At 30.8% G+C, this 72089-nt stretch overlaps 4 protein-coding genes across 9 annotated transcripts; all 4 read right to left on the bottom strand.

Annotated features, from left to right (window-relative positions):
* Nucleotides 1-30013: 30013 nt before the first annotated feature.
* On the bottom strand, nucleotides 30014-30639 carry LOC148200930 (E3 ubiquitin-protein ligase RMA3-like). The gene has a single exon (XM_088112138.1). It carries the CDS (start codon nucleotides 30605-30607, stop codon nucleotides 30014-30016), a length of 594 nt encoding a protein of 197 aa, XP_087968264.1. The 5' UTR covers nucleotides 30608-30639.
* A 13242-nt stretch (nucleotides 30640-43881) lies between these two features.
* On the bottom strand, nucleotides 43882-48806 carry LOC124837884 (DAR GTPase 2, mitochondrial-like). 2 transcript variants are annotated; one of them, XM_088114596.1, is made up of 9 exons: nucleotides 48684-48806; nucleotides 48348-48563; nucleotides 48163-48267; nucleotides 47537-47614; nucleotides 46833-46989; nucleotides 46584-46654; nucleotides 45758-45854; nucleotides 44409-44614; nucleotides 43882-44292 (listed from the first exon to the last, which is right to left on the bottom strand). In XM_088114596.1, exons 2-9 carry the CDS (start codon nucleotides 48513-48515, stop codon nucleotides 44041-44043), a joined length of 1134 nt encoding a protein of 377 aa, XP_087970722.1. In that variant the 5' UTR covers nucleotides 48516-48563; nucleotides 48684-48806; the 3' UTR covers nucleotides 43882-44040. The 2 variants fall into 2 exon arrangements, with proteins under 2 accessions (XP_087970722.1, XP_087970723.1); XM_088114597.1 differs by having other exon boundaries at nucleotides 43882-44172; nucleotides 48348-48777.
* A 5126-nt stretch (nucleotides 48807-53932) lies between these two features.
* LOC148200929 (uncharacterized) lies at nucleotides 53933-55672 on the bottom strand. The gene is made up of 2 exons (XM_088114049.1): nucleotides 55476-55672; nucleotides 53933-55373 (listed from the first exon to the last, which is right to left on the bottom strand). Exon 2 carries the CDS (start codon nucleotides 55359-55361, stop codon nucleotides 54564-54566), a length of 798 nt encoding a protein of 265 aa, XP_087970175.1. The 5' UTR covers nucleotides 55362-55373; nucleotides 55476-55672; the 3' UTR covers nucleotides 53933-54563.
* A 7246-nt stretch (nucleotides 55673-62918) lies between these two features.
* LOC124822227 (RNA polymerase II C-terminal domain phosphatase-like 4) lies at nucleotides 62919-71409 on the bottom strand. 5 transcript variants are annotated; one of them, XM_047294213.2, is made up of 10 exons: nucleotides 71108-71404; nucleotides 70571-70646; nucleotides 70051-70193; nucleotides 66935-67014; nucleotides 66319-66434; nucleotides 65648-65828; nucleotides 65064-65353; nucleotides 63596-63781; nucleotides 63470-63508; nucleotides 62919-63378 (listed from the first exon to the last, which is right to left on the bottom strand). In XM_047294213.2, the coding sequence occupies exons 3-10, from the start codon at nucleotides 70191-70193 to the stop codon at nucleotides 63085-63087; spliced, it is 1329 nt and encodes a 442-aa protein (XP_047150169.1). In that variant the 5' UTR covers nucleotides 70571-70646; nucleotides 71108-71404; the 3' UTR covers nucleotides 62919-63084. The 5 variants fall into 5 exon arrangements, with proteins under 5 accessions (XP_047150169.1, XP_047150171.1, XP_047150173.1 ...); XM_047294215.2 differs by having other exon boundaries at nucleotides 66935-67011; nucleotides 71108-71403; XM_047294217.2 differs by lacking the exon at nucleotides 63470-63508 and having other exon boundaries at nucleotides 71108-71409.
* Nucleotides 71410-72089: the final 680 nt, after the last annotated feature.

The raw sequence follows: 72089 nt of genomic DNA, 5'->3' as shown, positions 1-72089 counted from the left end.
AAGTTGTAAATAGAGGTTATGATTTTTCCTGAGAAATTTTATTTTTTCCTTTAATGGATCATTTGTGAAAGGTTGACAGGAAGGTTCAATATAATATTATTCAAACTTGAAATTTGACACAATTTTCAATAAAAAATATTAAGTGTAAGTTTTTTTTTAATTATACGTTAATTTGATATTTAAATTTATATTTGAATTCTTAAAATTCTTCGTAAATGTGCTATATTTTTATAAAAAATAATTATGTTGTAATTTAATATTTTAAAGCTAAGTTGTTGAGTCCAGAATTGATATATATATTTCTTTGGCTTTAGAAAGGGTTTTACTCGAGGAAGGTTTTGCACGAGTGCCGTGCAGGTTAAATTGTTAATATAAATATGGTTTAATATCCTATTTTGTCCCAGTTTCGCTCGACAATGTCAAATTAGTCCATCCTTTAAACCGTGCGTCAATTACGTCCTTACTTAATAAAATTTATATCTCTTCCGTTAAATCCGTACAAAGTTAACAGAAGAGAGAGAAAAATAATTAACGTCGTTTGTACGGATTTAACGGAAGGGATTTCATTGATATAAATTTTATTAAATAAGGACGTAATTGACGCACGTTTTAAAGGATGGACTAATTTGACATTGTCGAACGAAACTAGGGAGAAAATAGGGTATCAAGCCTATAAATATTGAAGCATTATCAGTTATAATTGTACTAGTTAATTATAGTTAATTATTCAGGTAGAACTGATAAGAAGTTTTAATAGTTCATTTTTAACATATATTAGGGTTTACATGTGAGTATGTTCGGTTAGTAATTAAATAACATATTAACTATTGAGAAAGATTGGGTCCATTGAATGAGTATAATATATTAGTGGTTCTATACTTACTGATAGAATTCGTGATAACATATTCATTTCATATTAAAAATTTAAGTTTAAAAAGTTAACACACAAAAAAAGTTTAAGTTTTTTATATCTTTTGAAGCTTCAACCTCATAGTGGATGTAATTAAGTTGATGTATGATATTTTTGAATAAATATCAATGTCTATTTAATTTTGTGAGATAATTATTTACAAAAAAAATTCATATTTTTCTAAGTACTCTAAGTATCTCAAATAAAGTTATAAAGTGTAGAAAAAATTGAAATAAAGATATTGTGAAAATAAATAAAAAATAAAAAACATACAGCGATGAATCTTTTAAAATTTTAGAATCCAATCTTTTTTTAGTATTTAGTATTGGCCAACACATCCCCTATAAAAAATTATGACTTTTTGAAGTGTTTCACCGTCACAACTCTGAATATAAGACTAATAGATAATATGTGAACAGTCTAGTTATTTTATAAAACCCTAATAGTGGAAAAGAAAATGAGAAAACACAAACATTTGCGAAATACAATCACAGAGAATGAAAGCTTGAATCCAAACAAGCGCCACAACATTAATATAGACTAAAATAGGTTGAAGATGAAACTCCATCGTTGGGAGAACTTTTGTGCAATCGAGAAAGAGAAAGCATAGGGAAGAAATTTTGCCCAAAATTATCTTGTGTTATTTCATTTATGTTTTTAAAACGAGTTTGATGTCGGACAAGGGTGTGATGTCATAAAGCCTTTTGACATAAAAAAACTTATGGCACATTGACACTAACTGATGTATGTTATAGAGGGTTTGACGAAAAATTTCATTTAAACATCTATTACGAAAGTAATCAATGTCATTTGTAATTTTAATTATAAAAATGTCGCAAGACATTTTTAACATTGATTTTTTCGAATCTAGATGTCGACTAGTTGACCTTATAAGGGTTTTTTTTTTTCGATTAATGTCTTACTTTTAATTAGTGTTGTCAAAATTGTCCACTTGACCAGACATAGCTCAGTTCACCATGAGTTGGTCACTTAGTGAGTCCACCTAACTCGACTTACTTATTAGCAAGTCCAAAAAATTTAAACAGGTTGGTTTATTGGTTAACTTAGTTACAATTTTTTTCTTCAATCCCAAAAACAATAACATTTTTTTTACTTGAAATCTATTTTTTTTTCACTTATCCATTTATAATATTACATTCTAGAATGAATAAATTCACAACATATGAGGTTTTAGGTATATGATTTTGATTTTTTCAATACAATTTAAATATTATAGGTGAGTTGGTGAGTCGGGTTCGTAATAGGCAGATTCAATTTTGGGCGTGCCAAAATTTGTATAACCCTACTCAGCTTGAACCCATGGTGGATCGGATTACTTATGATATGACAGGTAAACTCTAAAAATGAGGGGAGGGGGATGACTAGAGTTTCAAAATCTTTTTGAAATTTAGTGCTAGATGTTGCTTGTAGGGGTTAGATGGTCTAAAGACATTGTTGAACACTTAAGGATTTTTAGAAATTTAGTAAAAAGATAATAGAGAGAGAAGACCTATTTTTGTATTGGTTCACTCTTACTAAGTTACGTTTAATTCTCATTTAAGCACTCTTAAAGGGTTCCACTATCTTTGAAAAAATACAACAAGTTTTACCACTCCTGGTTTACAATGAGTATAACTATTCCTGGTATAAGATAGTCCAACTGACTATAAACATTTAACTCCCCCTAAGTTAAACAACAAAGTGTTTTAAATCACTTTTGATTATCCAAAAAACAACAAATTATTTTTTAAAACAAGTACAAAATTCAGCTCTCTTAAAATCAAGTACAAATCGAGAAGCTCTCTTAAATCAAAACAAAGTACACATGAAAAATTTGTCACAAAGAATTTTCTTTTTAAAAGAGTTAGACAACACAAGAGCAAGAAAATATTGGCAGCGTAAGAGTATGTGTTGTTAATGTTCTTTGTTTTCTTCTCTTCATATGATCTTTATATAGGCAACTTTGAAAAAGATTTGTTACTAAAAAACATTGACTTTGATGTAAGTGTATAGCCTTTTTGTACGGGGTAAGATGCTATGTTGCTTTTGCAAAGTCAATTATGTTGCTTCTACGGATTGGGAAAACAAAAAGCATTTATGAAATATTCTTATAATGTCTTCGTATCTCTTAAGAAACATATATAACCAACTTCCAAAGATAAAAATCTAACTCATAGAAAAACAGTTAGGTCCAACCTAGATGCATCATTAAAATCTGAAGATGTCTTAACTAAAATATAAAGATAGCAGAAACATAAGTATTAGTCTCAAAATCTCTAAACATCTAGTAACATAGGAAAAACCTTAGGAAAACACTTAGGTATAAACGAATCGTAAACCACTAAAGCATCTAGACGCATCATTGAATGACTCACCAATCAAAGCGTCTATGAGAATTATGTTAAACGCGAAAGCTATACTATACCAAATGGTAATCAATTAAACTCTCAAATGTATAAGAATGTAAAAGCGTCGAGACAATGTTTTTGATAAAATCCTTAAGTGTCTCAACTAATATTCTAAAAACATGAAAAAAAAAAACTTGTTAAACGTTCTAGCTAAATAAAGCAGAATCGCAAAAACGTTTACAAGAGATTAGACGATAATACTTTCTCACTATATCACAACTTGATAAAAGTCTCAAACGATGAAGGCATGACAAAAAAGTCTCAAACGATGAAATGGAACATATAATGTGAAACGTGTTCGTTAGAAAAACCTACATAATCTAACCAAGTTAGATGAGCTCTCACCATGAAATGACGAGTCTAGCACACACATCAAAAGAATAAAAAGTGCCTTAAAACACATAATAATATACATTCACACTAAACGTAATCCTGAAAATAACTAGCAAACACTGACTAAGAAAAAGACTCTTACAGGCTAAACGATATCACATACCAAACATACTCTCAGTCAATGATGAAAATCTCATCTTTGGAAATTCCATTAGTAAACAAAAACAATCAAATCATTAGTAAATGAGAGAAAACATAAAAACCTTGATTGTTTTGAAGAAGCATTAAATGACATTATTTAATGCTCAATGTTTAAAACTAACAAGGTAAATAAGAAAGAGGACATATATACTATATAGACATATGCTACCTTGTGCAGGATAACTACTATAAACATTCATCTGCTCTATCTTATGGGAGTAAAAAATGAACGTTAGAAAGAAGGAGATATAAGCGAAATGTTTTATTCATCAAAAGTCATGCCAAATGAACATTTAAATTTAATTTTGATAAAGTTTTGAAGAACATATACTTTTTGACAAAAAGACACCAACCTATGACTGACACCTACAATAATAGTCATGAAAATTCAGATCTCAAAACAAGCTTCATCATACAGTCATATTATCAAAAGACAAGCATCGTCTAAATGACTATATCATAAAAAGTGTATAAATAGAAGATAAGGAGAATAAAAACATGATAATGGGAAAAAAAAGAGCATAAAGAAAAATCATCATCATAATTGAGCAAGAAAATCACTTGGAGCTATTAGAGTCAAATCCTTCTCAAGCCTCATTGAAATACATGTTTATTTTTGTAAGGAGAAAAAAATAAAGTAATAGAGTAAAATAAATGGAAATACCCTTAAGCTTCATTGTGATATTAGCTTACTATTTGTAAGTAGAGAGAAAAGAGAGAAACAATGAGCAAGTCTGTAGACAATATTGTATCGAACAAATATCCTCTCTATAAGAGTAATCGTTTAAATGACTTGTAAGCAATTAGTTGATTGCAATTCGGAAGAGAACTAAAATACTTGTTGAATAACTCAGTAAAGTTAAAGGAAATCTAGGCATCGTATTATAGGAGTGGGTGTGAAACTCAACCTATCTAGGGTAACAATAGTTATTCGCTGACTGGGAATATCAGGAGTGGTAAAGAATACTGCATAACCAGGAGTAGGTGAAACTTAGTCGAGGTCACAATAACATGTGGTTATTGGGTGGACAGGGACAACCTGAAGTAGGTTAAACTCAATTAAGCAGCGTATCAAGGGATACTAGGATTGTCTAAGGATACCAGAAGTGGTGAAGAATACTGCACAATCAGGAGTGCGTTAAACTCATTCAAGGTCATAGTAACAGGTGGTTACTGTTGGACAACGACAATCATAAGTGGATTAAACTAAACTAGATGGTGTGTCAGGGAGACACCAAGAGCATCTAGAGAAACCAGGAGTGGTGAAATATATTACGCAACCAGTAATGGGTGAAACTCAACTAGTCAGAGTAACAGTGATTAGTTACTCAGTGTGACTAGGAACACCCCGAGTGGTTAAAATACTTATATGTACTTCATTGAATATTTAATGAAACTCTCTAAGTTTATTTAGATGAGAACTAGACGTAGCTCTAACAAGTGAACCAGTATAAAAATTGTTTGTGTGTTATAGCTTTTCTCGTAAACGATTATTTCCTAAAGAAAGTAATCTCCTAACACACAAGTCTTCAACAAGCGTTATCATTCCGAAAGAGTTACTTCATACCAAACTCTTGGAGAATGAGTTGAAGTTGATTCTATAAACCAACTAAACAAAATAGTGTTTATAAAAGAAACACAACCAACTTTCAAGTATAACTCATACCACAATTAGATTTATAGCCACAAAAAGAGTAACGAAAACACTATTCAACCCCCCTTCTAGTGTTTTTCCGCAACTTCATGTTGTTCCTCCATTCTTCTTCTTTAGGTTTTGAAACATACACCTTTCGCTCGTCATGTGACATTAGCACCCACTGTCTAGGTACTATCATTGGGGTCTCCTTTCGTTCATGAAACAGATCTGTAAAGGTAATAATTTTGTCTTTAGGTATCCATCTAACATTGGATCCTACTTTGTTTGACAAATGTTCAATTAAGTCAACCATCAGACACAATTTGGTTTCTTCTCCTTCTTCTTCATCAGACTCAATCGAGTCTAGGTCTTCCGAAGAACTCATAAGTAATTCTTTTTATCATGTTTGGGAAAGACCACTTTCTTCTTAGATTTTTCTATATCTGGGAATTTAGACCTAAAGTGTCCATGCTATTTACTCTATAAGCACACAACTAGCCCATCTTTGCATTTATCCTTCTGCTCGTTCTTTGGTGTCGATCCAATTCATCTACCTTTAAAAAGTGTGTTTCTTCCTCGAAATAGAGTGGATCTTCTTGGAGATGAGTGATAGTTCATATTCTTCTTCTTCCTCCATAGAGTCATCATCGACATTTGACTTATTAGACAGTTCTTCCACCTTCTTGGTCGCTGAGCTTTGAGAATGATGCTTTTCTTTTTTTTTCTTAGCATCCTATCTTGTTGAAGCTCTAGCTCATGGACTTTTAGAATGGCAACAAGTTCTTCGAGACTTAAACTATCAAGATTCTTTAAAGTTGTTAACATAGTTACCTGTGACCTCGATTAAGGGAGGCTACACAAATTCTTTTTGATATGATAGAAATTTTCACATAATTACCCAAAGATTTCAATTCATTTAGAATTGTTTGGAAGCGGTTGAACATGTTTTTAATGCTTTTTGTTGTCTAGCATGCTAAATAGCTTATATTGTCTAGTGAATAGACTAAAGGAGTTTTACCACTCCTGGTATAAGATAATATAGCTAATTATAAATGTTTAACTCCCCCGAGTTAAACAACCAAGTGTTTTAAATCACTCTTGATTATCCAAAAACAACAAAAGTATTTTTAAAAACAAGTGCAAATTTAGAATCTCTCTTAGAGAGGATTTAAATCAATACAAAATATATATGAAAAACTTGTTACAAAAAATTTTCTTTTTCAAAGAGTTAGACGATGCAAGAGCAAGAGAATATTGGCAATGTAAGAGTATGTGCAATTAATATTCTCTATTTTCTTCTCTTCATGCAATCTTCTTGATATATGAAGCTCCGAAAAAGATTTGTTACATAGAAGCATTGACTTTGATGTAGGTGTGTTGTCTTTTTGTACGAAGTCAGATGCTATGTTGCTTTTGCATAGGCAATTGTGCTACTTGTACGGATTAGGTAGACACAAAGCATTGATGAAACATTCTCAAAATATCTCCGTATCTCTTAACATTCTTCTGAATCAGTGCAGAACATTTGAATAAAGTATTTGTCCTTTATGAATTTGTACAGATAAAGAGAAACAATATAATAAACAAAAGAGTATTATTCCTACTTATGGATTTAAAACGTTAGAAGTTCATTATATTGTTTAACATAGTCCATGTACTATAACATTTATGCGGGTCTGTTTATTAAGTCGTTTAGAATACTCTATATTGGTTGCATTTAAAATATTGTCTAGATATAGATATTGTTTAGTGTGTTATCCTAGATAATCATATTGATCGATATTTTGTTAGATATTTTTGTTAAATTTTAAAATAAAAAATTCTTAAACGATCTTCTCTTTAACACCTTAGTCTTTAACCATCTTAACAACGCTACTTTTAATATTTTTGTTGTAATTATTATAGTAGTATAAATTATTTATGGTTAAAACAATCATTAATACTAACATAAAACCTGAAGACATTCAAGATAAATATTCTCTTTTTACTGGGCATAATTAGGGATGACAAAAAAATCCGCGCTCGCGGATATCTGCGGATAAAATCCGCGACGGATAGTTGATACCCGCGGATATTTACTACCCGCAACCCGCGGGTAGTGGATATTTTAATACCCGCTTATAAACGGGTCGGGTGCGGATATTATACTATCCGTACCCGCGGATACACGCTACCCGCAAAAAATAAAAATAAAAATTTAATTTATATTTTATTAAGTTAAATTCAATTAAAATTAACATTAATTTATATTGTACAAAATTAAATTTAATTAAAATTGAATTTATATTTATATTTAATTTAATTTATATTATATTTTATATATTTTTTGTAATTCTATTTAAATTTTATTTTAATAATTTATTAAAATATATTTTTTTTAAATATCTGCTGATATCTACCGGATTTTAAAATACCCGCGAATATTTTTTAAGCGAATATCCATACAGATAGCGGATGAAATTTTTTTTTTCGAATCAGATTACGAATAGACCGTGTCCAACCCGACCCATTGTCATTCCTAAGTATAACAATGATACACTGGACATGGATTTAGGTGGCGAAAAACGAGACAAAGGATCATGTTTATAAGAAACACGTTTAAACTTTAATATTCATCCTTATCCCACTGGATTTACTCGGTTCATATAAACTATCATTCAATACATACATTTTAAATAGTATTTATATTAAGTTATTAATTATACTTTAATTTAAACATGAAAAATATATTTAAAAATAAAAGTTAAGTATTTTATTATAGTTTTAGGTTTAGGTTTTCTATTTAATTATTTTATAATTTAAATAATTTAATTAATAATTACCTCTTATTTCTAAATGTTATAAAAAAATCAAATGTAAACAAACCATTACCTATTCTTTATCTAAAGATGGGAAGGATTCACAGTAGGCTATTTTCCATCCCTGGTTTTTGTCAAACTTTATTTCTTATTCAAAATCACATTACCATGAATCCAACAATGGACTATAGTCGATTATTTGTTTGTAATTTTGCAGCGGTCAAGATGGCCCAGGTAAAAGTCAATAGATCAGGAAGTAGGTGACAAATTAAATAATTTGTTAGTGTAATAGGTTTTAAAAGTCTACTACTTTAATTAATAATTTATATAATATAATCAAATGTGTTGAGACAAAAATGTCTTTGTTATGACACATGAACACGGTCCACCAAGTTAATATTGATTAAAATCGGAAAATGTACAAAGTTGAATGTTGTGATATAATCCAAAAAGATTTTATTTTTGACTTTTCTACATCTTGTTCTATATGTTGGTATTTGTGGTTTGAATTAGCTTTATAATTTTGGTAAATATAATTGTGCAATATTGCTTATTACTTATTATTGATTTGCTAAATAAATTATTGATAATAAATGACTTAGGATTTCTTTATTACTTTATTTTATATTTAGATCATTTAAAAACTTAGGGAAATTAACAATTCGAAGGTAATATAATGTAACATTAAAAACACATTCTTAGAGAATTCGCTTTTATAATTCATCATTTTTTATAAGATTTTTTATCAACAAAAAAAAAATCATAAATGTGATTGTACTTTGGGTACTCATTTACAGAAAAAAATATAATGTATAGAAGTAGTTTAAAGAAATTCCATATTACAAACATAGTATTTCTAAAATATATCAAAATGTTATTTTTACATTCAAAATAACATAACAAAAATTTATCTTGTGCAAACCACCAAAATTTTAAAATAATAAAATGAAGAGACTATTGGAATTATTGTTGTTTTATAGAAATATTTACTTTACTTTAGACAAAAAATTAATAATATACTTTGAAATTAGTCAGATAAATTTGGGCAAAGATTGGAGCATTGTCTTTGTCTATTTTATTGCTCTTCATTTGTGTAACTTATCTTTTTATTTTCTTCTGTATTGTTCCAATTAATAATTCAGATAGGCTGGCCAAAAATCTGTTGGGCTCTGATCCAGTTTTGCAATGCTCCGATCTATTTAAGATTCATTTAATTAAATCTGGGTTATATTTTTATCTATATTTCATAATTTTTCCAAATCAGAATTATGTTTTACTTAATAGATTTTGTACCGTATGTTTATTCGGATAGCTATAGGTCAGCGGTCCATCATTGGTGAGAGCCCAAAAAACCATTGCCAACATCGGATAGTTGGTGAGTCATAGGTTGCATGGTCAATCGGTGACAGGGAGCCTGGAACAACCATCGCCGAGAGACGGTTGAGGAACCTAGTTGATTAGTCATTCACCAAGTTAATTTGACCATTGCTAAATCTATTTAGATATAAAGTATGATTATTTATAATTAGATCGCTATTAAAAAGTTTATTTCCAAATCCATAAATATAACTTTGAGGTAAGGAGGTAGATGATTTTACATTTATTATATCATTACTATCTAAGTTACTGAATTTTTACTGACTTTGACATAAGAGTACCTTTTGTTGGTAACCTCCAAAAAGTGTGATAGACGAACAACACATATGAACGGTGACACAAAGAGTTGGGCCTGGAGATACGACTCAAACCTTTCACTGACATACTAGATAGTAGACCGTTAGTCCAAATTATTTTCAGATCAAAATAATTTGAAACTAATTTTAGCCTTTTTTTTTGCAATAGATCTTCTTCTCTATTTCAAAATGTCAACATAAACCATAATTCCTCTTTATTGTTTCTTCTTTGCAATTCACTCAAAAATTTTAGTGCCAACCAAAGGTAAATCTAATTGGTAATCTTAAATCTTTATTATATGTATCTCTTTTGATTTATTCTTTTGTTGCATTTTGTTCTAGAGAACACACAATGGTGCCAATGTTACACTAGTGGGTGTGGTGGGATTCGTTAGAGATTAAGATCGAGGTCGGCCAAGGTGCTGCATGTTGGGAAGTTGATATTGAGAGTGATTGTAACTTTATTCTTTTGCTTGAATTGGATCACTTATGATATAGAATATGTCTATTGTTTGTAAAAATAGGTATATAGAATTCCCTATGGCATTTATGGGGATAGTTGATATTGAGAGTGATTGTAACTTTATTCGATATCCATAAACAATCTAATTTCTATTTAACACAAACATAGAAAAACCATATAAACCCCATTATGATCTATACATCAGAGGATATTCAACAAATGATTGACGACTTATGAAAGACTCGTATTTAGTATATCCTATTAAAGACTAACATTAGATCCAATACACATAGATTTACAAGTGAACCTAAGAGTAATCGACCATGGTAAGTTCAATACAACCCAAGCCACATATGCACATATCGTGGTATGCAAGAACTTCCCTACCCTCCGCCACCCTCGCCCCCCTCACCCCCCTTACCCCTCTCCTTTCTCCCTTAAACTTTTCATCACTTGATATCTTAGTCTATGTGAATTAAATCATGAATGAAGTATAGGGATCTCTATTACAATCATTTAAGATTTAATTCGTTTAAACTAAAATTATAAATCAATTAAATATACAAAGTAATATTCATTTTATATTTATAATAAACATTCAAATTTGACGAGAAGACAAAAAGAAAGAAGAAAAGAAACTCTAAACTTTGTTTTAGCTCAAGGGAATATTTACTTACTTAAGTGAAAGTATGGTTGAATCCAGACTACAATTGTAGTGCCATTTTTCACTTGAGCCAAAAAAGCCTTTGGTTAGTGAAATATCGGTCACTTGATCGAATATAAGTTCAAAAGCTAGGTTATCAATTATATTTTCACTTGAGCCAAAATTTTGTTAAGAGTATGGTATGAATTTGAGAGACAATTCTCCACTTGAGCAAAACTATCAAAAAACCCTAACTCAAGTAGTAAAGCGAATCAATTTTCAAATGTTTTATCCAAGGTCAATTTGTCATATACAATTTTCAAACAATTCAAAATATCAATACGATCTATAATTTGTTTAAACATCATCCCTTCCTCGTTTCAATTCAAAATGGTCATTCAAACTCTTTTTAAAGACTTCTATTCTCACTGAGCTCATAAACTAACATTGAATATTTTGCTTCAAATAACTAGGACTCAATTTTACATTATCCAACAACTAAATCAACTTCATATTGATGTTGTTCAAAACATTTTAAAAGAAACATTTTTTTTAACCAAAACTCAAATATCATTCAACTTTAAACATTCAAATAGTTCTCAAACAAAGCATCATCTCTACATAGAAATCAAAATTTTGTGACAAGGCCACCTTCACATCGAGATTATTTATAATAAGGTTCTATGTAAAGACATGCATTTCTTTTCTTATTTAAAAGATTTGACGCAGTTGGATTAGGAGGATTATATCTATTTATTTTTAAAATTTGGAGATCAAACTATATAAAAGTTTGAAATAGAGACAAATTATAATTTAATATCAACATTTAAGAACTAAAAATGTATTTAATTCCTTTTCAAAATGTAAGAACATATAATAAAGTAGGTTTAATCATTATGATATTCCTTATTTATGTTGGGTTTTTCACAAATAGGTCCTTATATTTTTATTCTCTCAATTGGGTCACTAAATGTGACAAATCAATGTAATTGGGTCTCTACCGTTAAATTGGGTTATAACGAGGTTAAAATTTGACTGAGTTGTCGTTGTATCCTGATTTCATTAAATTATGTGGCAGATGGACGCCATGATGCGTGGAATATGATACATTAAACAATTAAAGAAATAGGTTTCTGATAAAAATTGAAATTGGGAATCATGAAATTAGGGTTCTTCGTATTGTTGTGTTAGGGTTTCTCATAAAAATTGAAATTGGAAATTACGATTGTCACTACGACGAAGGAGCCATGATTTCTTCTCTGGCGAAAATTAGGGTTTTGCGTTTTGGTGTCTTGTAGGTTACTGCGATGGTGGTGGCCATGAAACAGCTCGATTTGCGTCTTAGTTTTTTGCGATTTTGGATTAGGGATTTTTTTTGCGATTTAGAGTTCATGATTTCTTTGGTTGCAGGTTCATATGGAGTTCATGATTTGGGAAGATGAGATGCAAGTGATTCGTGGCTTAACTGAGTTCGTTGCAGATTTTTGGAGATTTGATGGCACGAGGGTGCTGGAATTGACTTGCAGAAGAAGCTGATAGATTCTTTATTTGCTCAAAATATCTGATCTTAGTGGTCTTTTACGTTTTTAAAGCGATCTTTTTGAATTGATATAATTAAAGTAACGTAATTGTATATTGATTGGTTGAATCATTTTCACCACATATTTTCCACACAGAGCAAAACTCAATCATCACTTTCTATCTTCCTTCAACCCTAACTTCATTATCTTTTCTTCTTTCACAGTAGTACTGCTTCTCCTTCATCCCTTCTTCACTCTTCTAACAACTCTTTCCACCCTTATCATTCATCTTTGCCACTTTCTTTTCTCAACAACGAAAACCTTTCTTTTATAGGTTGTTTGTTTCGGGATGGCAATCATGATTTATCCATGATGGTCCACGGTGGTGCGAAGATGACACAATGTCGAACAATCTATGAATCCTAAAATTGTTGTGTCTCCAATCTCGAACCCTCTCCAATCTTGTTCCCGATTCCGTTTTCATGAACCATAATTTCGTGATCTAATTTCAATTTTCAGAAACCCTTTTTTTAATTTTTTAATTACACATACTTCACGTAACTTGTTCTGTATCCGCCATGTCAATTAATGATTTCGCCTCACAGCAACAACTCAACCTAATTTTAACTTGTTAATCCAATTTAACCGCATGGATCCAATTGCACTTATTTTTCACATTTAGGAACTCAATTGAGACAAAAAAACAAAAAGAAAAGGATCTATTTGAGAAATCTGAACATAAATAGGAAATATCATAATGATTAAACCAATAAAGTATTCAAATGTAATAAAATTTAGTATGTGCTTAACCAATTTAAGGATTAATTTTTTTCAATTGAACTCATATTAATAACAAATATATAGAATAAAGAAACAAAGAATCTTTATAGTAATAAAAATTTACTCTATTGAAAAAAATTTATAAAGAATGATTAACAATTTCTCCTGATGAAATCAAATTTTGAGAAAAAATAAATTATGAAGAGAAAATTTATAAAGGACATAAAGAAGTATTTTTCACTTAGACAGAAAATTTTATAAAAAAAAAACTATTCAGAGAAGTTAAGTGGTTTACAAATTCCAGACAAATAAGGGAAACGAAAAATAATTATATTTTATATGTATGTTATTATAATTATAATTTTATATTTTGTTAACTAGTTTTATTATAATAATTTTTATATACAATTTTTAACTTAATTGAATATATTTTATCAAATGTGGGCATAAACTTATGTGCGCATTAGAAATTAATCTTAGCGATAAAAACAGTTTAAAAATTTTCAGAGATGAAATTTAAATACGTTTTTTTTATATAAACTCTGCTCAAAATTTATAATTCTAGAGGACTAAAATATTAAAAGCTTAAACCACTTTTAACTGGGAAGCAATTAATGAGCCATTTCTATTTTTACAAAGTGTAACCTCAATCTAATACATACCAGATACGTTCCAATGATTAGATGTATTATTTGGATGAAGTTAGCCAAAATGGGTCCCTTCTACACATTAATTTCAAGCATTAAACGAGGTATGATGGTTCGATACTGTTCGGTCCCGTTACCACCAGGAATCATAATACACATATCAAGTGTTTAGGACAGAAGCAGGGGAAGATTCAGAACACACTCAGTTAGCAAAAGGCAAGGCTGTCGGGTGCGTTGGTTTCGGACACTCAATTCTGCATAATATTAATAGCAAATAATAAATCATAGGTTTAACGTCTCGGTTGGTCCTTATTTTCGGCGTGAATCTCAAATAGATTCCTTTTCTTTTCGGCGTTTCAATTGGATCCTTTTTTGTGTAAAATTGTAGCAATTAGGGGTCTGCCGTTAAATTGAACAAACGGCCGTTTAAGTTTGGCCTATGTGGTATGTTTAGTGTATTCATTATCTGACGTGGCATTAAAAATTTGGATTGCACTGTGAATTCAGATGGGCAAAGTGGGCAACAAGGTTCGTGCTTCCGACATGGCAGACGTCGCACAGAAGCTTGAGCAGTTGGAGATGGTCATGGGGAGTGCCCAGGAAGAGGGAATTTCCCACCTTGCTTCCGACATCGTTCACTACGACCCTACGGATCTCCATTCATGGGTCCAAAGCATGTTGGCCGAACTCAACCCCGAACCCACCAACACCATCCTCAATCCCTCCTCCTTCTTGATCGAAAACCCCTCCCACTCTTCCTCCATCCTCACCTCCAACTCACGCGTTTTCAACGACGACTCCGAATATGACCTCATAGCCATTCCTGGAATAGCAGCATACCCTCCTCAAAACACCACAAACAACAATTTAGATTTTCCATTGAAGTTGTAACATGTATCACAGGACAGATCACCCATCAATTACCCATCAAGGGTCGTCGTATCCATCTGGACCTGTTCATCGGTTCCCTGGAAGAAGGTTTTGATGCGCTTCGGCAACTCGAGGTTGTCGGGGTTCTTCTGGATTATCACTTCACCGAGGTTGCAAATCCGCTCCTTAGCCAGCTTCGGATCGCAGTAGACCAAATCGGATTTCAGGTACGAACCTCCGATCCGCTTCCGATCCCGAACCTCTATAGCAATATGGCCTCAACTAACCCCGTTTTCTGCTGCATCCTCCCCTACATGATTGCGGATTCACTTAGACGTGTAAACGTCACCGTTTCGAACCTGAATCCAATCGGACGGAATCAGAAACCATAACTAACCCTAGAAATGAGAGAGTGAACGAGTGAAGGGGAACTAGACCTGATGAAGGATTTGGCCAAGAGCGCTTCGCTACCCCGTGGAAGAAGAAGGCGTCGGAGCGGTGGGTGGAGGCCTTGTTGGAGTAGTCGTTGATAGAGGCATTGAACGGAGTTAGTAACAGTAAGAGTAGGAGAGGAATCGTGTGAGATGCGACATAAGCAATTGAAATTGCCTTTTTTGCCCTTGAAGATATCTGATTTGACGTTTGCTCAATCCATTTTTTAATACAAAAATCAATTCAAACTCATTTTTAATAACACGTAGGCCAAACTTAAACGGCCGTTTGTTTAATTTGACGGCAGACCCCTAATTGCCGCAATTTTAAACAAAAAAGGACCCAATTGAAACGCCGAAAAGAAAAGAGACCTATTTAAGATTCACGCCGAAAATAGGGACCTACCGAGACATTAAACCTAAATCATAATTATAATAATAATAATAATAATAATAATAATAATAATAATAATAGTAATAATAATAATCCAAGTAATGGCTCATGCCTCATGTATGTCCTTCTGAATTGATGGATCCGCAATGTGCAGAAGTTGCTGGCTGTACTGTTTTTGACCTTCAAAAGACCGTGGAATTATTTAGAGTACCTATCCGTGTGCTTGTGTGTGAAGTGAATGCACTGCTCTTTCTGCATTAATTGCCTTCAATCACGTCAAAACAAAACCGTTGTGGGTGGGTCTTTTTTAAATTTATGGACAATGTATGCACTGTAAGCCATTTGGTTTTTTCAATTTTATCCTTATAATTATTATTTTTTAAATTTAAATATATTATATATTAATAAAACAATTTTTTAAAAAATAGTTTGACATTAAAACATATTTAACTTTAATATTATATATTAGTAAAATAAAATTTAAATATATATATATATATATAATTAAAATAATAGCACATTTTAACATTGTATATAAGTTTTGTTATTTTTCTAATTTATATTTTGTTCTTAAATTCGTGATTTTTAAATAGCACCAGTTTTTTCTATTGATTTGTTTTTGAACTAGAATTATTTAAGTAACTATATACATATAGATAAAGATGTCCTGAGTTATGAAAAATGTTTTTTTAAAGACTTATACTCTAACACATCATAATATGTTTTGATTAAGACTATGATAAGTATTGTACTTCTATAAAGTAAATTGAATCACTTCTAATTGAAAAAAGCTATCAACTCTACATGAAGTAAACATTTTCGTCTAACGATCATTTCTCAAGAAAAATTATAAATAGAAAGAAGCTTGAAGAGAAGATAAGAAGGATAATATAGACAACTTTTCAACGCTCACACAAGCTTGGTGATACCGAGTCCATATATCACCTGAAGCTAAATTTTCTACAAAAAGAACCTTAGCAAAATATCATATTTCATTGTATTGATTTTATCCTCTCCTTGAAAGTTACCATTCTGTATGTGCTCTTAACACTGATTGTGGTGTATATTCTGAAGAGAATTAAAACACTTGGTGTTTAGCTTAGTTGACATAAATAGTCTAGACAATTGTCTAGGATTGATATCAACAATGATTAGAATACTTGTATACTAGGAGTGGTTAAACTCGGACTAGTCGTGTTGGTCAAGTGAACCAATAGTGGTGAGAATATTCGTTGCAAACCAGAATAGGTAAAACTCGTGTAATCTTTTGAAAGATTAGTGGAACTCTTTAAGAGTTCTTAAGGGAGAATTGGACATAGCTCAACATTAAGTGAAACTCTTTTGAAACTCTTTAAGAGTTCTTAGTGAAACTCTTTTGTATTTTATTGTTTTTCTCTTTGATACATTTTCCGTATACACCATTTATAAAAACTATTGTCTAAACATCTTAATTGTAGGTACTACTTAAGCAATTGTGGACGAAGAGAACATACTCAATAAGAGACAAAGTGGAGACAGAAGTGACTACAAGACCAAACCATTTAGGAGTTAAGAGTGACGGACCAATAAAAACATTCCTAAACATCTTATATATGAAAACTCTTTAAATACTAAGGAGGTTATCCGTAATACACTTATTAATTAATTTAAAGGTTCTCATTGATTCTACAAATATATGTTATTTTTAAAGAAACATGACCCTACGTATATTTTAGATATTTGTATTTTTAATAATAATAATAATAATAATATAAATAATTATACTATTGAGGGGTATTTTTAATAATAATAATATAATTAATTATATTATTAAGGGGTAAGAATAAGTATAAAAGAAGAACGATAGTGTAAATCGTTAATCATGTAAAATTTTAATGTAATTTCCACTAATTTAGGAATGATATCTGGACCCCTATTATAGCTGCTTTTTCGTAAACTTTTATTAAAATGTATATATTTGACTTAATTTCTTCTATTAATTAGAAAGATGAAGAGTTTGAAAACAAGTTAGGCCAACATTCAAAAGCTTTTCACAAACAAGATAAACCAAAGTCTTACTATTCCCTTGGAATTGCACCCAAGGTCTTTGAATAAACCTCCTCACTTTCCCTTTAAGCATTTTTCCCGGTGCTATCTTTTTTCCCTTTATTAGATGCTTTCTTAAAACCCATGTGTAGAAGTGACAAAAAGTAGGTCAAAACTAACCTATTGACTTGATTTTCTAATAAGAATTCGAATTGGATGAAGTTGAAAAATAAATTTTGTTATTTAGTTTTGTTAATAACATTCACAAAAAATATTTCTTTTTTCAGAAATATTTGTTTATTTTTAAACTTAATAGGTTGATAGTTAATCCATCAATATGTAATGAGTCAATCTAAATCAACATTTTTAAGATTTTCTATAAGTTGAATTAGGTTAACCCATTTATTAAGTAAGTAAATAGAACTTCTAGAATTCTATTGACTATTTTCCCAACTCTACTTATGTAATTAAAAAAATCTCATTTAATACCTGGTCTTAAACATCACAATCTAATTAATCATTGCCACAATCCTCAGTGAAATTCAAACTCTCACTGTACACCCACTAGATTACTTCAAGAATTTAATGAAAAGGTTAGTGAAAACATGTAGTTTTAATAGGTGTTACTGTTCACTTTAGAGGCTTTTCTTCAATGACGGTGCAGCCAATTGTGAGAGTAAAATAAACATGATCAAGATGGAATGATCTTCATTTTTACTTTTCTTTTCTCTACTTTGTTGAAGGTGAGTAATAATTCCTTCAAGAATTTGAGGACATTTTGTGGGGACAATAGGTCATAGATGTAGAATATGGCATTGGCGTGGAGGAAACCCTATGCAACCTAAACCGCAAAAGAAAGAAAAAGGGGAAAGGCAAGACTTTAAGATTTTAATACGAGATTGTTAGTTAAAAATGGAAATAAAGAAATTGACACTGAAAGATGGTTGTTTTTTATTATTATTCCTAGGCTAGTCCGATTTTAGCCTATCCAGATCTATCTTTAAACAATTATCTAGATCGAGTTTACCCACACTCCTAGTATCTCTATACAATTCTAATATCTCTTGAATATGCTACCTTGTTGAGTAGAGCCACTTCTGGCACCTTTAGACAACTCTGGTATCCCCGAGATACATTGTCTAGTTGAGTATCACCAACTCCTGCCTGCAAGTGTTATAGTTCTCTCTAGAACATACAACAGATCCATTACGAGATATACTACAAGATACAGATGTTTAACTCTCAATGAGAGGATATGTTTACAATTACAATTTGACATTTATATAGTTACAAACTTGAGTAACTCTCTAAGATAGAATCAAAGTATTGAGGCTAGTCTTGTAGCTTGGAGGTTGCTTCTTTTGTTGAAGAGCATCAGACGATGTAAACTTGATGAGCATAAAATTTATCTTCAATCTTCATGCTTGTGCTTGCTCCTTTTATCTTCTCTTAGTGAGGTTGTTCCTTTGTTTGAAGAAACATTAGATGATGTAATCATAAATGATATTTATTTAAAAGAATATAATTTTGTATTTTTTAACTTTTTTAAAAGTAAAAAATAACTTAGTGTCTATACTAATTTGACATAGAATAAATATTTATTTATTAAAAAATTAAAAATAATTTTATGCTTTTTTATTTTTTTTTAAAATAATATTGTATTGTGAGGGCTGATCGGCCATGAATGGATAGACGGTCACACAAATATACCCGAGGTCAAACCAGACCGGACGCCTTCAGTGAAAAGGAACACACTAAGGCAATTGGACTGAGGCATGTATGAACCAGACGGTTGTGGGTAGGACGTCTGACCTTCAATGCAAAGATTAAGGTAATTAGTACTTAAGGGTATTGGCTGAGATTGAGCCGTGATTAAAATCTCACTAATCTCAAGCTAAGGACAAAAACTATAAATACAGGTTAAAGAATAAGGAGTAAGTGATTTCATTTACTGTATATTTATTACTGTTACATTGAGCTACTGTAAGGACAATTCACTAACTTTAACATCAGAGAATCTTTGGCACCTTCGGACGTTGAAGTAAAGACGAAAGGTCAAGCGAGATACCGAACAGTTTCATTGGAGAAATTGCGTAGGTGTTTGGAGTGATTCGACCTCGTACCCGAAACAAATCTTTTATGTAATATTGTCTTTAATAATATCACAATTTAGTTAACTTTGATATTTAAAAACTAAATTTATGTTTTCTTTAATGGCAAAAGCACAAGTCAGTAATGAGTTCATGTCAAATAATTTGACATATTAACAAAACATACAAAACACAGTAAAAAGTTATCGTTCATATTTGTTTAAACATTCTAATACGATAATTTTAAAAGTATTTTTTAACTTACCTAAAGTATATATTCTTAATCAAATAATTTTTAATAAAACTCTATACCTGGCCTACTTGTAAAAATGTATGAACTAATTTGAGTTTGATAATCTATTATAGACATATATGAGACGAGACAGTTATACATATTTGCATCCCTAATCATGCTAATCTACTCTTTCTTTTCTTTATTCTATATAAGGCCTGACATCCTTAATAGAAATAAATATATCAGCTTTAATGACGTTTCAAATGTCTTAAAAAGTAAAAGAAAAGGCATTTATATAAGAAAATTAAAATAAATTATAAATAAAATAAGAGTATTGAGTCTCGCATGTTTCCTTATTATAAACATAAAAGTATATTAGTAAAACATGTTATAAATAATTTTTATAATTTTATTGCAAATATTTTTTATTTATTTTGTAAGTAATTTTATAATTAAAGATGGTTAAGTTTGAAAAAAAATCAAATAAAAAAACAATTAAATTAAAAAATATTTATTTAAAAAATAAATTAGTAAAATAATTATTTTAATTTAAGAAATAATATTTAAAGAATAAAACTGAAAAATATGAACACATAAAATAAATCCTTAAATGGGTATTATAGACTTGTTTAAAAATTATAAAAAAAAACAATACCTAATTTAAAACTGAAAGAGAGATGATTTTTTTAACATAATATAAAAAATAAGGACCATTTTTGGTAACATAAACAATCTCTTAAATCGAATAGACAGACATATGGCGAAAAGAATCTACACACAGATATGATAAGCCTAGGCCTAGTGTACTTAGGAAGACACATCTATGAAGACTTGTTAACACACTTTACCTACAAATTATTTTTTTCAGACTAAATAAATCAAAAGATGTTTTATTTCAATTATTTTGTCTGTCAATTTTTCAGAGAAACGGTATGAGAGAAACCTAAGACAAACATTTCAAAATTTAACAAAGAATTACTTTCTCTGTTTGAATATGATTGTACAAAGTTTTCCGTAAAAATGATAAGAAAAAAAAGCTTTTCGTAATTTAAAATTCTTTTATTTATATACATTTTTTTAAACTAATATATAAATTAATTTTATTTTTTCTAAATTATTCAAATACATGCTCTATATAAAAAAAATAATATTTGGGTCTTTTGGATTTCCGGCAAGCCAATAGAAACTTAAAGAATGGCTAGTGGAACACAATCTACAGTGTTCTGTTCTGCTTCAAATGGTGCTTCAAGCGGCACGTCACATTCTCCACTAAGAAATCCATCACAAATTTTAACCTAAAGTCGATAATGTTATTTTTAGGGTTTAATGTTGTTTAAGTTCTGAAATTCAAAAGAAACTTATCAGAGTAATTCCCAACATTTTTTTAACGTATTTTTTTTTTCATAACTCTTTTGTTGGTGGAGATTAATGAAAACTCAACTCAAGAAAGAATCTCTAAACAAATGCTAGTCTCCCACTTTTATGATTTTTAATAAATTTCATTAGAAGAAAACTTTTAAATGAAGACCAATTTTAATGAGAAAAATATATTTAGAGACTGATTTCTTAATAAAAACTAATTTAGAGATAAATTTTTTTAACCAAAACTTTGATATTTAATATTATTTAATATTAGTGACTAATTTAGATATTAATTTATAATAAAAGTTATTTTAGCTACAAATTTAAAACCAACTATAAATTTTTGAAACTAATTTAGTTATTAATAATTTTTATCTAAATTGATCACTAAATATTTGATAACTAAATTTTGTGATTATTCAATGATTGTTTTTAATATTTCTACTAATAAAGAAAAGAGTTTACTCAAAATAATATAGTGTGCTAGACAATATGTTTTTAGCATCAATCTATATTGAGATTTGATCTCTCCAATGAAAAAAAGAAATATCATCACAGTGGAGATTGACAAAACTTATTGAAGTGGAAACATGTCTAACAAAAATCTTTAGCAAATTATTATATGTGGTTATGTCACAATCTTTGTTAACCTCACTTGTCTTTAGAGATTACAATGGATGTTTTTTCTTTTAAATTATAGAGACTAACAATTTCTTTTTAAAAGTTACTAAGAAAAAACAAATTTATTTCAAATTATAGTAACAAGAAACAATCAGATCTATTCTTATTTACAAATTTTAGAACTTTTGTTATCGTTTTATCCTTTTCAGATGTCTCTATCATGTCATTTATTTTATCTTATATTTCTTATTCTGTTCCCTCTTTTTGTTAATTGACATTATTGTGAAAATAACATTCTTGGTCTAAATTAAACGAAAAGTTTGGCAAAGTTTGGTTGAGTTGGTGGAATTTCAATTAAATATAGCCAATAATGTTAGCTAAGGTGTGTCACCACATTCTTAATGCACAAAATCATGTAATTCAATAAGGTCAACTTATCAAGTTATCTTGTAGTTGATAAGAAAAAAGAGGGGACATTTTCACATGACTGGTTATTAATTATTAGTAAGGATTCAAGAATAAATGATAATAATTGAAGTTTTCATACATATCCACTTTTTTATGTCACTTTTACCAAAACCAATCGACACTTCAGAATGCATGACCTTGTGTTCTGCAATGAAATTAAGTTCTGGATTGGAAAGCTCTCGATGAAGGCTGTTGTTTTTTCTTTTACTGGGTTTTGACAAGGAATATCAGTTTGCAAAGCTATGAAATGCATGTTTGAATACTTATTATATCAAAAGTAGTGCCTGTTTGAAAGACACATATAGATTAACTTCAATTCATTTCTGAAGTATTTTTTTTATTTATTAAATAAATAGGTTAAAAAGTTTTAATCTTAAAAATTCTCCACATAAATTAGGTTAAGTTCATCGGTAAAGGATGTTTAGATTCACTGTAACATTAAACAATATTTTAATTAACTTTTAAATATCTTAATTGCATGATTTTTTAAAATTTAAATTAAAAATTTATCTCTAAACTTTTTACATTAATTATAAATTAGTTATTAATTACTTTTATTATTTACAACTTAATCATGAGATTTGTGACAAAATCTTAGGTTCATGATGAATGATGGGTTTTCATACTCATTTATGCATAAAATTAGAGAAATATGTTTGAGATATTTGGTGAATTGAAACGAACGAAATAGAAGGGAATGAACCAATTAAACATACAAACAAAACACAGATTAAAAGGGGAAAACACATAACCATGAATGTGAATCAAGTTATGAATGTGAGTGGAAAAAAAGTGAGAATCAAATGGACGAGTGGAATTGATAGATGAAGCCATGCCACTTGGAAATAATGTCAAGATTAGTGAAGAAAAGTCGTCACTTGATTTAAACACTCAAGATAAGACCTAGGAGAGAGGTTGGGCACTCTCCTGTCTCATAGAAAGGTGCAAAGAAATTATCAATTCAATATTATCAAATCTGTTTCACAAACAAAGACAATCCATATTTATAGTGGAGGGTCAACTGACCTAGAATTAGGCCACACTAAGCAAGGTTTAACTATTAATTAATATGTACTAATAGAAGAAAAGTAAAGCAATACGTGCTACCCTTATAGAACGCATACACGCTCGTTGGGAGTCATTCTCAAAGTTGGGCATCACTTTCTAGCAGAGGAAAACAATTGGCCACTGGGTTCGGCCTCGTCGGGCGCCCTTTTGTCATTGCGAGACATGGCCATTGGCCACCACTTATTCTACAACTTCTTGTTAGCCACTGACATGGATGGCGTTTGATGCAAATTCTCCACACTAGGTGTGAATTGCCCCTACAAATATTGCATTGGGTGTCACTCCCTTTCATGTGCTTCCTTCAATGATGTTAAACCAATCTTTTGGACTTGATTAGGCTCTAATCGTCCAACTCAACCCAACCTAACTTGGACTCACCTTAATCTTGCATCACTTATAAGCTTAGTTTGCGTTAGCATTTGTTAACTTAGATTCAACTTGATTTATACTCAACATAACATTGGCTTAACCATGATCCAACTTGACCAAACATGACTTGAGCTCAACATGGTTCAAATCATCCTAACATGAGCCTAACACAAACTAATTTATACTTGCGCTGAAAAATTCTTGCTTGAATTTGACCAAAACCTAACTCAACCTTCCGTGAATAAGGTTGAACTTGATTTGAGCTTACTCAACTTAGTATAACTTGAACTCAACTTTACTTGGTCTAACCTCATATCAAGCTAATTTGACCCAACCTTGCTTTAGCTTAATTTGGATAACCCAACTAAGGCCAAAAAAACTGACTCAACTTGACCTAATATCATATTGCTCAATGTTGGTTTAACCTAGGTCAGGTTTATCTTAACCCAATCTAACATAGGTTAATCTAGATATAGCCCAATAATGGCCCGACTCAACTTAACACAACATGAGCCCAACCTAACTTGACTTGGACTTGACTTGGACTTGACTTGGACTTGACCTAATATTACCATACTGAATTGGGCCCTATGTAGCTTGACCTAGACCTGGTTTGACTCCACATGACCTAAGCTTAGCTTGACATGGCCTACTATAGTCCACTTTGACTTGACCTAACCTGAGTCGAGTTCATCCCAACCCAAACTAGGCTTATCTCAACCTAACTCGAGATTAACTTGAGTCTAACCTAACTTAGCTTGACTTGAACTTTACCTTACTCAACCTAACAATGACTTGATTTAACTTAACCTAACTTGAACCAATCTCGACCAACTTAACAAGGTCCTAACCCGACTTGACCTTTTAGGTCAATATTTTTCATTTTTATTCTTAAATGACTATTAATTAGGATTATTTTGACCTCATTTTGTGTTGACTTTTTAGTTCAGTAAACTATTTTTATTTGTGGCTTGATATTATGATATTTTTGGTACTTTATCCACATGAAGTTTTAAAATTATGTAATACAATTGTTGGAAGTCCCATATTAACTAGAGAAAAGACCAATTTAAAAAATATATAAATGGGTGCAAACCTCACCTTACAAGTCAATAGTCAATTTTTTGTGAGGGTTGAGTTAAGTTTAAAGTCGACTTCTTAATAATGTATACATCAATATCCACATATTAAACTAGGCATAAAGTCCTCTAGGGTTTCTTTCCATCTTAATTAGTTTAATACATGGATTTAATTTATACATTGTGAAAAGTGAACTTTAAGCCTAAATCAACCCTACAGAATCGGTTTATAAGGTGAGATTCGCAGACACCCATATATTATAAATTAGTCTTATCTCTAGTCGATGTAAGACTTCAAACATAAATAACAATGTAAAAAGTATAATAATTATAAAGATAGTCAAAAAAATTATTTTAATAAATAGGACTTTTCATTTTACTACTAATTTTCTTTTTTAGTTTCACTCATTTTTTAAATTAAAATAACTATGTTGTCTTTTATTTTAGATATTAAAATAAATTTAACAGCTTTTCAATTTAAATTCAAGTTTATATATAGTAAGAAAAGGACACACATATATTTTCACTAATAATAATAATAAAATATTCATGAAAACGGTTACATGCTTGTAGATATAGTTTTAGTCAAAAAAATTATTTTAATAAATAGGATTTTTCATTTTACTACTAATTTTCTTTTTTAGTTTCACTCATTTTTTAAATTTAAATAACTATGATGTCTTTTATTTTAGATATTAAAATAAATTTAACTGTTTTTCAATTTAAATTCATGTTTATATATAGTAAGAAAAGGACACATATATGTTCACTAATAATAATAATAATAAAATATTCATGAAAACGGTTACATCAAATGCTTGTAGATATGGTTTTAGTCAAAAAAATTATTTTAATAAATAGGATTTTTCATTTTACTACTAATTTTCTTTTTTAGTTTCACTCATTTTTTAAATTAAAATAACTATGTTGTCTTTTATTTTAGATATTAAAATAAATTTAACTGCTTTTCAATTTAAATTCATGTTTATATATAGTAAGAAAAGGACACATATATTTTCACTAATAATAATAATAAAATATTCATGAAAACGGTTACATGCCTGTAGATATGGTTTTAGTCAAAAAAAATTAATTTAATAAATAGGACTTTTCATTTTACTACTAATTTTCTTTTTTAGTTTCACTCATTTTTTAAATTAAAATAACTATGTTGTCTTTTATTTTAGATATTAAAATAAATTTAACTGCTTTTCAATTTAAATTCATGTTTATATATAGTAAGTAAAGGACACACATATATTTTCACTATTAATAATAATAAAATATTCATAAAAACGGTTACATTAAATGCTTGTAGATATGGTTTTAGTCAAAAAAATTATTTTAATAAATAGGATTTTTCATTTGACTACTAATTTTCTTTTTAGTTTCACTCATTTTTTAAATTAAAATAACTATGTAAAATAAATTTAACAGCTTTTAAATTTAAATTCATGTTTATATATAGTAAGAAAAGGACACACATATATTTTCACTAATAATAATAATAAAATATTCATGAAAACGGTTAGATATGGTTTTAGTCAAAAAAATTATTTTAATAAATAGGATTTTTCATTTGACTACTAATTTTCTTTTTTAGTTTCACTCATTTTTTAAATTAAAATAACTATGTAAAATAAATTTAACAGCTTTTAAATTTAAATTCATGTTTATATATAGTAAGAAAAGGACACACATATATTTTCACTAATAATAATAATAAAATATTCATGAAAACGGTTAGATATGGTTTTAGTCAAAAAAATTATTTTAATAAATAGGATTTTTCATTTTACTACTAATTTTCTTTTTTAGTTTCACTCATTTTTTAAATTAATATAACTATGTTGTCTTTTATTTTAGATATTAAAATAAATTTAACTGCTTTTCAATTTAAATTCATGTTTATATATAGTAAGAAAAGGACACACATATATTTTCACTAATAATAATAACAAAATATTCATGAAAACGGTTACATGTTTGTAGATATGGTTTTAGTCAAAAAAATTATTTTAATAAATAGGACTTTTCACTTTACTACTAATTTTCTTTTTTAGTTTCACTCATTTTTTAAATTAAAATAACTATATTGTCTTTTATTTTAGATATTAAAATAAATTTAACTGCTTTTCAATTTAAATTCATGTTTATATATATAGTAAGAAAAGGACACACATATATTTTCACTAATAATAATAATAAAATATTCATGAAAACGGTTACATGCTTGTAGATATGGTTTTAGTCAAAAAAAATATTTTAATAAATAGGACTTTTCATTTTACTACTAATTTTCTTTTTTAGTTTGACTCATTTTTTAAATTAAAATAACTATGTTGTCTTTTATTTTAGATATTGAAATAAATTTAACTGCTTTTCAATTTAAATTCATGTTTATATATAGTAAGAAAAGGACACACATATATTTTCACTAATAATAATAATAAAATATTCATAAAAACAGTTACATTAAATGTTTGTAGATATGGTTTTAGTCAAAAAAAATTATTTTAATAAATAGGATTTTTCATTTTACTACTAATTTTCTTTTTTAGTTTCACTCAGTTTTTAAATTAAAATAACTATGTAAAATAAATTTAACTGCTTTTCAATTTAAGTTCATGTTTATATATAGTAAGAAAAGGACACACATATATTTTCACTAATAATAATAATAAAATATTCATGAAAACGGTTACATTAAATGCTCGTAGATATGGTTTTAGTAAAATAAAATTATTTTAATAAATAGGATTTTTCATTTTACTACTAATTTTCTTTTTAGTTTCACTCATTTTTTAAATTAAAATAACTATGTTGTCTTTTATTTTAGATATTAAAATAAATTTAACTGCTTTTCAATTTAAATTCATGTTTATATATAGTAAGAAAAGGACACACATATATTTTCACTAATAATAATAATAAAATATTCATGAAAACGGTTACTTGTAGATATGGTTTTAGTCAAAAAAATTATTTTAAGAAATAGGACTTTTCATTTTAGTACTAATTTTCTTTTTAGTTTCACTCAGTTTTTAAATTAAAATAACTATGTTGTCTTTTATGTTAGATATTAAAATCAATTTAACTGCTTTTCAATTTAAATTCATGTTTATATATAGTAAGAAAAGGACACACATATATTTTCACTAATAATAATAATAAAATATTAATAAAACCGGTTACATTAAATGCTTGTAGATATGGTTTTAGTCAAAAAATTATTTTAATAAATAGGATTTTTCATTTTACCAATAATTTTCTTTTTTAATTTTTTAAATTAAAATAACTATGTAAAATAAATTTAACTGCTTTTCAATTTAAATTCATGTTTATATATAGTAAGAAAAGGACACACATATATTTTCACTAATAATAATAATAAAATATTCATGAAGACGGTTACTTGTACATATGGTTTTAGTCAAAAAAATTATTTTAATAAATAGGATTTTTCATTTTACTACTAATTTTCTTTTTTAGTTTCACTCATTTTTTAAATTAAAATAACTATGTTGTCTTTTATTTTAGATATTAAAATAAATTTAACTGTTTTTCAATTTAAATTCATGTTTATATATAGGAAGAAAAGGACACACGTATATTTTCACTAATAATAATAATAAAATATTCATGAAAACGGTTACATTAAATACTTGTAGATATGGTTTTAGTCAAAAAAAATTATTTTAATAAATAGGATTTTTCATTTTACTACTAATTTTCTTTTTTAGTTTCACTCATTTTTTAAATTAAAATAACTATGTTGTCTTTTATTTTAGATATTAAAATAAATTTAACTGTTTTTCAATTTAAATTCATGTTTATAAACAGTAAGAAAAGGACACATATATTTTCACTAATAATAAAAATAAAATATTCATGAAGACGGTTACATGTAAATATGGTTTTAGTCAAAAAAAATTATTTTAATAAAATAGGATTAATAACTATGTTGTCTTTTATTTTAGATATTAAAATAAATTTAACTGCTTTTCAATTTAAATTGATGTTTATATATAGTAAGAAAAGAACAGACATATATTTTCATTAATAATAATAATAATAAAATATTCATCACAACATTTACATTAAATGATTGTATGGTTTTAGTCTTTTAAATATCTTGCTTTTGGTCGTTACAAATTTCTGTTTGACTTTTGTTTCTTGCAACTCTTATTTTATTTTATCCTTCATAATTTATTTTAGTCTTTTCAATAAATATATCCTTTTAGTTTAATTCCTGTTATATTTATGAGAATAAATAAGTTACATAAGATCAAAAATGAATATTTCACATGGATTAAAACAATATAAAATTCAAACTTTTTTTACAGAAATCAAAAGTAAAAAAAAATTAAGGAAAACTTATTGAATAGAATTATATTTCAAATACAAAAACATGTGCATTTTAGATATACACATCTATCCAACTAAGTTGACCTGTAAACAATTGATCAAACTTAACCATCGGGGTTGCATAGAACAAACTCAAGAAGGAGAAAGTCATCCAAATGCAGATTACAAAATGTAAATAATGAACAAAAGAAGATCTTTTAGATGTTGTGAACATCTTCATGTTTGTCTTAAATATATTGACCACACTACATAGTGTAAACCATCCTCATTACAGTCTCAATATGGGAAACAGCATGCAGACCTTTTCTCATTACAGTAAACTCTTTTAAACAAAACCAGTTATAATAAAAAATGAAAGGTAGATGTTTTCATATAATGCCATGACTCTTCAAGAAACATAAAATATAGAAATGCATCACATCTACAACATACAAATCATATTGAAATAAATGTATATATTGTCAATTAATGACCCATCAAAGGATGTGAAAATGTTTCTCCAAGCCTCTAAACCTTACCATAGAAAGATTAAACTCTATATGGAACTGAAAAATAGAGGCAGATTATAAATTCTAACTAAGCAAAGCTAAACTAATAGAAGTTAGAAAACCACAACATTGCTCAATTTCTGAGTTGCTGCCTAATGCTCTCAACCCTCCTTGAACAGGGTCTGGGAGGAATTTCATGACTTTGTTCATCAACTTTCAAGTTGCCACTGTCATGGACATCTGAATTGCCATATATTGTTGTAAGACTTTCATTTGTGACCTGTCCTTCACAAACTGGACATTGCTTTGCCTTTGCATAAGTACATGTCAATGGCAAGTTGTGAAAGCAAGGCCAACAAAACAAGTGACCACAACAAGTCAAAACAGGATCCTTTGCCCTCTTCAGGCACACATTACAGTGAAACAACTTTGCAGGAAAACCTTCACCTTCATTGTTTCTCAATCCCAGTGCATCAGCAACCAAATAACTAGCCTTTCTTTTACCCTCTGTCTCTTGTATAATTTCTCCTTCAAAATCACCATCAGGCACCGTTTCTTCATCTTGAAGATGAGCAACTGTGACCACTTCTCCGTCCTCGTTAACTATCTGAATCGGAGCATGACTCAGTCGTCGCCTCTGACGTTGCCTTGCCCTAAAAGCTGCACCTTCTAGCCTTCTCAGTCGCTCTTTTATTCCATCCAAATCTTCATTCAGATCAACCTCCATTGCAAACTTCAATCCTGTGCACTCACCTTAATCATTTCAATTGCATCAATCTCCTATAACACAATATTCTAAACCAATATAGAATGAATGATAATCAAGAACACAAACAATATCGAATGGCAATCAAGAACGCAAACAATATCAAATAATTTCAAACATAAAATTCATAACGTTCAATGACACCACTGATAAGATCTATCACTCTTTCTTTTATATATTTTAGTTTCTGTCTGATTCACTCTTGCTTCCACTTGTGTACTTTTGAACAGGTGCTCGTTCTTCTTTTTCCCTTTTGTAATAAAACCCTAAAATTCGAACGAATGGAAAACAAACAAAAAATGTACAGAAACCATGGTAGATTAAAACCCCTATTACAGTAAACCATGCACGTAGAAAGAATTCGACAATGAAAGAGAAAACTGGTTCGACGAAAGAGTAGAGAAATTACCTAAAACGTTAATATGCCATGAACAATTGAGGTGGTTGTGATTGATCTAAGTTTGTTAGATCAAAATTTGCGTAAGGTAATGAATAAAATCATAAATGAATGGGAATATAAAGTTGAACTGCGTGATGCTGAAAAAGCAAAATGTCGTGTTGCGATGGGAGTACGAGAGAAATAGGGTTTGGGGATCGGATGTGTCCATCAGATAAAGTTTTATACTTTATTTATTGTAATAAAGGTGGAATGGACACAAATTACAATTTTTATACTTATTCCAATACAATCGAATTCACACACAAATGTATTAAAATTGAAAGGGTAGTAATCTTTATACTTATTTATTTGGATTTCATCCTCATCTACCAAATGATACTAATGATGGCTGTCATGGCAAAGAAGAGGCGAATAGTAGTCATCTTAGCTACAAGAGAGAAAGTGTCACAATAATCAAGATCTAGGCCATGCTGAATAATTTTCACCAGGAGGCGTGGGAGGAGGTGATCTCATTATGTGGAGAAACAAGGATTGGAATAGGAAGGAGGAGAATGAGGCAGCGACCACCTTTGTCGTAGAAAACTGTCGATGAGGATTACCTTTGTCGTAGTGCCTGGATGAGAAATAGCCCTCGACATCGAGCGGGATTGACCATCGCTCAGGGAGGCCATCCAAATCCATTGGTCGTCGAACTATGGGTTTTAAGCCTAACTCAACCCACAAAACCGGCTTGTAAGGTGAGGTTTGCACCTCACTTATATATTATAATTTGGCCTTAATGTGGGACTTCCAACACACTCCTTTCACGCCGAGGTATAGACATCTCGTGCGTGATAGTAGAAATTGGGTGGTCCGATAATGGCCCGATAGCGGGTGGAATACAAGAATAGAATGTCCACTTAGAACTCGCTAGGATAGACTCTATGGCTTTGATACCAACTTAAACTCTAAAATAATTCTAGAGAACTTAATTTATCCCTCTCACAATCTTCTATTTATAAGAATATATTGATACAAAAGTACATGATAAATAGGGTAACCCTAGACACAATATAATCATGATAAATAAGGTAATCCTAGACACAATATAATTATGATAAATAAGGTAATCCTAGACACAATATAATCATGATAAATAGGATAACCCTTAACATAATATAATGATGATAAAATAGGATAAATATTCTAACAATATATATAAATTAATTTATGTATGTGGAAAAATAAATGAAGAACTATTCCGCCTTTGAAAAGTGGTTAATTAAATAACTGTTCCTTCCATTTTTTAAGTCTAAAATATGTGTCTCGTTTAGACAATACCACAAAATTCAAACATCCAAATAAAAAAAATAAAAGTTGCAAAAAATCCATGATTGGTTAATGACCCATGGTAGTAAAACACCCTACAAATTAAAAATAACTAAAATAATCCTGATTTGAGAGGAGAACTAGGTTCATTTGAGTGTGAACTATTAGTGAGCATTTTCTTACTCTGACTAATAAAGATTTACAGATAATATAAAAAATATATAAAAAAATAATAGAATATGAAATGAAATTAAGTGTTTATTATTTTGTGTATACAAGTTGACATATAATTTAATAGCAAGTTTTCTTTTAACAGGTTGATTGATAACACAATGGGACAGATAAAGATCCATATTTATCTATATTTTAGTGTTATGTCATGATTGATACGAAATAACTTTTAAAATATAGATTTAAAAAAATTTAAATTGCAATAAAAATATATTTTATTTTTTAATAAATAATAGTTATATTTTGAAATTAGCATATATTAAAATAAATTAATTTTATTTATTTATTATTTTTATTATATTTTATCATAATATACAATATCAACATTAATAAATATTAAATTAATTAGTTTATTTATTATTTGTTATTTTAATCAGTTGATTTTATAATATAAAATGTGTTTTAGTAAAATATTAAGTTTAATTCATATATTATTTTAATATTTTATCTTATTATAGTACTATAGAATATACATTCATAAAAACTTAATAATATACTTATTAGTAAAACTAGTTTATACACCTTTTTATACTTTTTATGTGTTCGAATATAATATTAATATTTTAACATTATTTGGTGTCTAATCGATTATAAAAAAAAAGTACAATTTATTATATATAAACTTTACTCGTAAATTCGTTCTAACTTGAGAAGAAAATTATATATATATATATATATATATATATATATATATATATATATATATATATATTAGGAATCATGTTGAACTGGTTTTTGACTTACAAATTTAAAAAGATAAATATAAATAAATTATGAATATGAATAAACTTCTTTATAGATCAAGGGATTTATCTCGTGAACTTTAACTTTGTGTATAATAAAAATGAGATGCATGTAATTGCGAATTTTCTGCAAAGTAACAAGTGAATTCAGTGTCCAACCTTTCGTTAATTACCCAAAATATTATTAATAGAATATTATCCGCAATAATAAATTTATTTGTATATTTGAGCTTATTAATTAAATATTTTTACAAAATTCACATTTTAATTTATAAATAAAAATTTTGCTTGATACCAAATCTATTTGTAAAATGTATTGATAAATTATAATTTTTATTATTAATAAATGTTTTTGTCCGAAATTAATGATTATAATTACGTATCATTTCATTCCATCTATAAATCTATAGACACCTTGGTAAAGTTTCATTCAATTTTATTGAGTGTTTTTATATTAAAAGAAGATGAGTAAGAAAATAAAGAAAACAAGAGAAGAAGAAAAGAAGAGAAGGGGATGAAAAAAAGGAGGAGCAAACGTGACATGGTGGCGGTGATGATGTGGTGGTGATGCAAAGACTCATCAGTAACAAAAGTCAAGATTTCTAATGACGTTGATGGTAGTTGTTAGAGTTAGAAGATGATGTTGAAGAGGAGGTAGAGGATGAGGATGAAAAAAGAGACATACAAATAGAGGAGGATGAAACCTTAAAAATAAAAATGATCTATAGGTGATGATGGTGGCATGATGGCCTAATAATAGTAAGGAGGAAAAAAATGAACAAATAAAGGAACACAAAGAGAAAGAAAAGGAGAAAGAAGGAGATCCAATCATGCATTTACTAACAGATTTTTAATCTTCCATATTTACAAACGGATTTCTACATTTGTCAATAAAGTTTACTAACGACTAACTTACCAACGAATTTCTATCCATTGGTAATTTGCTGGTAAACATATTTTACCGACAAATTCTTTATATTTGTTGGTAAACATCCTAGAGATTAAAAATAACTAAAATAATAAAGAAAAACCTTATTTGAGAGGAGAACTAGGTTTATTTGAGTGTGAACTATTAGTGGGTATTTTCTTGCTCTGACTAATAAAGATTTAGAGATAATATAAAAATATAAAAAAAAATAATAAGATATGAAATGAAATTAAGTGTTTATTTTTTTTTGTGTAGACAAGTTGGCATATAATTTAATAGCAAGTTTTCTTTTAGAAAGATATTGAAACATATTGTCTCATATCAGGACACGAGATTAACACGGATATATAGTAGTTTTAATTATATCCGTTGATGGGTAACACAATGGAACAGACAAAAATCTATATTTATGTATATTTCAGTGTTAATATGTCATGATTGATACGAAATAATTTTTAAAATATAGAGTTACAAATATTTAAATTACAATAACAATATATTTTAATTTTTTAATAAATAATAAAGTTATATTTTGAAATAAGCATGTATTAAAATTAATTAATTTTATTTATTTATTATTTTTATCATATTTTATCATAATATACAATATCATCATTAATAAATATTAAATTAATTGGTTTATTTATTATTTGTTATTTTAATTAGTTTTTTATAATATAAAATGTGTTTTAGTAAAATATTAAATTTTAATTCATTTATTATTTTAATATTTTATCTTATTATAGTATAGAATATACATTCATCAAAACTTAATAATATACTCATTAGTAAAACTAGTTATACACCTTATTATACATTTTATTTGTTCGAATATAATATTAATATTTTATTATTATTTAGTGTCTAATTGATTATAAAAAATTACAATTTATTATATATAAACTTTACTCGTAAAGTCGTTCTAATTTGATAAGAAAATTAATTAATTAATTAATTTTATATATATATATATATATATATATATATATATATATATATATATATATATATAGATATATATATTATTGGGAATCATGTTGAAATGGTTTTTGACTTGCAAATTTTAAAAAAATAGATATAAATAAATTATGAATATGAATAAGTTTTTTATTGATTTAAGGGATTTACCTCCCATCGGACTTTAACTTTGTTTATAATAAAAATGAATTCGGTGTCCATCCTTTCGTTAATTGACCGATAAAATATTATGCAGTCCTTAGAAAAGTTTGATTTCAATAATCGAATTTAACAAGCTAATTATCACATATTGTTCAAGAAAAATCTCACTCCGCCGGTTAAGAAATTTCTTTTTATAAATTTTAAAATTAGTATAAATACGGTACAAAAAAGTTTCCACCTTTTGTACCATTTTAAAATCCATATAGAAAATATCTTTTAACTAATTTTAGAAAAACTATATTTTTTATATCGATTTTAGAACTAACCAATATAGAAAGTCAACTAGGGAAAAGAAAATTTTGTAATGAAAAATCATTTTTTACACCGGTTAAGATCTCAACCAATATAGAAAATGACACTTTCTACACTAATATTGGTCTTAACTGATATAAAATGTGATGTTTTTTTAAACAACAAATTTGTTTATGTTCCGTACCATATATAAAACTTGTATATATTAATGTATCCCATGAGTCAACATGTTTGCAGATATGATTTTATGAATGTGCCTTATAACATAATAGCAACACTCATAGGTTCTCGATTGATGTGAACATTGCAAGTTAAATTCATACAATGTCATAAATTTGATAACTTTTCAATAGTCTCAAGATTAACCACTTATAATTGGCTCAATGTACTGCAACTTCTTTCTAGACGCGATCTTTTGTTCGTGTAACCTCAAGTAAGCTTCAATCACTTTGTAAAAGTTAACGTACATTGAAATTGTGACTAGTATAACTTAGTAAAATTAAATTATATAACAACAAATAAATTAGTAAAAAAATTATACTTGTAGTATACTTTTAATTGCTAAAGTATTAATTTCCTGTTCTAATGAACACAAGAGAACCATAAAAGACTTTTGAGGAGGAATTATTAGAAATATTATATACAATTAAGTTTTATATAAATATAATTTAGTTTATATAAGACATACTTACTGCTACAAGATACTAAGTACAATTCTCTTTTTTTTCCTTGTTCAAATGCCTACGATAGGTACTTTTGCCTAAAGGGTCAATGATATGGAATAGCATGCTTAGAGAAAAATGTTCTAATAACAATTAAGAAATGGAAATTGAAAATATTTAAAATGGAAGAGATAAGAAAGAGAGAACTTATGAACTTAAGGACACGCCACTTGAAATGATCCAAGATAAGTGCCAAGGTTGGATCGCCACTTACTTCTCACAAGATAAGACCCAAAAGATAAGTTAAAGACAAAATTCTATCTCAAAGAAGATAAGCAAATGAATTCAAATCACTCTTATATTCATTCAATCAAAGGTGTCTACAAAAGGAGACCCCTAGGCTTCTTATATAACCTCTAGGATGGATTAAGTGACAAGTTTTAAGGGATGTGGGACTTGGAGTGCTTCCCAAGCTGACCAATAGCGTCTCCAAGGAATCTTAGTCCCACATATCTTAAATCTTCCATTCCTAAAGGGTTTATAAGCTTCCTATCCAGAATTCAAAAGCTACAAACTATGCATGTTTACTTGCACTACAAGCAACAAAAGGAGAAAACATATTTATTCTTCTTTTCTTTTAAGTCCAAGATATATGAAGTCCCACATTGCTTGTACTATAAAGAAAAGAAGAGTTTATAAGCTTCTCTACAACTAAAAATAACGAAAGAACAAAAGAGGCAAATATAAGCCAATGAAACTTATTCTATTCTTTTTATGTTTGTTGTCACTTTGAAAACTCTTCATTGTTGCCTCATCTATGATCATATTAGTCAAACATAAAAGCCATGACCAAACACATTCAAAAAGAGTGGACTTCATCTATGAAAGATGGGCCTAAGCTCTTATTTTATTAGGCCGTCATTGATTGTAAATAGTAAAGTAAGTTTATTTTGCACCTTGTATATTGGGCTAAGTAGTCTATAGTTTTCTTTAGGCCTTGTACTTGTGCCTAGGGTAGTAGTCTAGGTTTTGAGCCTATGATGGCACTAAAATGAGGTTCCTTTTTGGGGTTGACTATAACTCAACCCCCTGATGTGGCTAGCTTGTTCTCTAAGTGTGGTGGAATGTCTGTCTTTACACCTTTTAGGTGTGAGACACATGATCTTGCCACTTGGCAAGACACCTTTGGCACATTTGTCTCCCTTGGTCCCCAAACATTAGGGTTTTGTTCTCCTTTTTGTGAGACACCTCTAAGATTTCTTTGGTTCTTAATAGAGGTGCTCTACTTGAAAAACACTAAAAGGGGAGGGGGTTGAATAGTTTTAATGGAAAATCTTTTGTGCAACCTTCGTGATATAGCCTTTTTCATCAAATACTAGATTTTCAAGTAGTTGTTAAATGTTCGACCTTGTAAATGATTTTGAACAATGAATTATCTTCATAAGCTATCCAGAATATTCACTGTAGTGTTTGTAAGAGCTTTCTTTTAATAAAGAATCATTTAATATAGGAAGCTTTAGTATTAAAAACTAAAATTCAACTGTAGATTTTATAAGAGTAGCGTTGAGAAAAAAGTAAATAATAAATGCACAAATATTTTTATACTAGTTCACTCCAACTAAGCTACGTCTAGTCTCCTTTATCCTTAGAGGGTTCCACTATAATCTTCAATAAGATTAAAACTGAGTATTCTCACTACTCCTGGTATCCTTAGGTATCCTCTGATACACTACATAGTTAAATTTCACTCACTCCTAGTTATGTAGTATTCTTCACCACTCCTTGTATCCTTAGTGAATAACTCTTGTTACCCTAGATAGGTTGAGTTTCACCACTCTTGGTACTAGACAATCCTGGTATCCTCTTATATGTTGCCTAGATTTCCTTAAATCGTTTGAGTTTCACAACAAGTGTTTTAATTCTCTTCAGAATTGAAATCAATTGATTGCTTACAAGTCGTTTAGACTATTACTCTCATAGAGAGGATATGTGTTCAATAGAATACAATCTATAGACTCGCTGGGTATTTCTCTCTTTTGTCTTTTCTCTTTTCTTACAATAGTAAGAAAATATTACAATGAAGCTCGAAAGTATTGCTTAACTTTTCTTTTTCTCTTCTCTGATATTCTCTTTGAGCTTGAGTTTTTTTTGTGCTTTTCTTCTAATTGTTTTTCTAAGGATTGATATTTTCGTTGTATGGTATCCTCTTTATCAAAATATAGTCGTTAGACTAAGCTCTTAGTCTTGAATCTTGTGTATTTGTTGTCTTGCATGTGAAACAACCGTTGGTTAAAGTCAACTTGTCAGAGCAAGCTTGCTTTTTCAGTACTTTGCTCGAAGTTGGTTATACTATCTTTTAGATATGTTTTCTTATGAAGAGAACATTCCATGAATGTCTTCTTTATCTCTAACATCCACTTTTGATATATTTCAAATAAAGCATGTGGATGTGTGTAGTAGATTATTTGCATAGAATAAAATAGATTATGCATGCAGCATATATGTCTTATCTCTTAACACTTTTGTCATTTTTGAAAGTTAAGCATTTAATGACATTTAATGCTTGTTTAGAACAACAAAGTGTTTTTTTTTATATTTTCTACCATTGAGGTAGCGTTTATCATTTAAGTTTTTCTTTAAGATACCAAATGTTAAGAACTTCATCGTTGGACGAAGTAAAGATTTCAGCTTATGGTATCGTCTAGTCTGTTGTAAACGCTTTTTGGGATATTTCCTTTTAGAGTTAGAGCGTTTAACACATTTATTCTTTTGTAAGTTTTTGGATATTTGTTTAAGGCTTTTTAGAGGGTTTAATCAGAGACATTGTCTTGACACCTTTTCTCTTTTCGAGAGTTTAATTTAATATCATTGGGTACAATGTAGCTTACATGTTTAGCATAACTCTCTTAAACGCTTTGACTTATCAGTCGTTTAGCGTTGCATATAGATAATTTTACTAAGTTGTTTTGCGTTTTGCTATAATCCTAAGTGTTTTCCTAAGACTTTTTTATGTTGATGGATGATTGGGGATTTGTTCCTAGCACTTGTGTTTCTGCCTATCCTATTATTCTGGTGTGAGCATTTTCAGATTCTTGTCTTGTTTAATGTTAGTTGATTAAACTTCAAAACATGAGAGCGTTTAGACATATAAGTCTTATAGATGATTTGGTCTTAACACTCCCGATGTAAAAAGCACTTTGTTATTAGTAAATAAGTGTTTCCAAATTTGTGTCATTATTTCTCTAAAGACACTTAGGCTAGAACACCTATTTTAGGTTTCCTCTTGACTTGACATAACCTCTCTCACGACCACCCAAACACCACCTCATCTTAACCATATGCACATCACTTCACCATTTCCATATAGCTTTCTCACCTACCATAACCTCTCCACCGTACTTCACACCTATAGTTTAGAGGAGGAGTCATCATTTGGTATCAAGAACTTTGGTCATTTTAGTCTTCAAGAGCTAAGTATCTTGGTTCCCCTTACTTTATCATTTGTTGTGTTGTCTAACTATATTTTCTTTTATTGTATCTTGGTTCCCCTTGCTTTATCATTTTTGGTTTTCATGATTAAGTTTCCATACAAGCATATTTTGTGTGCTTTTTAATTTTGTTTGAGTCTTCATCACTTTGTTGATTCATTTGATATTGTTTGAGTCTTTTCCATTTTCAAAATCCATGCATGTTTTCTAGAATCATCTTTAGCCCTTGACATGTCATTATCTCTTAGTTTAACCTTTGAAAAATCATAAAAAAAGGTGTTATGACTTGTTTTTCAAATTTGCAAACATATGCATCCTTTAAGTCTTTTTATTTTGCATTTTTTAGTTCATGTTTGTTTGTAAATCATTACCAAGTTCACAGAGTTAGTTTCCATTGTGTTTTGTTGAGTTTCATATTCTAGTTTTGTTTCCATTAGGTTTCTTTTCTTTTTAAATTGCTTATTGTTCAAGTGCAAAATATATGATGAATATATATTGTAGTGGTTCTTTTTATGTGCTAGAAAAATATTGAGAAAAAATAGAAATGGGATTAATAAAAAGAGCAAAAGAAAAATCAAGAAAAAAGTGACTAAAACATGAGATCTAAAACCATTACTTCTACTTGACTTGTGTTGTGATTTTACTATCTTGTAAAAACAACCTCATTGGTCTCAGTTAGAAGCTAAAGGAGTGTTTATAGGTACCATTAGCATTCGGCCAAAGAGAGGAAAAAGCATCCATTGCAAATATGATGGTTGAGCATAATATTGAAATGATGAAAATGATGGAAGACATGGATTAGAGCTTGCAGAATATGATAGTTGATGTGAATGACATCAAGATGCAAAGATCATATCAACAACCCACTATAGAATCAAATCCCGTTGATATGTCTACTGATAGACATATAAATTTTACTAATGGTGTTGTTGAACTTGTTAACGATGGAGTAGTAGAGTCAACTACTTCCTATGTAGATTTTTGCCCACAAGATGAGATTATGAGGATTACTGATGATCTTGTTAAGCATCCTAATGCACCTAGTGTTGTTGAGATTAAGTTGAAGCCACACGATCCACACATACAATTTGTTGATGTGAGTAATGACAATAAATTTTCATTGATGATCTTTGTTGACTTGGTTGCGTAACAAAAAAGAAAGGTTGTTGAAATCAGGAAAACAAGTTAGATTTAAACTCATTTGATATCATTGTTGATAAAAAAATTTAAATCGCAAGCATTTTATTTTTTTGTTTTCAACAATAGTTTCCTCTACAATACATCTTTCAACAATTGATGCTTCAAGATAATATCGGTTCTTTACATACCCTTTTAATATCTTCATATATCGCTCAATAGAGTATATCCATCGAAATAATACTTGACCACAAATTCTAACTTCTATGACTAAATCAATAATCAAGTGGACTATAATATCAAAGAATGATGGAGGAAAGTACATCTCTAACTAACACAATATAACCACAACCTCATTTTCTAGCTGATACAACTTCTTAATGTTGATAACTTTGCTACAAATTACATTAAAAAATAAGCATAATCTTATTAAAGTATATTTGACATTGAAAGATGTTATTGCATCAATATATGATAATCATAAGATTTTAACCCAAGTAATTTTAGATCTTTCCTGGATACAAGTCTTTTAAAATTGGAATAGACCTAATGAATGTTTCACACATAAAAACTAACAAAAATTTCTCTTGTTTAGACAATGTGTGACATAGTAGAGGCAAGTATGTTCGCTTACCATGTGATTGTGGAGCTAATTGTTCTTTTATACCTATTTCAACCAAGTCCAAACGAGCATTGAGACCATCTTTCGTGTTGCCTTGAATATTGAGGAGTCTTTTGATAATACTATCTCAAACATATTTCTCTACATGCATAACATCTATACAATATCTCACATCAAGCATCCTTCAATATGGAGATCAAAGAAAATTGACATTTCATCCATATGTTGCTTGAAGTGCCATTTTTGCATATTTGCAAGCACAACCCTAATTTCCTTCACTCACTCATATACTTGTGATCTATTTAAAGCAATTGAAGCTAATTTATTTTCTTGACACTCATTGAATGCTTTCTTTAATTTACAATATGGATGGTTTGTACTAAGAAATCTATGATGTCCAACGTAAATTGTTTTCGTTCCATGATGTAGTTGATGGTGACATGTGCTTTCTTAACATATAGGACATGCTTTGTGACCTAGTGTTGTAGCCATGTATATTACTATATGCTTGAAAGTCGTTTATTGTACAAAATAACATGACATGCAATTTGAAGGAATTACCAGTGTACCATCAAACATATCAACACATTCCTCCAATAACATCTCCAAATCTTCAACTGATATGGTTAAATAAACATTAATGTCGTTTCCTAATTGTCTTGGACCCGAGATCATCAAGGATAACATCACATATTTGTGTTTCATGAACAACCATGGGGTAAATTTTAAATGACTAACATCATAGGCCACGAGCTATGTTTACTACTCAAGTTCCCATATGGATTCATTCCATTTATAACAAGTCTAAACCTAATGTTCCTTAAATCATTAGAGAAATTAGGGAACATGGAATCAATATTCTTCCATTGCATCAAACACAATATCTTCTTCTGATCATAATTGTGTGTTAGCAATGTGTTACCTTAAGGAAACATGTCACTCAACAACTCAAGTAATTATGTGAAGCTTTTATTAGTCTATCCATTTTTTGTCTTCACATTGAACAATTTTAATATCATTGACAATCGACTAAACTTAGCTATAGATTATGCACTCATACAAATCAATAACAAATAAGCAATTGAACCCTTCACTAATTGAGCAATCCTCAATACCTCATAAAACAGTAAGCGAAAGCATACCTGGATTGACATTGGAAACAACGTAGATCAAAGATATTTGATCTTTCAATTATAGAGTATCTTAGCTTTCCTCTTGATTTTCTCTTTTGATGGGAATGAAGAGAAAGAAACAAGAATAATATCCCCTTTATGTAACCTCTATCAATTACTTTTTCTAAAAAATCAATATTCATAATTTAATCTCTCATCAAATTACAATATTGGATATGTATCTATACAATTAATAATTCATGACATATATGTTTTTAGCTATAAATATAATTAATTAGATCACTTTAATATTTTAACTAATAATATAATAGTCCTAACACATTTAATTATATATATATATATATATATATATATATATATATATAAATCATAATTGCGTGATTGTTTAAAAGCTAAAAACATATTTAATCCTATTTTTATGAAAGCTTATTTTATAATTAAATTTAGTAACTATTTTATAAAATTATATAAAAGAAATGTGGATAAATAATATATATATATATATATATATATATATATATATATATATATATACGCGTGTGTATGTTAGAAATTGATTTAAATAATATTGATATTTATTGTCTATTTTTATTGTAGTATGTTTACCTTTAAATATTTAATAACAAAATAAATTTCAAAACATATTTAATAATCTTAATTATACATAAGTAGTTTATAAAAAAACTATTTAGGAAAGTTATTAATTATAAAACATTACTTATAAATATAATGTAAATAAACTTTTAATAATTATTAAAATTAGCTTGAATTTAGTTTCTCCATTTGAATAAATTATGTGTGAAATTATATATTTTATTACAAATGTATAAATATAAAAAATTTAAATACATTCCTACAATAAATAATAAAATATTATTATTCAATTTTATAAAATAAAATATTAATATAATTTTGAATTATATTTTAATAAATTTAAATTTATATAATAAATAATACTTTTTAAAATAGTCCCGTGCATTGTCCTGGTAAAATACTAGTATGTAAGATTGAATCTTTATTCTCTTTCAATTTATATAATTTGGAAGTTTTTCTCCTCTTTTTTTTTTAATTTTGTATCTTCATTTATATATTTTAAATTCGTAAAATATATTTATATATTGTATTTATATAATTTTCAACCAAGTTCACTGCTAAAGAAGAAAGAAAAAGATCTTAACGGAATTATCCAATAGTTTGACACCCATACATACACTTAAGGTACTCCTAACTCCTAACCAAAATAGTTACAACAAATTAAAAGAAAGAGGTGAAATGGAAAGAAACAAAATTACCAGCTACTCCATGAAGTAATCATTGAATCTTTCCAGGAAAATGATCTAAAATATAATGTCCAATACGGCCAGTACGGAAAAGATTAAGCAACTTCCTAGCAACCTTGTCATGAGCATCTTCTTCACATTCAACTGAAATATGGAAAGCTTCCTGCAAGGCATTAAACTGTCTATCAATGAGAGCAAGCATTTCATCTTCGCATTTTATATCGCCTTCCAAAGATGAAATTGTTTCAAAAAGTATCCGTCGAACATCCTGCACTATGCAGTCCTGGGAAACCAAAAGTTAAAATGCAAACATTGAGAGATTACAATTACTATTGTTTTAATCATACAGTAGAAAATATTATATGGTCATTAACATAATACACTATATGTTACACATACCTGTGTGTGATCTGTCGGGGTTTGGCTTTTGTACTTCTTTAGCAACTTGGAGCTAGTCAACTGTTCTGTTGTGCCGTTAAGGAATGATCTACCATTATCCTTCATATATAGTTTTGCCCATTTCTTGTATTGGTCACTAGAGTTGTGTATAGCTAGAAAATATTGGGCAACTTCTTTTCTCCTGACTAAACAATCCTCAACAGCTCCTGGATTAAGATTGAAATGAAGGTATGAGCGACAACAACAGATAATCTAAAAGTTACAAAAGCTAACCTAACAATATAACACATTTCTCTTTATTGAAATTTAGTTCGCTTGGAAGTTATGATGTGCTTATGAAATGAACATTACTCTACACTAGTTTTGTATAACAAGATATATAAGATGATGCAAAGTTGAAGGAGTGCATTGTGTAGAAAACGAAGAAAATATCAAAGCATGGTTATATTGGCTGTAGTATGGTGCATTTTACATCTTTCTATAAGGAAATGATTGTGTATTGTAGAAAGAAAAGGTCCCTAAACAAGAAAAACCCGATACTTTAATGAACACGATAAAATATAAAAATGCAGCTTTGCATGCCCTCATCGTGCATAAATAGCAGCTACCATGAGCAGAACAATTTAAAGAGGCAACGTAACACCCATAAAAAATGTGAGCATTTCAGCCCAATCAATGCATAAGCCCTTGCAACACTTATACAAAATTTGAGCCACCTTTTCTACAAATACTTCGTAGACAGCCATCACAAAATGCTCCGTGTAGAACACACCAATTGCATGAATCAAATGATGCCACAATGTCCTCTTAATATATTATCTGCAATGGCATACCATTTAAATTTAAATCATTCTTGATACTGCTAACTGTGGGACTACCCTCCATTTGATCAATTAACATCATTAGGACTTTGTTGCAAATAGTGAATTATTAAGATAAAAATGATTTTCAATATCTCCATATGTATTAGGAGAAAATATCTTTAAAAATCTTTCTTTAAATATAGTTAGGAAGTAGTTGTATTGGGAAAACGCTATATTTTGTACCTATTAGCCGTGCCTAACTTTGTACTTAAGTATCCATGATCTTTGATTTTCCCTATACACATTGTATTAGAATCCTATCAATATAAATATGAGAACATGAGGGGAGTTTTCTAGCTCTCTAAATTACTCTCAAATACAGTCTACTTTATTTATCTTAACTCTTATTTTAGAGAATCCCAATTTTCTCTCAAATGATTTTATTCATAATATTTTCTTGTGGGTCTCCTCGTCCATAGTAATATACTAATATTTTCATCTGTGATACTAAGAAAACGGAGAAAAAGGAAAATCAAGTAAATGTACCTGTTAAAATTAATTTAGATAAAACAGCAGCATTGGGAACCTTTGGAGATAAAACAGCTGGAGTGTCTAACACATAAATATTGGGATGGCTACCAATCTGAACGGAAAGCAGAGGTTTCAAAAGTGAGAAATACACATGTACTAATTCACGTATGAGTGAACAAGAAGCAAAACAGGGAAACAAGTATGAAGATCATAGTAGCATAGATAGGCCAACAAAGTGCACAATAGACATCAACCTTCTCTAAACATTTACACGACTAAACACAGGAAACTTACATTCTCAATTATTTTTTAAATCAAGCACCATGGATATCAATAACAGCCTATGGCAGTGAGCCACAAAATCTGCCATACCAATATGGTAGATGGCGTGGTAGAAAAAAAGATAGACTTAAATCCATTTTTGGTATTCATAGTTTCATGAATGTGCAATTTTGACAAAAAGAATAAAAGTCGCCCAACAAAGTGACAACATAAGACACCTTAAAAAACTAATCATCACACTTCCCAATATAATCATTTTCCTTGTTTGACCATGAGGCATATCCTTTAGTTTTTTCTTCTGAAATTTTCAAATTAACATTTGGCAATATATGAGATTATGTTGTCTAAACTTAAACTAAATATACAACTAGAATACAATTTAATTCTACTGTTCACACTATCTTGAAACACTAACATATTGTTCTGTTAACATGATGAAAATCAAATTCTTAAGAGAAATTACCAGAGGTAGAATGAGACAGCATAACAGAAAAGTTATACACTGATAGTTCACATTATGGAAAATAATATAATATATAAAGAAAACCAAATGGCTAACCTTAAAACTTCGAATATCTTTAGTATCTCTTGGTTCTGGACTGACAGTTGCATGCTTTAGCTTTCCTTTTTCTATAAAATAAACAGTGAACAAGAAAAAAAATCTATAAGATAAAACAGTAAATTTGTGATATATATATATATATATATATATATATATATATATATATATCCACCAGTGTTTCTCATGAGTTAAGCATGTCATTTAGCTTCCTCTACTCTACTAGAATTGTAATAATAATTTGAATACCTGCTGCATTGATTCTCCCCACTTGATGCAAAGCATTGGTAATTGCCGACTTACCAACATTTGGAATCCCAATTAACATTACTGTAGCGGTATAATTATTGTCACATTGATCATCTCTCTTGAGTTCTCTCACTTGGCATTGTATAAGGCTTAGAAGCTAACTAAAAGCAAATATCCTTATTAGTAATTTAGTTCATGAACAAATATGACAATGCAAATAATTGCGCTCGTCATTCCATGGAAAACCTTTTAGAAACTGAGACAAAATTTGTCTCATTTTACCAATAGAAGCGTAGGAACTGGGAGCTTCAATACCAAATATAAAAAGTCACTAAGTCAAATAGAAAGCTCCAAAAGAAACCTCTAATTGATAGGTTGTGCTTACTGCTTAAAGGAGAACAAAGGACAAATGAGCAGCAGCAATACAGTAAAAATGATTCATTGATATGTTGTGCTTACTAATTAAAGAGTTAAACAGTTTCTCAGTACTATTCATGTGTGCTACAGACTAAACTACAGGTGCACCTTACAGAAACTTATTCAAACCAATTTAAACATGGTTGTAAACAGCAGTAAGATTCAAAATTAGAAACATGGTTCCATATGCTTTAACATTTTATAAACAATGCCAAAACTATGATAAAAAGACCATTCATTCCTGAGGCTCTTTGGTAGAATGCACAAAAAAGGAACAAACAGTTTACCTGTCTGATGTCCTCCTTGTTATGAGCATTGACTCCACAAGATATGCAATTCCTTTCGCTAAAATATTCCACCCATGCCTATTCACAAAAACCTTTATTAAAACAAACAAATCATTAACTAGTAAATATAAAAGTAATACAATTTCACTAATCTCTCGAAATAATTATCTAATTGATTTTTGGTTAAACTCCGGTAATCAATTTGTTAGAATAGTTTACTGGTTTAACTACAAATTTGGTTAGCAAGTTAGACTACATGGCATTATTGATTACTCTACTTATCTTAGCTCTCCCTCGAGAGCTTCTATGTAGAAGCACATTACTAATTTGTTCGCACACAACTTTTCTCATTTAATTTAATTTTCTCTTATCACCACTTTCAATTTTCTCTCCTACCATGTTCTGCAACAAAACACACTGAAAACCACATTCCAGAAGAAAAACGCTAAGGTACTCTAACAGCCCTATGTTATTTATTTATTTTATAAATTAATGTTTCAATTTTTAACCATACATGTTTGCTTTAATTTCAACATGTAACATGGATATAAAATTTAGAAATTTTGAACACATTAGACCAAAATGCAAAGACTAAAAACATATGTTCCCTCAAAAAGAAGCCCTACCTTCACATTCGATGCACCCGCAAGATCCATTTTATTGAGCGCTATGATTTGTTTCTGGGGAAGTGGGTAGTTTCTGAGTATCTCGCATTCGGAGGACAAGGGAATCTGAAAAACGAAAAGAATAGGAAAGTGTGTGAACAAGTTAAAGAAACGAATGATTGGTTAAAAAAAAGTGAGAAACAGACCCTTGCGTCTCTAACTTCGACGACGAGATTCGCCAACGGGATTCTTTCTGCGATAGCACGAAAAGCGGCAGCCATAAAAGAATCGCACCATTCTCCCTTACTTCTCAGCTCTTCCTTTAACACTGTGCCAATTCGTCTGCCCAAAATCGTCGTTGCCATGCTTCTCATATTCTCATGTCGCTGCCATGCTTCTCATGTTCTCATGAGGAGAATACACTATGAACAATCAGTGCAAAATTATTATTTTCAGTCCCTGCAAACGTTTCTCTCCATACCTCATTGAGGTTCAGCTCAGATTTTTGTATATTGAACTGAGAATAGGGATTGTGGTGGAACCTGGAATTGTCTTGCTTTTTGAGATAGAAATGTGGTCTGGAATTGAGGTGGGATTTCACAGAGTCGAGGCAAGAACAAGGGAGGCCAGGAAAAAAATTAAGATTAACATTTTTATAACCTAAAATCAATTTACACACATTAAATTAAAATGTTGGGAAAATTTTATAAGTTTTGTAAATTAATTTACGTATGATCAATTTTATATTTAATTTTATCTTTTTATTTTTATTTTTATTTTTATTTTTCTTTCCCAAGTACTTAATTTTAATATAATGATATAATCTTAATTTGATTGTTTACTTCGAACCCTTTTAATATTTAAACTTATTATAAAAATTACATTAAACTTAATTTAGTTTTGAAATTTTATCCTGTCTAAAACCAAATCTTTCTGTAAAGACATCTTGAGGGCAACTTCTTTCTTTAACATAAATTTTTCTCTCACCATATATCAAAAATTTTCATTTTAACTTTTTTATTGTACAATCCAAAAATAAAAAATTATCTTTAAATTATATAATTTAAAAATAATTTTTAACTTACAGATTATATAAATTAAAAATTATTTCTTCTTAAACAATTTATTTTTAAATTGTATAATCTAAAAATTAAAAATAATTTTCAAAAGTGAAAAAATATTAAAAAATACGTTTTTAATTGCATAATCGAAAACTCATTTAATTTTTGAATTACACAATTCGAAAATTATTTTTGTTTTTAAAAAATATTTTTAGGTTCTAAAAATAACTTGAATTATATAATAAAAAAGTGAAAAATAATTTTTTTTATCCGAGGTGTGGAAGAATTTATGGAGATAAAGAAAGAAGGGTGTTGCTCCCTCCACCCCCACACATCTCTTCCTCCACCTCCCCTTTACTATTTTGCCCCTTCCTCCACCTTTCCTTTACTATTTTGCCCCTCAGTAAAATTTTATTTTTAAAATTGTTGTTTTTTAATTTTATTCATTTATAACATATTTCACTGATAACCTACGTAGTTTCTTGTATGAGTAAAATATTTTTCTACAAAGCTTGGTGATCGTGAAAAGAATTATCAAACAATCTTCTTCTTGTTCTCGGTGCAGTACGTGGTGCAGTGCGTTTATGGTGTAGTGTCCTTGTCGTGGTTCCTCCCCAGGTACGTAGTCATAATCCTTCCAATAATCCTAAACCCTAAATCCTTCCCATACTTCCACTAATCCTTTTAATATCCAAGCCTATAATCCTTGCATGAGCCGCAAAACGTAGTAAAATAAAAACGAAACGTAAAAGGAACACTGCCTATGGACGGATGACATCCTTCAACGGATGTCAACATCCGTTGAAGGCAAAACGGATGTCGACATCCGTTTAAGGCAAAACGGATGTCGACATCCGTTTTGCCTTCAACGGATGTTGACATCCGTTGAAGGATGTCATCCGTCCAGAGGCAGTGTTCCTTTTACGTTTCGTTTTTATTTTATTTGTTTATTTTATTTACAGTAATTTATATTTAAATTTATAATTTTAAATGTTATATATGGTTAGTTTTTAAACGTAATAATTTTGTTAAAATATGAATTTGTTAAAATATGAATTTGTTATAGGTGGAGAAGAAGCTTAACGGAAGAGAGAAAGGTAAACGAAAATGGAAGAGAGGAAGAGGTGCAGAGGGAAGTAAATCAGAAGTTTTAAATAAATTAAAATATTAAAATAATAAAAATAAAAAATTTTAACTTTTAAGGATATAATTGTCATTTTAGAAGGATATAATTGGCATTTTAGAAAATTGGGGAGGTGGAGGAAGAGACGTGTGGGGGTGGAGGGAGTAACACCCAAGAAAGAAACTACCCACGTTAAAGGATGAATGTCGCGCTAAACCCAAATTATACTAATTAAAAATGCTCATCGCTTTTCTCTAATATTATAAATAGAAAAAATTTAAAAGGTTAAAACTTTCATATGGTGTCCTCATACTGAAATATCAATTCAGTTCTCAGAAAATAAGTACTTTTCGTTAATTTGACTCAATTTTGATAAACTGAATTATATGATGAATTACGTGTCTAACTTTTTTTTGACAACCGTTTTAAAACATCTAGTTTGTGATTGGTCCGTTTTTCTTGCCTCTTTCTGAACTACACCACCAACACATTAGCAACAATTATCCCTTGGCGAAGCCCGTGAACAAAAACTCCTTTAAATTTTTCTCTAACAGTTGCCTTTTCCTTGGAGAAGCATTATCCACTCTTCACCACCTTCCCCAAAGGCATCCTCAACTTCCCAGTTAAGCGTCCTATTCTTCTTCTACTGGAACAGAGATTGAAGCCAAGGAAGAGGGCAAAGCCATTCAATCAAGTGGGTATAGCGCGTAGAAGGCATGCCGCAGGCTCATTTCAAACAAAAAAGAATGAGTTAGTGGGCATAGATCGATCCATCATATTCTTTATCTATGGGAAAGAACTCCAAGATAGATCAATTGGTTTATTAATCACAGTACACCCCCACAATCCTTGTTGTTATTGTTGTGATGCGCTCACTAGGCCATGTGCGTGTCCGGTATTCATGAGTGCTCTAGAAATCATGTCAAGATCTTATGCAAGCGGCCCCACTTGACACTCATATAGGTGATTTCATCAAGTGTATGTTGCAAATCATACATCACCCATAAGGGATGAAGATCATTAAAACTTTGTTTAATCACAAAGTTTAACCTCTCAATAATGCAGTCTCTAGCACTTTCACACACACCATAGGAATGGACATATTTGATTTAAAATCAAATTAGTGCTATCAAAACTAACAAGTGACTTGTTTTTGCTCATATGAACCTTATTCATGGGATCTCCAATCACAAAAGTTGGGTTACCATCACTTGTTTGTTTACCAGTGACTTAAGTCTCATTACCCCTCGATGTTTTTAAGATCATATTTCTTCCCAAGGGTTTTACCAGAGGATCTGCTAGATTACGTTCTGACTTCACACAATCAATGGAAATAGTTTCACTCTTTAGCAGCTGCTTCACCAAATTGTGTCTCAATTGTATATGTCTATTCTTTCCATTGTAATTCTTGTTTTTAACTATAGTTATTGCCGATTGGCAATCACAGTGTATTGATACCGAGGAGGTTGGTTTCATTCGTAGTGAAATATTCGCTAAGAAGTTTTTCAAACACTTAGCCTCGTTATCAGTCATCTCAAGAGCAACAAACTCAGATTCCATTGTTGATCTTGCAATAATTGTTTGTCTGGCTGATCTCCATGTAATCGCACCACCCCCAAGTGTGAATACATAACCACCAGTGGATTTTGTCTCATCTGAATCAAAGATCCAATTAGTATCATTGTACCCTTCTAGTACAACGGGAAATTCACTATATTCAATGGCATAATCCATTGAACCTCTTAAGTATCTCATAAGCCTAACAAGTGCATCCAATGTTCTTGATTTGGGCATTGAGTGTACCTACTCAGTCTACCTACTGCATAAGCAATATCAGGTCTAGAAAAGTTCATCAAGTGCAGTAAGCTCCCAATTATTTGGGCATACTGAGACTGAGATAATGATTCTCCTCTATTTTTCATTAATTTAGAGTTAGCATCATAAGGGGTACTCACGGGTTTGAAATCATAATACCCAAACTTCTTAAGAAGTTTCTCAATGTATTGTTCTTAGGATAGTAATATACTATCTCCCTTCCTTATGATTCTAACACCTAAAATTACACTAGCTTCGCTCATGTCTTTCATTTCAAAGCTTGATCCTAGAAACCTTAATTTTTAAATATTATCTGATTGCATGTGTCAATCATTAGCATGTCGTTCATATATAAATATATAAAGGCATATTCTCTACTTCCAGATTTAGAGTAATATCATTAGGTGAAAAGCCAAAGTTATTTCTTCAAGTAATTAAGTAAAATTACCTATACCCAGAACTTTAAATTATTTAAGATTCATAAACGAGAAAATACCTAGTTGTGCTTCTCTCATTTGTAGGTAAAGTATACGAAAAATTACTCAAGTACCCAGCCTCATCTTCTTTTTTTTTCTTTCTCTGGAGAGAAATCTTTTCCACCTTTCCTCAAACATTACAAAAGCACGACACATGAAAATTAGGATTCATCATCTAACTCCAACAAACTCCAATTTGTCGCCTTGTCTCCCTCTTCTTCATCCTCATCTGGGGTCCCTACAAATGCGATTAGAAGCCACCGTTGTTGCGAGCACCTTGTCAGCCTCCGAAAGTTCTTCTAGAGAAGACCTCAACTTTTAACACGCCCCGGAAGTGATTTTGAGAAGGACCGTCTGAGTTCCGGAAACAATGGTTTGGCCCTCTAAAGGCATGTTGTTGATGTCAGCCATAAGTCCTTAAGATTGTTGTAAAAAATGACAATAAAAGAACAAAGATCACGAATAAAGGATTTCCCTAGGCGTGTAGATCACTGTCCTTAAGGACTTATCCGCGATGTATTGCGTAAGCCTCCTATGATACAACGAACTTCTCAGAATTTCCGAGGATCTCAGAACTAGCAAAGATCTCTAAAAGAGAATAAAATAAACCTAGAATATTTTTAGAAAAAGAAGAAAAAAGAAAGTATGAAACCAAGAAAAAAGAGAATAAAAGAAGAATGATTTTTTGATGATGTGTTTTGGGATGAGAAAAATACCCTATTTATAGAGTCCATGGATGAAGTCCATTACCTAAAATATGTCTTAGAAATTTTATTTTTTTTAATAAAATAGAAAGTTACAAGCAAAATAAAATTGTTGCACATGATGATGGCAACAACACCTTGACAAATATCTCCAAAGCGTTGGAAGCATGCTTGCGATCCAAGTTCCAAACTCCCTCAGCATGATGATGACACATATCTTTACAATATTATATTAATAAATAATAACAACATCTACACTCATTTAATGTAATTTTTATAATAAAAAAGTGAAAAATAATGTATTCAATAAATGTAAAAATGTATCAAAAAATATTTTCTCTTAAAGTTTTCACTATTATTAGTATTCAAACAATTAGTTTTAACTATTTAAAATAATGTTTATTTATGAAAAAAAATTTAACCTCACAAAATAACCTCTGCAGAATAGCATATATTTATAGCGTAGATTAAAATTTATCTTTATTTAAAACTTTAATATGTTTTAATTTCAAATTTTATTAATAAATAGATATAAGAAAATAAGTAAAATATCAACGGACTATTTAACAAATAAAAAATTAACGAATTTAACAGATAAAATATTTAACATAATTAAATCAAAAAGTTATATCTATTTATTTTTATAATTTAAATATCAAAATACATTAAAATTTAGAAAAAAAGAAATTCTAAACATATTTAACCTGACAAAATCTACTGGATACGTTCCTCCCAGTCTTCCCTGTTGTCGTGTGTGTGCAGACAATCGGTTTTCCATGTTTGAAAATATCAAATAACAAGAATTAAGCATCACCCTTTTGGCCGAAAAACCGCACGCTCTTCAAAAACAAGCTCTTTCTTGTCCCAGTAATCATAAAAAGCATCATGTCCTACTAGGAAATGGATATGTCGGACTAGTTTTACAAATATTTGACCACAGTACATGAAAGGGCTCTTTCAGGCTAAAGTTATCTCCCTTAACATCCAAACTTTCTAAACTACATAGTCAAATTCTTATTCGTGAACTCCCAAGTAAGCTCACGAGACGCAGCCAAAGTTTGTAAATTCAAGAGTTAGGTTATAAAACATAATTCACATTAAATAAAACTAAACGAAATACACCTACTTCTACGTTATATATATTTCACATGCTTTTATTTATCTACCAAAAAGAAAAAGGAAAAAAACTTATTATCTAAGGAAATAACTAAACTTTGTCGTTGGTATCACCATCAACTTTCTTTTACTGAGAAAACATCTCCGGTAAAAAATTCTCCGCGCCGCCCTCACGGTGGCCGTGGCTGGTGGTCCCGTCGGTCTCCAAGAACTGAACCCTCCTCCTCAAGTCACCCAATTGCTTTTCCATCAACAAAAGCTTTTCTTTCAGCGTCAAATTCTCTTCTTCGAGGTGAGCAAGATGCGAGTCCTGTTCATCAACCCTTTTATCCAAGTTCTGTTCCTCGCCGGAACTAGCGTTCACCATCTCGAACCTGCCAGCGCCGGAGTTTTCGCTGGAGTCGAATTTTCCGGGCCGGAGCCGGATCAGGCCCTTCATGGAGCCATATCCGTTGAAGCCCCACTGCTCCTCCTCCGCCCTCTCTTCGAACTTCGCCGGCGACAGCGATCCTGCCGGTGAAATCAGCGGCGCGATGCCGCCGGAATTCTTCGCCCGGATTATGAACGACGTCGTATTGAGTGGCGCGAACGGCGGCGTGAGTCGGTTTCCGCCCCCGCCGCGGCCGAACGTTCGCTTTGGGTGGTGAATCCGGCGACCCTTTGCGGAGGAACGGTTTGCCGTTAGTGTTTTTGAGTCGTTCGGGTTACCCGGTTTGAAGGTATGACCCGGGCCCGACCCGGTTCTGGGAAAGTCTTTTCTTTTATTCCAATTGACCCGACCCTGATGGGGTGTGAACGCCGGCGGACGAGGGAACACGGCCGCGTTTTCTGGCAGGTAGAGCGGCCGGGGATGCGGCCAAACCGCGTAGTTTTGGTTATTCTGAAAGATCTGATGAGGGTGATGCATCACGATTTGGTCGTTCATGAAATGAAGTCCCTGAAAAAAAATTCATTAAAATTAGAAAAAATCAAAATAAAGAAAATTAGACTGAATAAAGCTTACCAAAAAAAAATTATGATGATAAAATAAAATAAAAACCTGAGTATTTTTAGGTTAATTCTCGTTTGCTTGGAGTGAATGGGAAGATGGTGTCTGAGGATACGTCACAGTAAGAGAAAAACTAATTGCTTTGCCCATTACTTACATCATCTGTGTTGTGATGATGAAGGAAGAAGAGAGAATATAGATCAACGGTAGAGATTTGACTGTGTTGTTCAGATAAGAAGAATCAGGTTCTAAGGGTTTGGGAAAAGTGAAATCAAAGTAGTGTGCGATTTATTTACTAACAAAAATTTTCTTTATTTTTTAAACCAAATATTAATATATTCTTGATACCGTGACACGATTGTGGTTGATTTAAAGATTTTTCACCTATAATTTGAATCAAACACAGATTTTTTATGGATAATGTGGTTTGTAACTACATAATGCTTATTGTTTATGACTTAAATCTCTTAAATTTTGGATAACGCCACCATCATGCAAATTTTATTACAGTATGAATTTTATTTTCTGGATTTGCTATGATGTTCGGTTATTATGTTTTTAGAATTTACTGATTTTTATATATTAAAAAAAATTAATAATTTAAAACGTAACAGAAAATTATTTATTAAATACCTTTTTGCATACATGTGGGGGAAAAAGATGAAGTGTAGAGTGTTTTATTGGTTAGTTTTATTAAAAGTTTTTTTTTTCTATAGTATAGACTTATTAATTTGTATTTATTGTTTTCGAGTATGCCATTTATGTAAATGGCAGCAAAATTTTCTATTTTTGTTTAAAGTGTCGCCATGTTGTACATTGAATTAAAAGAGGATGACTCTTTCCTTTTATGTTTTTATATAAAAAGTACATTGATACGTGAACTAATTAATGTAACAAGTCGTGCAAGGTAAGTTATCATTTAACATATTTTTATATTCGAAAATGTATGTTAGACAATTATATGAATATTTGAAAAAAGAAATAGTATATGTTCGTAAAAGAAATATTAAATTTAAAATTGGGATAAAATATAATATACAAGATAAATAATCTTTGAAGATTTTTTTTTGTTAGAAGTCTCTAATAATATTGTTCATTTTATAGTGCAACGATGTATATCTTAATATATATCATTCTCCTTTAATTGATGTATATAAATAGTATATAGCAAGTCAGTTAGAAATATAATCAAGTTTTCAAAAAATTTAATAAATTTTCTATTAATTGATAGCTTGAAATACGGAATATTATTTGTTCATGTCATTTGAGGAAAGAATTAAATATCTTTGCATGCAAACCAATTAGAAGTGTAGCTTGAATTGTGTGATGCTCCTAAATGAGATGTGGTGAAGTATTTTTATTTAAAAAATAAAAATGTAACTGTCAATGTAAAGTATAGTTCACAATGTAACATAAAGTTACCTTCAACATTAAAAATATGAATGTCAACACCTAGTACAACATTATAAAATGTCAACACCTAGTACATGCGAGCCAGCAGATTGAAATTAAATAATGAAAACAAAAACATTAACCTATAAAAATATTTAAATAACATGGAATTGTATAACTTATTAACATGAACATAATTAATATCAATAGTGAATACCAAATAAAAAATATCAAATAACAAATATAAACAACACAAAAACACTGACTTGGAACAACATCATTCGATTTATGAATTATTTTTTCATCAATAGAAACTTTTTTCATCCTAAAAGTTGTTCAAATCAGAGGTTGGATCACCACTCAACTTTAAACAGAAAAGTCTTATCCATGAGGAGTTGAAACACTTCTGGAATATTTCCAAAATATGCATTCTGAAACCAAAACCATTATGTAAGTAATTGAAACTTTAATTAAAAATGTTATAAGATGTTCAAATATCCTAGTGTGAAAATAAAGAACAAAAGCAAAAAAGAAAATAGAATGTGCTTGAAAAAATATATTGAAAAATGCACCTTATCATGACATTCAAAAACCTTAGCACAGAACTTATTTAGTTTTATAAATGCATTCGTATGAAATAGTACAAATTTCGTTGAATCTGTTTCATCTATTATTACTCAAACCTTTGAATAGAAACAAAGATGTAAAATAGAGTAATAAAAGCTCAAACAAACATGATCGAACCCTAAACACACATATATAACGGAGCACATAACGTAAGGCACAGCAGATCACCATTTACGGTTTCAAATTTAAATCTAAAATTGAAATCCTTGTTTCAAACTAGATAGAATATTAGGTTATGCGTGTTGTTTTTGAAATGGTAGAAATAAAGATGTGAAATATGTTAAACGATGATGCATATGATTGGTTATGCACGTTGCTTTATAAATGGTAGAAATAAAGGTGAGATTGATCTGTACAAGTTGATTTGTTCATTCAATTTGTGGAAAAGGTAAATACCTATGCATGCATGAACACTAATGTTAGGAGTGTAGCACAAATTTCATGATGTGCATGGTTTGAGAAATAGTGATGTCTTTTGAGTTGGGTTGATTGCTTCTACAGTGTGGTTCTTAATATTAAAGTTTAGGGATGGTTGATGAGATTTTTATGTTTTGAAATTATTTACTTTTCAATTAAATTTATTGTTTAATCCAATGTTAGACATAAGACATGTATACTTTTCCAACAAACAAACATATTTTTTAATGATAAATAATGATATGTAACACTCTCATCATATCTTGGCTATTGAAATTACTTTCCCCGTCCATTGCTCAAAGCATCATCTTCCTCGAATATGCTACAAACATTTGGAACGACCTTTGTGAACGTTTTTCACAAGGATATCTTCTTCGCATTGCAGAACTTTAGGAAGAAATCTATGGTCTTTCTCAAGGTGACCGTTCTGTCTTTGAAGTTGACACGACCTTGAAAACCCTCTAAAGGAACTTGATAACTATAGTCCTTTTGTTATTTGTTCTTGTGAGGCCAAGAAATACCACCAGCAGGAATTTGTCATTAGATTCTTGAAGGGATTAGATGATTTTTTTTTGTGCATTCCCAATTATTACTTATAGATCTCCTTCCGGTGATCAATCAAGTTTTTTCGATTGTGGTTCAACAAGAACGTCAACTCAGTTTCATTCCTCCTTCCTCTGCTGAGCTCAATAGCTTCACCAATGCCTTCAATGGTCAATGTGTGTTTATGATAAAGACCCATCTTGCATTAATTAGAATATGGTGTTACAGTGATTAAAAATGTACAAGGAAGATTCTTATTAGACATTAAAATAATAATGTTATGTAAAGGTGATTTCCAAGGCTCAGGATGAAAGAAGTTTAATTAAGAGAAGCCAAAACAAGACCGTATAAATAATATATGGTGCACATAAACATAATGAACAAGGAACCAAAATAAATTAAAAATGAAATAAAAGATGGAAGACGTGAAAGGAGATGAGGAATATCACCCAACAAAAATAAGTTTATCCAACCAAAAACACAAATATATAATTTAAAGCATGTCACTCCACTCTCCATTCTCCACATGGCTCATAAAGTTCCAAAATGATTTAAAAAAACATGCTTTCAAAAAAAAATCTCATAATAAAACTCTTCATTAAAAGTTGAACACATGGCCTTCCAATCACCACAAGTTTCTATCATCTAAGCTACCACATCTCTCTAATTTGCTTTCTATTTTTATAGGATTTAATATCATTGTCCATATTTTTTTACATAACTAAGAAACTAAACATAAACAAAAATTATAAGTAAAACTTGAACCCATAACTTCTAACCAAACAAGCTATCAAAATATTTTAATATAATAATAATAATAATTTAAATACATATTACTATCTATTATCTATTTTATCTCATGTAAATATTTTTATCTATTATCTATTTTATCTCATGTAAATATTTTTATTGAATCTTGCACCTCTCTTCTAGTTATGTTTCTAGTTAATCTTCTTGGAACCAAAAGTGTTCTTTGATAACGTTTATTTTTACCTTTTTTCTATGTGTTTATTTTGATTAATAATATCAACTCTTTCCTACCTTTATCTTGTTTAATCATTTAGTTTATCTTGTTTTTATTTTTCTTGTGTTTAAGTTATTTTATGTTTGTTTTACCTTTTAATATTCCATTAAGTGTCAAATAAGTAAATATGAAGAAATTTTGATGAAGAAAATCAAGTTAAAACTCAAGCAAGACACTAGAAAACTAGCCCTAGGAGCTGCAAACATCGAGGGAAGACTCACTTGTAGAGCAACCATCAACGGGGTGGTACACACAGGGCATCGGGTGCCACCTGCACTGTCACAAACTGCCACCAAGCGACCAACCCCACCATTGAGCACCATGTTGGCTCATTGGGCAAGTTGGACAAACAAATCTTGTAGTTTTCGAGTCACTTGGCGACAATATGGCTTGCCTAGTTAATTGTAAGTATGAGAACATTCAATTCTAAGCCTAGCTACACTAGTGCAGAAAGGGCTTTAGACGTCTGTTATTTTGGACTTTTAACATCAGATCCCGATCTAACGTCTTTATGGGTGACGTTAATGGGATGTCGAGACTCTACAAGTTCAACGTCTATAAAGACGTCGGATTACACCAAAACCCTTTATAGATGTCGGATTACACCAAAACCGACATCTAAGGGCACTATAGACGTCGGACATGGCATTAACCGACGTCTACTGCAGCTTGTGTCTTTGGGTAGCGTAGTAGCACCTTCTTCCTTTGTTTGTTTCCTTATAAGAAAAGCTTGCATCTTTTGGACCTCTTATGGCATTTCAACCGAAAATCGAATCTGGGTCCTTGCCTAGTTCCATTCCAACTAGGCAATGAAAACGAATACGGTGACATGAGAATTAGGCAAGGACCCAAGTTCGGTTTTGGGTTGAAATGCTATAAGACATCCAAAAGACGTAAGCTTTCCTTACGAGGAAACTAACAAAGGGAGAAGGTGCTACTACGCTACCCAAAGACACGAGAAAAACTGCACAAAAACGCAACGAAAACTCATTTTAATCAATTCAAATGGAAGATAATTCATCAAAGACTAATTTAATCGGAGTAAACGTAAGTTTAAACAGTTCAAAAGAGACAAAATGCACCTGAAAATGCAATGCCGGGAGAGAAAAGGCGAAAAGGAAGACGATGAAGTGCGCGTAACCGTGGGTTCGATATCTGATTTAATAGAAAACCAGACGTTAAGCATAGGGGGCACCGACGTCTATTCTAGACTAGACGTCGGGGACCTCACTAATATGCATTCGATTTAAAAACTAATATTCGTGGTGTATATAGACGTCGGCCATAAGGGGAGCCGACGTCTAAAAAACTCTTCACCTACCCTGTCAAGCCATTTAGACGTCGGATGGCGGGATCAGACGTTTATATGGCAGAAAAAACAACTTTTCACCTACCTGTCAGGCATATAGACATTTGTTGTAGGGGGCCAACGTCGATAATCGTATATAGACGTCGGGGATGGCGGGATCGAACATTTATATGGCGGAAAAAAAAACTTTTCATCTACGTGTCAGACATATAAATGTCTGTTAGGAGGGGCATCGACGTCTATAATATTAGAGACGTCGGGGACCCTCCTAACCGACGTCTATATGCCCAACTTATTTACGAAAATGCCACCGGTCAATAATTTACATTGGTTATTTTGAGGTCCGACATCTACGAGGTGACGTTAAAGGCCAATTCTGCACTAGGCGAGAATGAAGGCTTTGGACGAGAGTGTCCGTATATAAGTGAGTATTTAATCATATTTTTACGAGAATTTTAGGATATTTTTCATTTTACATGAAAAGAAACACCTTTGGTGTTTGAGAGAGACTCTTGGAACTGCTAGGAGTGATGGGAAGCTCTCTCTTCTCCTCATTGGGTCTCCTTCTTCATCCATGGAGTTGCTTGTTGATTATGGGATGTAGGGCTACAAATCGTGTTCAACGCCTATGGACAGTTTATTGTGTTTACGTCAAGATGACTCTGTTGATCTTTATGACACTTTACCCTTAGTCTTCTTATTGGTAGTTTAATTTACCCCACCACAACCAATTCTGACATTGTTTCTCCCACCCAACAACTCAACCAATTTATGGCTCATCCCACAAAGTCCCGTCAAGGTGCTGCAAGGAGATTCTTAAGATATTAAGGGTTCTCCAAGCAAAGGTCTTCAATTCAAGAGGAACACACCTATATATTTAGTAGGCAGGCTTCAGCGATGCAGATTGAACAACTTGTGTTGACATGTGCAGATCAATCACATGTTATTGCTTCTTCATTGGGAACTCTCTAGTGTCATGAAAAACAAAAAAGCAAAACAGTGTCTCGTTCGTCTTCAAAGTGGAATATCGTGCTTTTTCTACAAGTACATGTAAACTATAGTGGCTCACATATCTTAATGATTTAAAAATATGATTTTCCAAACCTGCAGCATTATATTATATTTCGATAGCAAAAGTGCACTATAGATTGCACCAAATCCAATGTTCCGTGAGAAAACAACACACTTGAAAATTGACTGTCTATTCGAAGAAGGCTCAAGCAAGTCTAATGCAGATACTGTCAATTCTGTCATGTTATCAGCTTACTAAAATGCTCACTAATGTTACCACCTTATCTCTTTGAGTCTAATGTATCTAAGCTGGAGTTGATTGATCTTTATACACCTGCAGCTTGAGAGAGGCTCTAATAGAACAATGCCCAAATGTGTACAGCCCAATAGTTCTCAGCTCAATTTAATTCTTGTATATATTTCATGTAAATCTTATCTATTATGATAATAGAGTAGATTATAAAATAGTGAGTTGTAATTTGTAACGCAAAACGTGTATATAGCATTGTCCCCTTTTTGCTTAAAGTGATATACAAAATTCATTACCTTGTCTTTTGTTCATTTTAATATTTGTACAAAAAAGGATTCGCCAAGTTTATGGGCACAATCCGTCGGGCTAAACATCTTTTCTTTTTTATCTTTTGTTTGGGTTTCATTAGGCAGAAGTGAATAAGAAAACCAAGGGATAATAAAAGACACTTACTACAGTTGAAGTTAACTAAATACTGAAGAGATCAATGGCTTAAACGACGATAGGTTATTATATACAAAAATGACAAGATGAGATTTTTAAAATCTACATATTTTTCCTTCAATATAAACATCCCACCTCCAATCTTTACTACAGAGGAAGAAGGTCGGATGAAATTCTATCAAAGCAGTAACGTTGAAATTTCACTCCAGGATTCAAGTAATTCCCTGAAATACGTTGATACTTGTCGTAGAACTCTTGAGCAGACCAGCAAAACATTTTATAATTGGCGTGCTACAACCGAGTGTGCGCTCAAATGAAAAGAGAATGCTCTTCACAGCTTACTGTAAGTAACTACTTACTAATAATAAGCAGCAGAAGCAGATCTAAAGCTTCATTTTCGAAGACTCCTTGTCATAAAACTTCATTGTAAGCATGCACTAAGACAACCATGACACAAGTAGTCCAGAAGCATACGAGTTAGAGATAAAAATGGTTGTTTTCTATTCCAATTGTAAGTCAGTGGTTCATGATTCTTAGTTAGATGGCTGTTGGTTGGGTATTACATATACTTTCAGATACTTGAGTCACTATGGTAAGCAAACAATTATGAACACAGCACTGTTTGATACTACGATGAAAATGCCTACTGCTTCTTCTTGATGATGAAGTTCTCCTCAGGCTGCTTTTCCCAAAAATAGTTTGCAGCCTCTATCCATCGGGGATGAACCAAAAACTTGTTTTCTTTCACTGCCCACCGGGACTTTTCAGTTCCAGTATCAGTAGCAACTACGTGTGTCACAGATGGGTCAACTTCTGCCAAACAAGTAGCTCCCATCTGCTCTGCCATCTTCCGCAGAGATGGCAATGCACCATGAAAAATACGGCTGAAAACAATCACACATCCGCTCAAGACTTCACTTCGAACTGATGACAAAACCTTCAAAACATTAATTTTGATTGTGAGGACTTAGTAAGGGAATCTCACATTTAAGATTCTAAAATTAACTAAATATTGTTAACATAACTACCTGCCTCACATCTCGGTTAACAAGATCATCTTCATGTTTCTACAAATGGTTCCCCACCACACAATTTTAGTATTATTATATCAGAAATAACAAACATTTAATCAGGATGGCATATGAGCGACATACATCAAAGAATGTGCAATGGACTTGCTTTAGCACTTTGAGGATTTTTGCAAGCGCTCCATCAGTTTCATCTTCATCATTCCTCAGTTCAGCAAGGGATTTGCAATTAAAACCAAACTGTCGACAACTTGAAGCAAAAAAATGGTATCTTTCCATCAGTATAAGATTATCTTTATGTTTCAACCATGCCTGCAACATTTTCATTCATCCCATTAAAAGGAAACAATTTTAGTTCATAAATTCAAAATGACAAATGCCACCTGAAACGTTAAATGGGTAGATCTTAGTCTTAGAACATCTTAAACTGAGATTTCTATAAAACGAACTTTACAAATTCAGTTTACAAATAACCAGGTAAACCATTATATTAAAATCATCACAAGAGAAAGATATAAAGCCATGACAGTGACATAAGATCAATTGTGCGTTGCTAAAATTGCCATTTAAGAAATCTTCAAAGCCTTTTGAGAGGGCCAATGCTGCAACATCTTCAGGCATCAAACATTCAACCATGTGCTGATATAAAGATAGAGAGGACAAAAAGTTCAACCATAATGAAATTTAAAACATGTACACCTATAAATACATTAAAATACTAACACATCAAAGTAAATGAAAACAGATTTATTTTATTTTCTGAAGTAAATATATAGTTCCATAGAAACCACCAACTGGAAATCAGCAGAGCCATATTTAATAATCTCCGTTAAGTTCCAGAAAGGAACATTGAAAGTAAAACTGACTGAACACAACTAAAAAGAAACCACTTTTTTCTCAAATGTATAAACAAACAAAAAAGATTAAAATGCTCTAGAATCCTAAAGTAAGGTTTTGGTTAAGTCTTGTGAATGGAAAACACACGGTACCCACTAAAGGTAGGAAACCAGTCAAGTTATTCACCAGAGATTAGTTATCTATAGAGCAAGCAGATACTTTGTACCAATGATAGGCTATATGCAGTCACTAATCAACTATATAAAATTATTTCTGAAAGACCTTTAGACACAGGGAAACGCTATGCTATTATTTTTTATGCACACTAAGACATTCTAGCACCACCAAATGTAAATGCAAGTAAAGCTAATTTATTAGGTTCCTATATAACAACTACGTATAGGGTATAACTTTTCAATTTATATTATAGAATCTTATTTCATTCTTTCATTCAAATTAAAATATTTTTATTTTAGTAGTCTGACCATAGTTGAGTCCTAAAAGACTACATATAACGGATGAATGGAAGACATGCCTTTCAATGCTATTTAGTAATTGAAAGACAATTTTCTTCCATGGTGAATGAACTAATCATAAACAAAACGATATTGACCAGTGTATGCAAATCATTATGCTATTCATATAGACTTGAAGGAAAACATTTTAGGATTATCACCCACATAAAATAACTATTATCCAACAAACATTTCTATTAAGTAACTCAGTAGTACATGTCAGAAACTAGTAATGCACTTACGTGTTCTGTATCATCAAGAATTAGAACAGCACTTTCTTGTCCTAACACAACATCAAGACCCTTCTGATGCTTCTGAGTCCCATCATCTCGAGAAATAACCTTAGCATTGAAGTACTCTCCTTGAGGATCAAGTAGCTTAGCCATCTCCAATGCATATGGCCGGTCACCCATGGTATATATGTACATCTCAAACATTTCAGTAGCTTCTTTCAGAAATGAGCGGACAAAGGGCCTTAACTTGGTCATCATATGCATGTGCTCCAATTTGAAGAGGCTACCTTTGGAGACATCTATGATTTCATTACATAAAAGTTCAGAAAGGCAACATCCTTAATAAGCAATAAGAACCCAGAACATCAAAGGTACATAGTGCAACATTTCAGTAACAGATTATGAAATCAAATAACAACACAGTACATTTCGGTAGCATTGATGTGACGTTATGTTTTATAATATGATAACATAGCACCAGCAAAATAGATATCAATTATGTCATTAAAACAAAAAACACTGTTAAGAAAAACTGCTGATTTAGAATACCGATAACAATTACCAGAAGGAAAAACACATATGTTTACACATACCTCGTAGAGAATCTGTCTGATTAAGCAAATGTGACTCTTCTGAACTCAAATGAGTAAGGAGAGTGGAATTTAGTAGTGTGTGATCTAGGTCAAGAACCAAGTAGAGCTTTTTACGACATAACAAACTCTTCATGTCTGTATTACGCAATCTAGAAATTTCCTCATCATGAAGTCTCAGTCCCTGAAAATAGACCATTTTCAATCATGTTTAATTAAGTAACTAGCTTGGTTACGTCTATTATTTCACTAGCCAACCATCGTGCTAACAAAATCATGAAAAAGAAAATTGGATTTTTATATTAAAGATTAGAGGATATTTATAACGTTTATAGAACCAACACCATCAAACTCTGGGGCACATATGATCCTTAGATTTAACTGTATACTTTTGGATGAATGCCCCAACACAACATATTTTAATTCTTATAGGAACTTTAATAATAAAATAGACCACAAATTAGTGGGGTAACAGGTTCACAATTACACTTTATTTTATTAAAAATAGGTGAAAACCATTAAACAAGGAAATCACTATTTAACATTTTACAACTTATTTCAGGTTAATCCATGTTACCAAAATTGCATAAACTGTGCCATGATGCAGCAACCTAACCACAATCTAAAACTAAAATTTTAATTCCACTAGATGACCATCTGAAAACAATAGATACCTTATGTATGTACCCAAATGTCACACCAGATTTCCCATCCAACTGTTGCCCACAACGTATACACATACTTCCAAACGAGCCAGGATGTGTACATACATCTACCTTGATAGATGTCTCTGCAACAAAAAAAAAAGTTATGTAACTTTCCGAAACAAAATGATAGTTTTATAAGAACCATAATAATAGTTGCACAAACATGTGCAATTCGAATCATCACAACTAATTTAGAAGTCTAGTTATTGTTATACATGGGCCCAAAGAAAAGCTAGTGTGTGGACTATACAAGGAACCTGTTTGCTGTGTATCATTAGTCTAAGACATGACAAGGTCCGCGAAAACAATTACTAATGTTTCTTCGTGAAAAGGGTGAAAAATCATTTGAGTGAAGCAAGTTACATATGCAAATGATATGCCAAGCTTAGGTTCAACCAGTGAACTAGTTTAAGAGAGATTTATACATACAGATAAAACTGGGAAATATAGCGCAGACTTAGTTATAAATTGATTTTTTTGCTGTGGATTAATAAATTTTTTAAATATGCTCAGTTTCACATGTGGTGGGAAGATTCTGTTTCCCAAAGATTACAAAAGAAAGAACTATAGCAATTAAAATTACCTAAATTCTGTTTGATGATTCCTTCTGAAGTAGACCCCTCCATATCTTCGGCGCTTTCAATTTTACGTCTTTTAATTCTGCTTTAATTCACAAGTTAGAGTATGAATCAATAAAATGTTACCAAAATATCAAGCAAAAGAACAAAATTGTAGCATTGTCTCTCGGAATGATATCTTCAACATAAATGCACCAAAAGCATGAACTCTAAAATATCAGTCTCACCCTTTTGGGTTAATGCAAACTGGTTCACAGTTCCGCGGACAACAAGCAAATTTTCATACAATGCTGAAGATATTCAAAGCAAGACTCAGATAAAGCACACTTACTGTCAGTTCTTAAAAAGGCCTAATAAGTGGTAATACCTTTTTATTGAAGGAATTGAACATATTACAACTCACACACCCTGCTCAATCAACTAAGCTAGACCCCCTTAAAAAGTAGTAATATAGCTCAATGATATAGTTGATGAGGAATACGAAAGAAGGGTTCAGTAAAGATCCCAAACTCTTATTTCAACGTGCCACTAACTATCATATAAGCAATATCCCGACGTAATTAAAACCACTCGTTATGATCTTTTATTATTTTTCCGAAACCGAAAAAAACAATCAATCCTAGGAAGTCGTGAAATAGTGAAAGACCTGTGAGAGAAAATGCTTACTGCAACAGAATGAAAAGGCATAATAATGTCGAAGAGGAAAAGGAATTAAGGGACTTTGGGGGAAAGTCATGCACACTTCCCCTTTTTCAAAATTAGGCTGCTGGTGACTTATTGTATAAGACATTATTTAAGTTTCTGTATACTTATCCAGAGATAAGGGAAAGCCTCATAAACTTTCCCTCACAGTGACAGTTCCAGATCCATCTGAACAATAGCAAGGAACAGTGACCTGGTGAACTGAACAGAAACACTGACACAACAGACCACATCGTTAGGAGATAGAAAGTGCACGAGAACAGAGCAAAGCCAGAAACTCCTTGAAGTTACCACAAAAATGCCAGAAATGGACAGAGACAGCCCATGTTTCAGAGGCACAGGGGCACACAATTTTCAAATAGGGTTTCAATGTTCAATTCTGAAGAAGGGAGTGAAATCAAAAATTGTCAACTATAATAAACCTAATAGAACACAGTACTGTGGGGAGTAAAGAGGGTCTTTCAGCAATTAACAAAATTTGCACCCATGGTTATTATTAGAAAGTGAGTTTTAAGCCTAACTCAACCCCACAAAACCGGCTTGTAAGGTGAGGTTTGCACCTCACTTATATATTATAATTTGGCCTTATCTCTAGTCGATGTGGAACTTCCAACACACCCCCTTCACGCCGAGGTATAAACATCTCGTGCGTGATAGTAGAAATTGGGTGGTCCGATAATGGCCCGATAGCGGGTGGAATAGAAGAATAGAATGCCCACTTAGAACTCGCTAGGATAGGCTCTAACCATGGCTCTGATACCATATTAGAAAGTGGGTTTTTAAGCCTAACTCAACCCCACAAAACCGGCTTGTAGGGTGAGGTTTGCACCTCACTTATATATTATAATCTGGCCTTATCTCTAGTCGATGTGGAACTTCCAACAGTTATCGAACTCGCAAGTTAACTCGTTAACTCGGTCGAGTTTACAAGTTCACTCGGTGCTTTCGAGTTAACTGGTAAGCAAACTCGTTTTTGGTGTGGGATCGGTAGAATCGGTGATAGGCTCGTTAAACTCGCCTGAAATCGCAAGTTGGGTTCCGATTTTGCGAGTTTGAGAAGATATTTTTTTAGGACAAACCAGGTTAGGTTTTTTGAGCTTTCATTGAACCGATTCACTCACTGCTTTCATTCTCACTGTTCATCTCCTTTCTTGCGCTCTCGCCGTCAATATCATTGTTCGATCTCATCTCTGTCGCGCTGTCGTTCATCAGGTTCGCCCTCTATCCTGTCGTCGATCTCGCCCTCTGTCACACCTTCCTTGTCGTCGTTCGATCTTTCCTTCGTTCGCGTCGTTCGTGTCGTCGTCGTCGATCTCGCCGTTGCCGTTGATCTCGCCGTTGCCGTCAATCTCGCTGTCGCAGTCAATCTCCCCGTAGTCGTCTCTGACCATCAATCTCAACTGTAGAGCTCACGGGTTGCATAAGTGTAAACCCTCTGCCACCTATATTGTTGGTGATGTTTAAATTGATTTCATGTTTTATTACCAAAGCATTTTACAGCACAATATTAATGGGTTTCATTTTATAGCACCGCCCATTCATTTTATTTTTCAAAAATAAAATGTTGCACACTGGACTGTTGAACAACCCTTGCTGCTACAATATTTTAAGCTGTTCGGCATTTTCTTTTTTATATTTGTAGTGAAAAAGTTTATCTTATTATGTCTGGAAACGCATCAAACTCGGTAGAAGTTAATCCAAGTGCATCTTCAACAATTAAAAGTAGAAGTAAAAATATTCTGGGAAAATGATGATGGAGATGATGATGCCATTGTTAGAGGATTAGATATAGAGACTTTAATATTTCAATTTATGTTTTACAATAATAATATTTCTATGAAAAACATTTCTTTAAATTTATATTTTTTTCATGTAAAGTAAACTCTTACGAGTTTACGATTCGAGTTTACTGGACTCTCACGAGTTTACGTAAACTCTCAAGTTTGACAACCTTGTTTGCACCCACTAGTAGTAGTTCTGCAAAATCATATAATAGCCACATCATGAAGATGAGACACGATCTGGAAATGGGTAGCAAGCAGCCAAGCACGACAACACAATGTACAATTAACAACTATGACCACAATTTGTTTGAACTCTGAAGTCTGAACCACAACATATTACACTTAAAAACAAAATGAACAAAGCCTTGTTCAACTAGAAGAGTTCAGCATGGATCAACTGTATCCCATTACACTCCAAAAATTAAATTTTCCTTAAAATCATATTTAGGCACCACAGTACTCTATCTAAATAATGTTAAGTTCTCTAAAAGATTACAATCTGATATATAAAACACTCACAACTAACAAACTCCACTTATTTGAAATTTGAGAAACCAAATTTGACAACAGTTGTTTAACGCATACCAGAGCGCATACAATAACCTGAAAAAAAAAAGACAGATTATGAAGAGCACCTGACACTCTCAAGCTCATCTCCGTTTTCAGCCTCTTTATCTGGCGAGGATTCGGGTGAACTAGCACCAAGTTCAGCATCAAGAAATGCAATGAAGTCATCACTGTTGGACGAATGCACAGGAGAATCGGTAACAACACTCATCTGCATCATACATGCAACAAAACAAAAATCCAGAACCAAAGGGATCAAAACACAAACCACTACAAATTGGAAACAAAGCAAGGGTGTCATAAAGAAAGCCAAGAAAAAACAGTGTACAGAACAAAAGGGAGTACCATATAGAAAACCAACCCCATATAGAAAACCAACCCACAAAGTTAGTCCCTATCTAGAAAGTGAAACTCTCATTCACTCAAAAAATAGCATGAAGTAACGTATAAAATAACAGAACATGAATTGAAGTTTGAAAGTATCTCTGTGTGTGGATTGAAACGAAATGGATGAAGGGGATTTGAACAATTTGAAGATTTAGGTTAATTTAGTACGGAATTGCAAAACAAGTTGAAGACGACGCTAACCTGCACTGGTGTGAATGCAAGACTTGACGTCAAACAAGATGTAGCCTCACAGCTACCATAATTATTTTCCTTGAAACTAACAAATGAAAAATAGTCTATCAGAATTGACGCTGCGATCAGTTAGATAAACAAAATATTGATTTTCAAAACAACTATTTCGATGACAGTATTCACTAGCAGCACATGAATCTTCTAGTATGGTCAAAAAGTACACACCTCGATTTCCAATCATATTTTATTATTTCCTTACCTCAAAGAAACCCTTGAAATTGGTTAAGAAAGGGTAACTAACTATTGTAGCGGAAAAAAAGAGTACTCTGCGGAGTAATATGATTTCATAGTCTCTCAGACCCTACCGCTATGGGGTTTCCAACAACGGTGGCCAAATGCTGAAATTCCTTTCTCAATCTCAAATTTAAAAACTCAAAATAACAGATATATCACAGTATGCGGCATCCATTCAACCTATAACGCGCTGTAACGCACAAGTATATAGTCGAAAGACAGCATTCAAATCATTCACGCGCTTAAACTCACCAAATCCCCCGAACACGTCTTCGGCAGCAAGACGGTTAGTGGTTTCGAACTGATGATTGGCCGGGAAGGGAACGGTGGTGGCGTAGGGGACGGTGGTGCTTCGAACCCTAGCTAAGAAGCAGACGAAGGGTGATGCAAATGGGATTAGTTGCCTGAACCCTGAGGAAAAATAGATACGGTTGTGATCTATGGTATAGTGTATTTCTCATTTTTGCTAAATAATTTTTCATTGTTTTACATAAAATGCATGACAGATCTAAACATACTAGCAAATCAAAATGTTCAATATGTCTCACTTTTTCTCTTATATCTAAGCGACTCACATAGTTCACCTTGCATTATAAACCTTAATGATAGAATATATATATATATATATATATATATATATATATATACCAAAGATTAATTAAACCTTCGAGAATTGATTTAACTAACAGAAGTTTTCTCAACTTTGATTAAGTTTTAAATATTTATTTCAAAACTTTAGGAAAATATTTCATATTTATTTTAAATATCAATAATTGTATATAGTTAAATAATTTTTATTTTTTTTATAAACCAATGATTAAAAAATCATAATTTAAAAAAAAAATTATTTTCCTCTATTTTTTTATTTCTTCTCTCTCTTCTCCACCTCTTGTGAACCCTGATTTGCTCCGAGCATCACACGATCAGTAAAGACATATTTTCTTTTACTGAAAAATAATAGTAAAGAATCATTCATTTCAATCACAATTTTATAAATAAATAAATAAATAACTAAATATTTTTTAAAAACTACAAAAAAATATTTTTTAACATACAGTTTAAAAAAGAAGAACTCAATCATGCCATCATATTTGAATCAAGTTAGCAGCATGCCACCATAATTTTGAAACTAGAAATTCAACGAATTCTAGTTACAAATTAATCATAAAGTTGTTTCTTTTTCCTCTTTAATCATGCTGGTTTGTTAAGAAAAACACTGAAATTTATAATGACA

Source organism: Vigna umbellata, chromosome 4, assembly GCF_029865625.1.
Source record: "Vigna umbellata cultivar VRB3 chromosome 4, Vumbellata_1.0, whole genome shotgun sequence".
In the NCBI taxonomy this organism is placed as follows: domain Eukaryota; kingdom Viridiplantae; phylum Streptophyta; class Magnoliopsida; order Fabales; family Fabaceae; genus Vigna; species Vigna umbellata.
The sequence above is the reverse complement of the archived record's forward strand: the minus strand, read 5'-3'. Positions and strand labels throughout refer to the sequence as shown.

What these genes read in the sequence shown, in the direction of transcription:
- LOC148200930 (XM_088112138.1), bottom strand. Translation starts at nt 30,607, where the DNA reads ATGGAGGTTGATCTGAATGAAGATTTGGATGGAATAAAAGAGCGACTG.
- LOC124837884 (XM_088114596.1), bottom strand. Translation starts at nt 48,515, where the DNA reads ATGAGAAGCATGGCAACGACGATTTTGGGCAGACGAATTGGCACAGTG. An exon ending in TCGAAGTTAGAGACGCAAGG is followed by an intron (nt 48,268 to 48,347) that starts GTCTGTTTCTCA and finishes TTCGTTTTTCAG; the next exon opens with ATTCCCTTGTCCTCCGAATG. An exon ending in ACAAGGAGGACATCAGACAG is followed by an intron (nt 46,990 to 47,536) that starts GTAAACTGTTTG and finishes GCTTTTAGTTAG; the next exon opens with CTTCTAAGCCTTATACAATG.
- LOC148200929 (XM_088114049.1), bottom strand. Translation starts at nt 55,361, where the DNA reads ATGAACGACCAAATCGTGATGCATCACCCTCATCAGATCTTTCAGAAT.
- LOC124822227 (XM_088113782.1), bottom strand. Translation starts at nt 70,202, where the DNA reads ATGATGCAGATGAGTGTTGTTACCGATTCTCCTGTGCATTCGTCCAAC. An exon ending in CATTTGGGTACATACATAAG is followed by an intron (nt 65,829 to 66,318) that starts GTATCTATTGTT and finishes GTCTATTTTCAG; the next exon opens with GGACTGAGACTTCATGATGA. An exon ending in TCCATTGCACATTCTTTGAT is followed by an intron (nt 63,509 to 63,595) that starts GTATGTCGCTCA and finishes AACCATTTGTAG; the next exon opens with AAACATGAAGATGATCTTGT.